This window comes from Vigna unguiculata, chromosome 9 (genome assembly GCF_004118075.2).
Source record: "Vigna unguiculata cultivar IT97K-499-35 chromosome 9, ASM411807v1, whole genome shotgun sequence".
In the NCBI taxonomy this organism is placed as follows: Eukaryota; Viridiplantae; Streptophyta; class Magnoliopsida; order Fabales; family Fabaceae; genus Vigna; species Vigna unguiculata.
Genome location: NC_040287.1, coordinates 42,376,058 through 42,437,005, shown reverse-complemented (window position 1 = coordinate 42,437,005; position 60,948 = coordinate 42,376,058). Strand labels below are relative to the sequence as shown.

Here is a 60,948-nt window from a genome sequence, read left to right as displayed (position 1 = left end):
TTAATACTTTTGAAATTTTAAAACTTCTCGTGTCTCTTTAATTATGTCCACACACATTCTCTTCTATCCATTTTTTTTCCTTTTGAAACTCTTCAGGCTTCATGCATTAGATGAGACACTATGTTGAGCCGATCATGAAATTTTTTATTAACTTTATTATTTAGAATATGTCATACACTACTAGAAAATTGTCAATTAGCTATCTGCAATTTTTTTTTATAGAAATTTCATGCAAAATTTATTATGGATTTATTGTTATATGATTTTTTTCTTGTGAATTTAAATTTTTAAAAAATTTCACATAAAACTTTTATATTTGTTACAAATTTTTCCTGCAAATTTAAATCAGTAAGAAAATACTAAATTTTTTTACAGATTTTTGCTTGACAATTTTTTGCAGGAATTTCATACAAAATTTACTGAAAAATTATTTGTTTTTTATTTAAATTTGCACGTTAAATAAAAAGCAAGAAAAGACGCAGGTTATTTAAAGTTCTTCATGCACATTTTGTTGGAAAAAGAAATTGGCAAATAAGTTTTACAATATTTGAATAAAATTTGGCAAGAAATTTACAATCTCTTTATACGTGGTTTTTTATTCATATTTTTCCCTAGAAAAAGTGTTATAAGCATTTTATTATTATTATTATTATTATTATTATTTAACTCATTTACTTTATGTATTTAAACATGAAAAATATTTTTAAAATATTCTTAATCTTAAAATTTACTTAACCAAATTTATATAACCTTCATTTATATTTTTAATGTTTTTATTAATAATTATCATAGACTATAAATATCATTCATTACGAGAAAAATAATTATTACTTAAAATATTTTCTGCAAAAATTTATTCATAAAAAATACATTTATTTTAATGGTTAAATTAATTATTTTCATATAATTATTAGTAAAAGTTTATTTTTAAAATATGAAAAGAAATTAAAAAAATTTTGGTGCTCATTCAAATTCAATCTTACTCTCACTCCTTTCTCTGAAACTACTCCTTTCATTCTTCTCTTTACAAAGTACTTTCATTCTTCTTTGTACTGTCACTTTTTACATTATACAATCAAAAATTAACGGTTCTCTCATTTTATTCTTCATCTCACTTCTAATTTGCAGTTGTTCAACATCCCTATTAATATCTGCATCTGAACCTAGACTCTCTCATCTCTCTCAGTAGTGCGTAAAGAATGAGTAGAAGAATCTGAAGCGGGAGCTGCTGTGGGCGCAAGAGGAGGTGAAGCATATCCATTCGGTGTCGTCAGTGATTGGCAAGTTCATGGAGATGGTGGATCAGAACAATAGCATCATCGGATCCGCCATCGAATCATCAACACCATCAACCTCGAGCTAGTCAAACCTTCTACCTCTGTTGCACTCCACTGCCACTCTAATGCGCTCGTCGACGTCGTCCCGCCGTCGGAGGCTGATTTCAGTTTTTCGCTCCTCAGCCAGTTCGAGAAGCTTGACGTCACTTATAATGTCAGTTTCTTTGCGTTTTATCGTTCTCACTTGTCGAGTTTAGGTGAATGATAATACCTAGGGTTTTTGGCTAGTGCTGAATTAGATTCTTTCGCTTTTGATTTTCCCTTGCAGTTTGGTTAGGGTTTGTTGAGGCTACATCATTACTTTTTGGATCAGAAGTATACAATAGGGCTTCATCTTTCCCAACCATGTATTTTGTGTTAAGGGAGCACGACTAATAATTTTCATGTTTATGCAGATTTAGTTTGTTTAAGGTGCTAGTAACGGTGTGTCCTAAAGGACTTTTTGCTTTAGAGCCTTACATGTGATGAGAGGTGCTTTTCTTGTCAATTTTAATTGAATTGTTGGTGGTATGGACAACAAAAATGTAGGTTTGTGGGAGATATAATTTGAGGATGATAAAGCTTGTAGCAAAAGTGGCAAAAAGTGAGTTCAAATTTCATAACTATTAATTCCATCACGGTCTACCTTACTATGTAGTGAGTCTTATTTTACCTTGGAGCTATGGCTAATATAGGAATTAGTGTTCCCAAACAAACCAAATGATAAAAGAATTCTTTGCTTAAATTTTCACATGGACATTTTCTAGCCAATATTGTTTATCATTCTTAAAAAGTGGCTTGTCATTCCAAGTCTCCAAGGAAAAGATAAAACAATTAGTACAAATTGTTAAATAATTAAGACTTGTATAGTCTATGTTGCTAACTTTTTGCTTCTTTATAGCTAAGCTATTAATCTTCGACACAATACATTATACAACACTTCAGGATTGTGCAACAGGGTGTAAGAAGCTGGAGGGGACAGTGAAAAATGTGTTCACAACAGGGAAAATGACAATGGATGTGGTAGTTGAGCTTGGATCCACCAATGGTTTCTGATTTATATAAATCAGGTTCCTGACATTATATTATTTAGTACAATTTTGAGTAGCTCTGTCAAAATTTTAACTATTGTTTCGCAATCAGTGCAATGTCGCACAATTTTCTATTTTATTTAATGAACTCAGTTTCAAAATACCTAATTTTTAATAAATTTTAGTTGATAACAAAATTTGCGTTGGAAGAAGTTTGTATTTTATAGTTGTTGTATTCTTTTTATGCAGGCACAAGATTACTTATTCGTTCGAGATTTTGTCCCATTTGTGGCCAATGTGTTGATAAAAGCTTGGAAGGAATCAAATGCGAGTGGTGACATGGAAGTAATATTGCGGGTCATTGTTTCCCTGAAGGACTAGATATCATGATTTAAGAGAGAAGCTAGCAAGTGGGGTATTTCACTCTCTGAAGTTGTTCCTCAGCAAGCAAACCAAAAATACCATGAGTAGGTTTCTTAATCTTCTGTCATCATATTCTGATCAATGTATTGTAGGCAACAAAATTTTCTCATATTTCTGTGGGAGATTTAAGAAATGATTGAGTTTTAAAATGATCAATTATGCCAAGGTTTAATGAACTATAGGCTAGATTTTACAGGTTAGATCCTTCCTTAGGTGTACTCTAATGTAATAAAACAAAAACCCTTCCTAGACATGGATACATGGAATGTTAAACAAATCATTTGGTACTCTGGTCTGCCAGGTTGTTTGTATTGTAACATATGAACATTGTGATAGGTTGCTGGAAAGTCTAATGAGTCCAGACGTGGAATATATTGTAGCTATCACAACATTTTGGGCCATTGAAGCAGTGTATCAGTAGAGCTTTTTTTGCTGCATTGCTCATTGTATCAACATAAAATAAATTTCAATTTAGATTTGGCTTGGGCATTTCATTAAAGTTTTAAGATTTGGGGAGTTGAAAGGAGCAGGTTTAATTATTGAACAAGTTAAAGGTTTTCATATTCAGTTTTTTCTCTTCTTGGTGCAAGTCCTTTCCTTCCAACAACATATTCAGTTGCTTGGCATTGGCTTAAAAAGTGAATTAGAGGTACATTGCTTTTTTGCTTATTCAACATTTGAATTTTATTTTTTGAGATGGTTATCTAAATAATGCAAGTGTATTGACTGCTATCTTCACTACTAAAAAAACTCATATTTTCTGCCAATTTTGTTTTGAAATTTTTTTTGTAGGAAATACTTATAAATTTTGTTATGAAAAAAAGATTTACAGGAAATTGCTGCCAATTTTCTTGCAAAATATTTTGTATAAAACACTTTTTGCAACAAGTTTTGTAAGAAATACTTGCGAATTTTATAATTTTGTAGGAAATAATTACTCACCAAGGAATTACCTGCCAATTAAAATTCTTAGAAAAAATAGCAGGAAAAAGTCTTTTCTTGTAAAATTTTTTAACAAATTTGAAAGAAAATTCCCATGTAATATGAGAATTTGTAGTAGTGCTTTCCCATTAAACTTCAATAACATTATTTATTACCTTCGATTGCAGATTTATCTCTCTACACAGAGAATACACTTTTGATGAATACTTGAAGAGAAGAAATCTTGCACATCATTGTGATTATTGTTGTTATATATTTGCAGTGTAACTTTTTCTAATTTTATTATGATCTTCATACTCCAAGTCCAATCTATGAATTATGTTATGATTCCTCGATATAATTTATTCTAGTTATGGAAGTTGATTGTTTTCAAGATTATTTCTACTTTTTTTTTATCAAATAGTGTGCTCATAAGATGTAAAATATAAATTTCTTTTATAAAAAATAAAATGTAGAATATATTTAATTAAAACTACAAGAAATATTTTATTAATTAAATTGTAAAATATAAAATATATCAGAATATACAGATTTTAAAATAAAATAAAATTATATTCAAATAAAGAATAAAATAACATCATTAGGCTCCAAAGAGTAATTATATATTGTTTAAAATTCATAAAAAGTTTTTGCGAATTTTCTTGCAATAGAAAAAATATACTTACAAATTTATTTTTGTAGGAAAAATTACTTGCGAATTTTTTTGGCAAGAAATTATCTACAAATTTAAAATATGCAAGAAAATTATTTGTGAAATGTAATTTGCAAGAAAAAATACATGCAAATTTTTAGTTTGATTTTTTCGTAGGAAAATTGTTGCAAATTTTTTTCATAAAAAATTTTGTTACGAATATTTTTTATAAAAAAATTTGCAAAAAATATCCTGTGAATTTTTAAATTTCACAATAATTAATTACCCACCTACCGATCAAAATTCGTAATAAAAATGACAGAAAACTCTTTTCCTACAATTTTTTGTAGAAAATTTGCAAAAAAGTTCCCCAGTAATAATAAAAATTCTAGTAATGATACCACAACTTCCTTTAATTTACAAATAACTTATTCAGTGATGATTTTACCCCCTCCAAATTAGGTAAATCATTCAACCATAACTATCAACTTGTAGTACAAATAACTTTGTATATATAATAGTTGTTTCATATATAATAAATTAAAATAACATTTTATTTTATTTTTCTTCAAATAAATATTATACGTAACGATTTTTCTCCATTTATTAAAATTTAATATCTTCAAGTTTATTTTATCTGAAAACCATTTTTTTTCTGAAAAAAGGAGAGATTATTTTCATCTGAAAAAAAAAAAAAACTGGGTATAGCCGTTTGACTTCAGAAAAGATTTTGGCGATATTTTTGGAGGATTCTTGATTTCCACATAATCTTCTTAGAAATCATAAACGCCGCGTATAATCAAGCAAGACTTGCATAATCTTCTAGGGTTGAGATGAGTTTGGAGTTCCAAGGATGAGATCATGTGTGTAAGTGTAATTACAACTAACACGCCTTCAATTAATACAAAGATTAATCGCCGGAAAACTATGAATCATTCAAGATTCCATTTCATCCATGTATCAGACACTACAGAACAAACCACGCCGACGCACGCGCTTCTTTGAAGTCATCCAGCTCCAACTTGTATCACTGACAGCTACTTACCCAAACATTTCTTTCTTCCAAAACAAACACAACAACGATAACATAACATAACATGCCTCATTTGTTAGCGTCAATCAAGGAAAATCCACAACACTCTACTAAAAATGTTCAACTTCAACAGTAACTTTGGTTTTTCTTTCACTGCGTCAAATTTCAGAGTTATTTGAGAAAAATTGAAGAAGCTGGAACGGTTTCTTAACCAACGAAGATATTGACAGAAAGAAGATGCTAAAATTTATTTAATTTTTGAGACAGGGGAAAAACAAGTCCAGCGACTATGTTTTCCTTGGCGTGCACGTGTATTTACAGAGACGAAGAATATAAAAAAGCAACGGAGAAAGATTAAAAAATTGACAGAATAAACTATGATTATACATCGTTATATAAATACTCAAACGAAATCACACGAAGCACCGCAAAACACACGAATCTTCTCTCTATTCCGTGAGAAGAAGATTGAAATAGAAATAAAAATGGTAGGCGTTTTCCGGCGTTCCCTCTCCTTCCCAAACAAAAATCCGAACCGTCCATCACAGAAACCGCACATATCTCACCACATCAGGTCCATCAGTCTTCCCTGCAGATCCCACCCTCTGATCTCCGAGATCAAGGACGAGATCAACGGTCTCAGATCGTGGGCCGCCACTTCCAAAGCCCAACAACAAACTTCCACGACCCTCTCCCAGGGCTTGACCCTTCTCAAGGACACCCACGAGACCCTACAACACATCCTCAACCTCCCTCAGACTCTAGAATCCCTCCGAAGCCACCCTCTCTGGCTCCAGAACCTTCTAGAAGATTTCCTCCGCTTCGTCGACGCCTTCGGAATCTTCCAAACATCCGTCATGGCTCTCAAGGAAGAACACTCCTCCGCCCAGATGGCCATAAGAAAACGCGACGACTCCAAGGTTGTCGCCTACGTAAAAGCTAAGAATAAAATCTCCAAAGAAATCGAAAACATCGTGTCCGTTCTCCGATGTGTCAGTCTTGCTCAACACCAACAACATTGCACGCAGCAGGCTCCAACGTCCCTCGTGGACGCTGAACTGAGACACGTCATCGCCGACGTCATGTCCGTGACGGTTTCCGTTTCCGCGGCGCTGTTCAACGGGATGGCAGCGTCGTTCGCGTCTCGAAGGTTGTCGTGGGCACAAATGGTGAAGCTGTCGAGAAAAGGTGGGAGGGTGAAGAAGGATCGTGAAGGCGTTGAAGAGCTCCGAGAACGGGATGTGGTGGAAATGGAAAATCTTCGGAATCTGAAGAAGAAAGACGATGAAGAAGTGAGATTGATTTTGAAGAAAATGCGGGATTTGGAGGAACGAATCTGCGCCATTGAAAACGATACCGAGAAAGTGTTGAGGGCTTTGATAAACTCTCGCGTCGCTCTGCTCAACCTTCTTACCCTTACACAGTAGATCCCATTTTTTTTTTTAATTATTTAGATTATTTTTTTGAAGAAGATATAGCAAACTTCATTCTTTTTAATGTACTTCCCTTACGAAATTAGATAAATTTTACGCTCTTATTCTTTGTAAACACACGTGTATGATTGGAACATATTGAATTTAATTCAAACAGATTAATTTTTTGTTGTATCCTAGGCTGTCTCCTTGGATAACCTTGGTTATGTTCATCATGATTGAGTAGTGTTTGAGTTAGTTCTCTGACCTATCTCAATTTTATCTAAAAAAAGAAGCCATTTTTTCCGAATTTGTGAGGAAAGTGAAGCAGATCTACATTTTATTTTAAACAATGATAAACTTTTGAAGCAGTTCCTAAAGTTTAATGTGATTGATCCACATGCATTGTGATTTATACCATAATATTTACAAAATGGGAAAGTTTGTTTATGAAATTAATTAATATTGCTCAAAAGGTATTGGGGGAGCGCATACTTTAATTAAAAGAAATAAAAAATTAATTTTTTGTTTTTGTTTTTATAATAGAATATTTGTAGCATTTCTCCACTAGAGCACTAGACATGGAAGCAAGTTTAATTGAGCATGTCTTAAGAACTAATAAGTCACATGTTTAACACCGTGGCCACCAATCCCTAAATAGAAGTTAAATTATATTTTTGAACCTTGCATATACATTATTTAGGAAAAGGAATATAGGAATAAGATTCCTTTTTAATAACATAAGAAAATAAAAGAGGAAATGGGTGATGGGTGATGAGGCATTAGTTATGCACATGGCATGTTGACGGTTCTTGATTGGAAGAGGACAACCCCAATTAATGACCTAAATGCCTAAACCTATAAATCATAAAAGGAAAATGTTACTTTATACCACTTGCATTGGTTGATAACTATCTGGGTCATTAAAAAAGTTAATTTTATATTTATAAAAGAATTTAAATAATAAAGTATGTGTTAAAAAAATGATAAATATAAAAATAATAATACACATGATAAAAAGGTAGCACGTTAAGGCTACTATCAGTGTTTGAAAATAATTGGACCACATGATTTTGCTATTCATAACACAACTGAACTCATGCAACTACTGGCTCCTTCTTCTTCTTAATCATAATAATAATTATTTCTTTTATAGTTTCAATCATTCCTTAATTATTAGGAGTGTTGCTGAAGAAAAAGAAGGTTTGTTTGCAATCATTGGTCCTCAACGTGTTTAATGAATACGAATTTTCCACCGGCAGAGACAGCCCATTTTCGCTCACGACAGTGTGGAATGGGCCTTCCTCTAGCAGGCCCAATTATCTAATCTAAACCCAGTGTGGTCCCTCTTAATCTTATTGTGTTAGTTCCAACTGTACACAAATGGTGTTGTAACTTAAATATATTATGTCAATTATGTTTTGCTTTGAAGAGGAATGGTCAAAAGTCAAATCCCACCCTTCAAAACTATTTACATTATTCTTTTAATTCCATTTTTATGGTTAAATTAGTAACTGAATCCCCACGTTTTAATGAAGGTTTGAAGTGGGTCTCTATAATTTATTTTTGAGTTAATTATGTTTTTATCTTTTTAACTTTCAGTAAAAATTGGAATTAGTTTTTCTTCCAAACTTTGACTCAATTTATTCCTTCAACTTTAAAATTGTGTGGATTTAGTCATTTTAACTAAATTTTGTTAAGTTTATTTGACATTTCAAACGTGTTTCATGATAGTTTCTTAGCTAATATTGAAGCAAAAATATGTTAAACGGTAAAACATCTCAAATGCTATGATGAAATGCGTCTAAAACGATAAATAAACTTAACAAATTTTGCTTGAAATGACTAAATTCACACAATTCTGAAATCGAATGACTAAATTAGGCCAAAGTTTTGAGGAGTAACTAATTCAAATTTTCACTTAACCCTTTATATTTTAATTAAAGCCTTATACGTTTATAATTTTGTGATTAAATTTGTTAAATTAAAAAATATGTTTTTATTTATCGTAATAATACCATATAAGAAGATACACCGTTAATGATTCAACAGTATACAATGTATTTATAAGTTTTGATGATTATTGAGACAGTGTTGGTAGGAAACTATGCAAAATAATTCTGGGCATTTATGAATAACTAGCCGAATAAAGATGATATGGTGGATTGCTTTTGAATTGAAAATTTTGCCTACGATTAATAATGTCTTTGGCTGGAAATATATTGCATTAGGTGAAAGCGGAAAAGTTAGTTAACATTTAGGAATTAATGGGTAGTTGAAAGTCAAAAATTGGCAAGTAAAAAATTGTTGAATTAACTTATTGACTGTATAAGTGTTTGATATAATTATTTGATGAAAAATTTACAAATATAAATAGTACAAAATCAATTTACAAATATTATGATTTTATTTTGTTGATAAGGTATATTTATAGCATTTATTTTCAATTATACTTTTACAAATCAACCATTTGAGTTATAGATTTTTCAGTATTATATTATCTATCATTCTTAATGTGTGGAAATTTAATGTAAAAAGTAATAAAATAAATATTGTAAAGTATAATAGTTAAAAAATAATGTATTGTAAAATTATCAATAACTGATAATTAAGCAAAAAAGTAAAAATATTAGAGATTAATGAATTTTTTATTTGGGTTACGAAAAAAAGTAAAAGGAATGGTGTTTTTAATTTCCCTTTTATGATATTCTCTTGTCTATAGTTTGAAGCGTTCCAAAGAAATACATAGAGAAGAAAAAGGAAAATAAAGGAAGCATATCCTATGGAATAAAAGACGAATAATTAAAAATGAAAATAAACTGCATCATTAGAGCTTAAAAGAGATAGAAAAAGCCGTTAAATATAAGAAAAAGAATATATGTGGGATCCTTCGACATAATAGTCTTGTAAGCATGAGGAGAATGGTTTTACTAAAGAAAAGTATGAAGAGAATTGAAAGTAAGGTTATGATTATGACAACATGGCATAAAGTTATGGTTGTCTGTAAAAACGATTCATCCCCAACAGGACCATATCAGATGAAAACATAAATCTCTAACGACTTTATCTACTGACAACGACCCACCAAAAAAGCAACATGTCTCTCTAAACAAATTACAATTTCCCACTTATCATAATATGTTACGTATTTAGTAGCACACTTTTCCCATGTTTCTGTCGGATTTCGTGTTTCTCATTCTCTTTGTAATTTAATCTATGGCCTAACCTAGTTTTAACCTAGTTTAATATGGATTTGGTCGAATAAAAAAAGTTAGTTTTTTTCCTATATAGACCAAATTAAATTCGATTCCTTTTATCATCATGAATTAAACAGATTTGAATTAAATCTATAGGTCACTTTAACTTTAAGTGAAGATTGAAAGATGAAAAATGAAATTAGTTTCTTTCAAAACCTAATTCAGTTTAGTATCACAATTTAAAAAATCAGTGAATTAAGTCTCTTTAACATAATTTTGTTAAGTTTATTTGACGTTTGAAACATGTTCTATGATAGTATTTACATTTCTTATACTATTCAACACATTTTCACTTCAATATTAGCGGAGATAAATGTTTGAAATGTCAAACAAACTTGACAAAATTTGGTTAAAAAGACTAAATTTACACATTTTTAAATGTGAGAGACTGAATTTGTCTAAAATTTCGTAGAATAACCAATTATAATTTTCATTACAAGTTAAAAAGACTAAAAACATATTTAAACCAAATATAAAATATATATTAACCCTTGATCTATTAATAATTAATTTTTATTTTTTACTATAATTATTTACTATTTCTAATTATATAATTTAATAATTATATATTTTAAAAAATTATATTATTATTCAATAATATTTGAATAATTTTAATTTTTAAATTTTTTTGTCAATATTAGATAAATAAATAAACTTTAATTATATTACTCTAACAAAATAAATTAAGTCAATAAACTTTGATCGTATTATAATAATTATATTATAATACAATCAAAGTTTAACTCACCACTTCAATCACTATTAGATCATCACATCACATCATTTGAAAGAATCAAAATAAATGATCTAATGGTGATCGAAAAAATGAGTTAAAAAAGATGGATTAAACTATCTTTATCCTAATAACATAGTGTGGGTATGCGTGCGTATTCTCTATGTATTTATTTATTTATTGGAAAAGGTATTCCCTATCTATTTATTTATTTATCGGAAAAGGTTAAGACTTTACGTAGAATTAGGATGCAGAGCACAGAAGAAAAGATGAGGAAGCACACATGGTTACCACAATGAAAGGCGAGTTGGAATTCCACCCAACACTTTCTTTTGGTGTAAAGACAAATTTAATTTCCCATCAATGGCAAAGGCGTGCATTGGGAACTTTTTTATAAGTATAATATTTTTGTTTCCATTTCCATTATCTTCTCACCTTAATCATATTCATCATTTTGCCTCTTTACCAACCCTTGGACTTCCCAATGGCCTCATAATACTTCACTTTGAACTTAACCAACTGAAATCATAACGTTTGGATTCTTTCACTCATCCTCCTCATGATCGATAAAAAAGCTAGCAACTCATTGCCTTCACCTTTGGAGAACAATGATTGGTATTAATGGCGAAGTTGAAAATTGCTGAAAATTAACGGAGTGCTATTCTACTACCACGGTTTCCTAGTGTCCATGATTGGACATCAAATGGCATTATAATTTTATAATCACAATAAGATTAGATTTTTGGATTAAATATGTTTTTAATCTTTTAATTTTTAGTGAATTTTAGAATTAATCTATTCTGAAATTTTAAACTAATTTAGTCATTTATCTTTCGAAATATGTAAATTTAGAATTTAGTCATTTCAATCAAATTTTGTTAAGTGATAGGTTTCTTTGATGTTTCATACGCATTTTAGAATTGTATTTAAATTATTTATAGTATTTGACACATTTTTGTTTTAATGTTAAGTTAAATACTATTATGAAATGTGCTTGAAATATCAAATAAACTTAACAAAATTTTATTAAAGTGACTAAATCTATGTATTTTGAGAGATGAATGACTAAATTGGTGCAAATTTTCAAAATAGACTAATTTTAAAATTCACTGAAAGGAAAAAAAATATATTTAACCCTACATTTTTATATATTTTTTAATGAATTAGGAAACTTAAAAGGTTAGCTTATAAGTCATACTAGTTCAATGGTTTTTTCTTTTCCTCGCGCCACCAATATTCTGTTTCAAACTATGTCAAATATGAAAAAAAGTTTCTATCGGATTTTTTAACCGACTTAGAAAACTAACTTCTTTCATATGTGAGTTCAGTACTGCCTATTATTACATAATTTCCTTATTAATTTTAAGATAAAAAGCTTTAAATATATTCCAAATGTCAGTATCGGATAGTATCTAAGTTTTTTTTTTAAATATACTTTCTTATTAGGGTTATACATTCGTTGACTATAATGACTTTTTCTAACAAAAATTTACCTAAGATATTAATATTGATATATAATATTAATGAGATATACGAGATTGACGTTCCGATCTAAAATCTTAAGATAGTGAATTGATGGATAAGTTTTATTATAAGGTGTTCAACCTTTTTATATTTATTTAATGTGAAACACATGAATTTTTAACCATCTTTTATTTAAAGGTGATACATTCCTTTTTGAGTTAAAGTATTACCAATCACGAGTATTTCAATGATTATATTTTGATACCATTGTTTTATCACAACAACGAAACACACTTCTCCAAAATCCTTCATAGAAAACATTTTAATAGAGAGAATAGTCACATCTAAGATTTTTCACTCATATTGTACTTGTTTGGGTCGATGACCAAGATAATCAATCTAACAAAATAATATTTTGAAAATGAATTCATCGAGAAGATTGATTAACAATAAGACACAAGTTCAATTTACATAAATAATTGAGACACTTAATCTAAAATCTTAAAGTAATGAATTTGTGGATTTTGTTCTTTATAAATTCTTCAATATTTTAATTTCTAACTAACCTAAAACATAGATTCAAATTTAAATTATCAACTGATTATGAGCATAGGGGTAAATGGTATCTATCTTTGTCATTCTCCAAATTTGAATATTATTTAAGATTGTATATGTAAAGGTATATATTAGGATACTTTGAAAATAAGACATATAATGATATGCTTATTTGTGTAAATTGATTTAAGGGAGATAGATGATAGATTTGATTGAATTAGAGTGTGAAGTTTGTGTTATTATTTTCAAGAGATTTAAAATGAAAATAAGTAAATTTAAAAGTAAAATTTTTGAAATTAAGTGAATAATTTGATTGATGCATAATTAAAAATTAAGTTTAATCGAAAGAAAAATAAAATTACTAAATTACTTTTTTGATGTTGAAAATAATTTAAAATTTTATTTAGATGAGTTAATTTTATTTCATAAAAATATTTAAAATAAAGTGAACACTTCATAAGATTTTTTCCGTATTTGAAAGATTTGTTTCGGAGAAGTTTGTATAGGATTTTAAAAAAATAATCTAAATCCGTATTTTTATTAGTTTTTGTTTTTCTAGTACAGGACAAACGGTAAAATAACATGGCGCTTTTCTTTTGGAATCAATTGGATTCCAATTTAATGTGAACAAATTGTTAAGAATAAAAACACATTATATTGTCTAAAAAACCATTTATAATATTATTATTAAAAAGTATATTTTGTAGTAATTAATCTTCGTCGACTAAAAAGAAACAAAAAAAAAAATAAAGAAAATAGTAATAACTACTAATAAGTATCCAAAAAAAGGTAAACATAATAAAATACTGATAATTTTGAACGTCATTGATTAAGTTCGATTCTAAGTGAATATACTCAAATCAAACATTATCAAATTTGAAAAATTTAATTAAGATGAAATCTTACTAGGGTAAAAATCTAAATTAATTTATAATAAAATCAACCATTATCAAATTTGATGAATTCAATTAAGATGAAATCTTAATCCGAATCAATCAACACTCCTTTAATTTATAACCAATTCTTAACATAAAAACTCAATTATAGAAATGCATTCCAGTTAACATCTTAAAAATTTATTACCGTAAAAACTCTATACTATGAATGCATCCCCATTAAACTCTTAAAAGGAAAAGGCTGTAGTGGCAACTTTTTAAAAGTACGATAACTATTAAAAAAATATTCCTATTCAGACATCACCTTCTTACAATTACAGTAATATTTTTGGGAATATATGGTCCAAGAAAAGTACTAGTAATTCAACTTATTTAATAATTCGTACTATTCACCAACATGGTAATTTTATTTTTTAAATGTGTTTGAATTTGATTAACAAAAGACACAGAGATGAGTTGTGAAAAAGAATAAAAGAAAAAGAAGAAAAACAACATGTACGACAAGTTTCAACTTACCGTGTTTTACTTAAAAAGACTTGTTGTCTTTTTTTCCTTTTTCTAGCAAATATTCCACAAATTTTGAATACATCTAACGGCGATAACTGTAGTTCGCGTCACCTTCTTCTAGTTATTGTTTCTTTTCTTTGCTTAATGGAGCAATTTAATATTTAAATATATTAAAAGTTATTAGTTTATTCATGGAATATATAAAAAAAAAAAATCTAGAATCATGTTTTACTATTAAGTTTTATGAAGCGCAATTTTAAAGATTATTTTATCATCAAATTACAAATAAAAAATATATAATTTTCCAGTTTTATAAAATTATCATCACTGAAATATAATTTTAAATATCAAAGTGGCATTAAATAGCGAAATATTTTATCATTATGTTATAATATTAGTAGTACTAAATTATTTATATCCTTTCACACATTTTATCTATTTTAACGGTTCTAGGACAAAATTACATTATTGTTGAATTACAGTGGAGTAATAATAAACAGTGAAATGAGAAGAGAAAGTGAAAAAAAGAAAAAAAAAAAAAAACTCAAAAAATCAGAACAAAGAGACGTTACATTCCCTACCCGCCACTTTATTATAACAGTTGCACTAAGCGGTCCACTCTTACCATAATAAACCCAATTGCATAACACAGTAATCAAATTCACCAATTAACACAAAACGTGTACCAATCTTTTTCCAATCACTATAACCAAAATCGTTTCACAGTTCCAAGCGTCACAGAAATTAAGAAGAACCTGCAAAATATCACTCTCTTTTCCAACAACAGCGTTCTTTCGAAAAGGTAAAAGAATTCTACTATATTTTCTCTCGCTTCGGGTGGGTTCGCCGCCGGTGACTGCTCGGAGCAATGGGCTGCAACACCTCAAGGCTTGACCGGCTACCGGCAGTGGCGCTGTGCCGTGACCGTTGCAAGTTCTTGGATGAAGCGCTTCGCCAAAGCTACGCCCTCGCCGACGCACACGTGGCGCACATGGAGGCACTCAGAACACTTGGACCCGCTCTCCTCTGTTTCTTCGACGGTTTCGACGATTTCGACGAAACGAATGTCCCGAATAAGGAAACAAAGGTTTCTGTCGAGAAATCTCAACCACCGCCTCGTTCCCCTTCTTCCCTTAGTTCAGACTCAGATGATACGCATGGTCACGTCCTTTTGCATTCTGAATCGGAAACCGAAGAAACGGAGAAAGAAGAGTTCCAATCGTTCACGCACGCTCGTTATGATTACGCTCCATTTTCCCCTCCTCGTTCCGGCGGCTATTTCGGCTCGAAGCCGCCGTCGCCGCCGCCGCCTAGCGGCTCGGCCTGGGACTTTCTTAACTTTTTTGAGCCGTACGAGAAGTACCACGTACCGTACATTCCCAGAGGCGGTGACGCGGACGCGGCGGAGAAGGAAAAAGTGAAGGTTGTGAAGCGTGACGTGAATAAATTGAAGGCAGAAAATGGAGAAGCGAGGAAGAATAAAAAGAACGGTGATTTGAAGGAAAAGAAGGTGGTTTTGGAGAAAGAGGAAGCGGTTTCGGTTTCAGTTTCAGAGCAGTGTGCGAAAGTGAAATCAGGGAAAGGTTTTTCCGAGGCGGTGAAAGAGATTCAGATTCTGTTTGAGAGAGCGTCGGAGTCAGGGAATCCGATTTTGGAATTGTTGGACGTTGGGAAACTTCGTTATCATCGAAAATTTGATCTCAATCCGGGTAAGCGTGAAGGTGCATGCGTTTTTTTGTTTTTTTGTACGTTTGTTGTTGTTTTTTTTTGTTCTTAATTTTGTTGTTTCTGTTGTTGATTAAACTTAAACTAACGAATAAGTGAGAGGTTTTTGGGATCAGTTTCTTGCAAGATGATGCATGTGTTTACTCCTTCAAGTCCTCTTGGAGCTAAATGCATGGAATCCCAATTGCTTGTACGGAGAATGGGTTCTGAGAGTGACGGAGTTTGTAGTTACGGAAATCTCTCTTCTACTCTGAAGAAACTATGTATGTGGGAGAGGAAGCTGTATCATGAAGTCAAGGTATAAACTTTTTTTTTTTCCTTTTCACGGTTCTTGTAAAAATGGCGATAAATTTATAAGAAGCGTTCAATTCATTTATTTTCTTATCCAATAATCATTGTGTTTAATTTCTCAGGCCGAGGAGAAATTGCGCATGCTTCATCAGAAGAAGTGTAAGCAGTTGAGACGTATGAAACAAAAAGATGCCGATGCACAGAAAATCGATTCTGTTCAAACTTTCATTGGGATTTTAGCTACAAAAATGAAAATTTCTATCCAAGTAGTTGACAAAATATCAATTACAATTAGCAAGTTGAGGGAAGAGGAGTTGTGGCCGCAGATCAACCGGTTTATTCTCACGTAAGTCGTAACAAAAGTTTCTTGTAACAAATCTGTGTTGAATTGTTTTAACCTCTTTAGGTGGCACTTGGCAGATACGTCATATAACTTAGTTTTTGAGAAGTTAAGAGCTAAGGATTTGTATTTTTCACTCTTGATGGCCGTTATCTTGTTTTTTAGCCTGTAGGTAACAGTTTTTTATAATCTTATACTATGCCAACAACCATTGCAGGCATTATTAGCCTGAGCGACAAAACAATGACATCCTAGTAACTTTTGCATTAGAAACATACCTTGTTCATTCTGTATCAAATTAAGAAAATATAAGCGTGTCAGCACATGTACTTTTCTGGAACCTCTTCAGTGACTTCTTTATTTTTAAGGTTATATATATATTTTATAATGTGTTCTGAAAGTTGTATTGAACATTAACGCATCTATATTGTAGTCCTTGTAGTCATCTAAAAGATTGTTATTCCTTTTCATTCTTCATCCTAGCTGATGACTGTTCATGTATGGAAAAGGTTTCTAGGAATGTGGAGAGATATGCAAGAATGTTACAAGTGTCAATATCAGCAAATTGTTGAAGCCAACACTTTAGATGCCTCTTCCTTAAGCAGAAAGCATAGTAATGATCATATTGATGCAACAATGAAGCTCAAATCTGAGATACAGAAATGGAACTTGAGTTTCTTAGATTGGATTAAAGCACAGAAGTCTCATGTGAAAGCGTTGAATGATTGGCTCGTAAGATGTCTATTATATGAACCTGAAGAAGTACCCGATGACTCAACTCCCTTTTCACCCAGTAAGATTGGGGCACCACCTGTGTTTGTCGTCTGCAACAAATGGTCGAGGGCAGTGGATAATCTCTCAGAGAAGAATGTAATCGAATCCGTAAATGGGTTTATGCTCAGATTGAATGAGCTTTTGGAAAAGCATATTTTGGAGCTTCAACAAAAACTAACATTGGACAAAGAATTAGAGAAAAAGGTGAAGATGTTGGACAGGGAGGAGCAAAAGATGCACAAAGTGGTGCGTGCTAGAGAGAAACAAATGGTTAGAGAAGATTTTGATGCACTGTTACGAGGGGATGCTGTGCATCATGCTGATATTGTTGATACTACTAACTTACAATCAGGTTTGAAGCAGATCTTTTGTGCCATGGAGAGGTTCACTGACACCACTGCTCGCTTGTATGAAGAGCTTTGCCAACAAATTAAGCAAGAGGACCATGTTTTGGGAGAATCCAACAAAAATAACTAGCTTAGGACTTTTGATTCGATGAATTTTGTAGGATTGATGATGTTATCTCAATTTTCGAACATAATATTTTTGTGCAGTGTCTCATAACTTTTTCTTTGTAGGAAAACGTTTGTTTACTTCATCTGGTAATTGTTAATAATGAAATTCCTATGGCAAAACCAGTTTTAGAAGGTAAAAACCTAAATTGCTCTAGTTCAGGGTCTCTTCTAATTTACGGTCTCCGTGCTTCTGAGACAGAACCTTTATATTTTTCTCAGAAATTATTCATCACTTTTAGATGTAAATAGGGGTATGAAATGTAGTTTCTAGAATGAATTTATCACGACGAAAAAATTGTTTGATACCAAAAATTAATCATTTAACAACTTATTTTAGAGTAAAATATAAAAAAAAAAAAGTGAACTTTATTTGTAAAAAAATAAGTTATTAGATAAGTGTAAAAACTTCATGAATTGTCAAAGTAACATTTTCTTTAGACAGACCATGCATGGAGAGAAAATTTCGGAAGTTTTATCGGAGAGAACTTTATTTATAAAAAAATAAGTTATAAGATAGGTGTAAAAACATTGAATTGTCAAAATATCATTTTCCTTAACACCATGCATGGAGAGAAAATTTAGAAAGTTTTCTTGGAAAGCTATGAAAGTTCAAACTTTAGTTTCTGAATTGCGATGTGAGAATGTTGAAACTTTAAACACTTGGAAACCGTTCTTTGTTTTTTCCACTGCCTGATCGAGTAGTCGCTTTGGTGGTTTTGATTTTTTCCGGAACGTGAACGATGGCCCCCCTTATTTGTCGTCCAGTTTCTGCGGCTGCTGATTTTTTCTTGGGTCCCAACCCTCTATCAACTTGTTTCAACTTCACTATGGAACCCATAACTCTTACTCTAAGTGGAACTGTGTACTTCCTTCTTCAAACTCTCTCTGTACTCTTCATTTTGCTTCATATGGCTACCTTAACTAGTACTCACATCTCTTTAACATGCAATTGATACGAAAAAAGTCTTTGAAGCTGACCATACTTCATTGATAAAGAAAAAAAAGAAGTAAAGGAAAAACAAAAATGTTTATTGTTTGATTTAAATAATTTCGATTTTTTTAATTTTTGTCCTATTTTTCTCAAACAAACCACCTCTCTTTTATCCTATATATTTCTTTTCTCTTCCACAATCTATTTTTTCTCCCATTTACCTTCTTTATCGATCACACCTTACTCGTTATGTTCAACTTTTGTCTCTATTGTAATTGATCCTCCATGTTATGTTGAAATTCAACAACAACCAAATTGAATCTTTTAAAAACTAAATCAAAAGTAACAAAATAAAACTCAATTGATTTTGTAACTCGGGTGGAGGAAGTCAAATTCAATACCTATCTATTCTCTCACACTGGTATTTCACATGTTAAGTGGATGAGTAACATTGAAGCTTGCATTCACACACATTCAAGGTGGAAGGGTTGTATTACAAGGGGTAAATATTGAGTTTTATGCGCATTGCGTTTTGGAGAAAATGTCAAAAAATATATTATGTTCTTACTTTAGGGAAGTTCACGTGGCTTGTTAGATTTGACAGGTGCGGGTTACGCTGCATTTAGGGCCTCTAGTTTTGCATTGATGCTTGGTAACCAAAGACAAATACGTATCTCCATTTCAAGAATCTTCTTTAAGCTGTTTCGTTTTTCTATAGCTTCCATTGATACATATCACTTATTTTCACTTTTTACTTTTCAAGCATTTGTTTACCCCAATAGAATTGATTCCCCTGATCCTTGTGTGATTCCCCATGTTATACACGCTGGAATGCAGGAGTTGCTTTCTACCAAAACCGATGTCTCAGGTACGGTAAAACAACTCCCCACTTTATTCATCTCCAACGTCAAAACCAGGAAAAATCTATGTTTAACATTAAACACGTCGAAATGGAGATGCTCTAAAACCTTCATGTTGGACCTGTATTTGGAATTACGACACTATTAGAGTCTCTATGTAATAATATATATTATTTTTGCTAATAAAACAAAACAAAATAAAATATACAATAAAATCACTAAAAAATATCTTTTCCCCGTCGAAATCAATATCCACTAATACATCACAGACACACCTGTGGTTAAGGTCATTCTTTTGTATGTTAGTTCCTTCTCTACCTCTCTGCACAAGATTTTGTAAATGCTTCTTGCAAGAAGCTGGCGGGGTTGTCCTCGTCTCGCATCCAAGTAATGGGGATATATCTCCTCTCTCTGCACAAGTAACGATTTCAGTGCCGTTTTCTCTGAAGGGGCTATAAGACAACCCCTCTTTAATAACTCATTTTTGTCCTTTCGGTATCATTGATTTAAAATATCTCTTTATTTTTGTTCTTGCTAAATTTAAAATGAGACAAGTTAGAAACATTCGACGTGTCTCTCTTGTAGAGATTTATTTATAGAAATAGAAGTAGTTATTCTCCATTATATTATTACCTAGGAGTAGTAGGCAGCGACACTGTTATCAGGATTTCTTGTTCTAAGTGAGTTTCAAACCCAATATCTAAACCTAAATATTATCAACTTTTTATACTCGTCTAAAGGTCGAGAGCTGAAAATGTTCCTGCTAAATCTAAAATGAGACTTAGACTAGAAATATTCAATGTGTTTCTCCTGTAGTGATACTATAGAGGTTTATTTATAGAGATAAGGGTAGTTATTCTCCACTCTATTACTTAGGAACAGAAGGGAGGTGACACTTTTTATTAGGATTTCTCGTTCTAATTGGGTTTCAAGCCCAATATCTAAACTCAAATATTATCAACTTTTTGTATTCGTCAAAAGACCAAGAGCTGCTATGATGGACAAACAAATTTTCTTCACGATTCTAACTCGTACACCTTATTTTTGTACTTCTTCAACGTTAACCCAAATGTTCATGAAGAAATATATACGACAGTAAGAAAACCATCCCAATAATAGTTTACAGAGAAAGAGTGAAAAAAAGAACAATGGAATAAAATCAAAGCTAGGAGAAACGAAAGTGAATTTAAAAATAATATATTTGTCGCGATTTTTTATATTCCTAACTCAAATAACACACCAATATTAGTCTTAAAGAATAAGACACTCGTAAAAAAACTCTGAACCATGGCTCCACAGTATTTTGGAAACACCAATATTTTAGTTACCACACTTTTATAGCTACAAAAGAAAAACTACCGCATATTTATAAAAAGAATAATTCAACCTATTTTATTTAATTGGTATCTTAGACGTTTATTATCTCGAGATCATCAATATATGTCATCACTTTTATCTTGGTACACGTCCTCTTCTTCACATAAGACAATCTAATTCAGTTTACTCGAGAAATAGTGAAGAATAGGTATTGATGTATTGATAATCTAGAGATATTTATGGTGAAAGATACCCATTAATCAGTATCAATGCTTCTCACATCACATCATATTCGATAACTCTACTCATCTATCTAATATTAACAGCACAAATTTATGGTTAATGTACCACAGCCAACATGCAATTGATGGATTCGTGTATAAACGAAAGATAAATTACCTCTTCATCAAATAGAAGTCTACATTTGTGAGCAAACTATTTCCCATTGGTTTGGTGGGTATCCTAGAACATAAGCCTGCACCAAAATTCAGAATTTATTCATTCTTCATTTAATTTCTAAGAGATAAAATAGCACAAAATATTAAAAATAAAATCCATATTGATCCAAAATCAAAAGAAATTCAGATACAGCTTTAATGTTTTGAAGTTTTCATACTCCATTTTTACCTATTTTCTATGCATTAGTTCTGTCTAAAATAATGAGCCAAAAGTGGCAAGTTAAAATCACCTAGATAGAACCCATCAAGCGCCCTTTGTACCAATTGAGATATCTCAATATAAGCATCTTGCGGAGAAACCCCATTATTAAATACTTTGTCAAATGCAAACGGATACAAATTTCCCATATGGCTCAAAACTCAGTAACTCAAGAGGCATAACTTACCAGATCTTGCAGAGTGATTTTAACCACTAATCCATGTGCAGAAAACTGCCTGTATTGAGTCAATACACAGAATTTACTTAAGAACAAGGAATTGTGTTATTGAGTTTCGAACGACAGGAGGCTTTTTGCAAATGAACTGTAGTATTACAGAATTCCTTGCATTTCGGCCCAAATCTTTCCACACAATCATAGATGACAACAATGTTCAAGAATTTTGTTATACAACCACTTTCTATCCTGCATGTTACCAACTTTTGAGCCTAAGAAGACAATAATTTCCTTAATTTTTCTCTTATCAAAGGTTTTGTCTCATCAAATCCTCGATAATACTTCCCCTATCTTTGTACAATATAGTATATTTACTGTAAAGTTTACAAGAAAAAAGAGCTTGACATTTCATTTTATTTAATTTCTTTCAAGTAGAATTCAGTATACTATCAAGTAAATGCACTTCCATATGAACAAGAAAATCAATTAACTAGCACTACAGTTTACAAAAGAAAAGACTGGATAAAATCTATTTCAAGTAAGAAACAAAATTCAAAATCCAGAGGACAATGAAAAATCCGTGTTTGGGATTTTGAGAAGTTTTATGTCGGTTGTCAAAGGCCTAACTAAAGTCTCCTCCTCATTTACTTGAGCTTGAGACTGGCTGAGACCATGAAAAATGAAAAATCAACTCAAAGTTAACTAGAGTATACCTAACTCCGGGTTCAAAAATAACCAGCTGAAACTTGGAAGAGAATGACCATGCAATGTAAATACAATCTCCAGGAAAAAAAGAGACATTCTGCCTCTGATGATAGCATTACTTTGATCCACACTGGAGACACGTGCACCCAGCACTCAACGTATATGGTGGAAGTGGTCGAAGGCCCGTCTAACCACTGGTTTGCAATATCACTTCAATAACAGCAACAGGAACATCTTCATGTGTGCTTTTGTTATAAGATTTCTTCAATGATGAAGTACTGCAGAGCAGGTTCTGACCAATAACCTCCGTAACACGGGCAGCTTCACGGGCCATTCCAGCCTTCAAAAGACAGGATCTTAAAGTATTTACAGTGATTTCATCCGGGGCACAACCAACAGCCAACATCTTATCAAAGATACTAATTGCTTCAAGCATTCTCCCTTTCATACAATGCCCAATAATAAGAATGGTATATGTTAACTTATCCGGCTTGCATCTATTCATTTCCATTTCTGCTACAACTTTATTAGCCTCTTCAACATTGCCGGATTTACAATATCCATCAACAACAGGATTATAGATAAATGGCTGTGCAACAATGTCCTTCCCATTCAACAGTGCCAAAATATCCCGAGCTTCGTGTAGTCTGTTATTATTGCAAAGGCCACTAACAAGAACAGAGTATGTATATAAACTCGCACAAATATTTTTGTCGTTCATTTTATGCCACATGTCCATTGCTTGGTGCACCTTCCCAACTCGAAAATACCCATTGATTAAAGAAGTGAAAGTAGCAACATCAGGTGGACAACCATTAACAGGCATCTTCTCATACATGGCTTGTGCAGAGGCCATGTCACCCAACTTCCCAAATCCATCAATAATAGCGTTGAAGGTATACGTATTAGGCAAAGTTCCAGATCTAATCATTTCATCAAAAAGCAAAGTCCCCTCCCCAATCATACCCAACTTGCAATAACCCCATATTATCGTCGTGTAACTAACAACATCAGGGTCAAACTCCCCATTCAAACAAACTTCCTTTAGCAAACTTCTAGCTCTATCCACCTCACTAATCCGACACAAACCATGAATAAGAGTATTATACGTAATTAAATCTGGCAAACAACCAAAACTCCTTATATCCTCAAGAAGCTTAAAAGCCTCGCTAATTTCCCCGGCCCTGCACAACCCTCGCATTAAAATATTGACTGTGTAGGTCACGGGTTTATACCGCAACCTGACAAGCTCCCTAAACAGAAAAACAGCATCAAGTGCCTTACTCTGCCTAATCAAAACATTGAACAAGTCGTTATACACAGCAGCATTGACTCCAACATTACAATTACATTGAACATCCGCAAGCAGTTCCTTCGAAATATCTATCCTACCAACAGCGGCATACGAAGAAACCAAAAACCCTAACAACCAATTATCAGGAATCTGCCCGTCACACCTCATCCAATCATACACCAATTTCGCGGCACTGTGAAGATTCGATCGACAAAGTGACCTCAAGAGCAGATTATACGTCAAATAAGGGTGACTCATGTGCAACTTGTGTCTACTGAATTCAACGAACTTGAAACCCAAATTGGGAATGTTCAACTTATTCACGACCTCATAAACGAGCGAAGGGGTTAGGTGCTTACTGAAATAGCCCAGGAAAGGGTCCACCGAGGAAGAGCGAACGAAAATGGTGCACGCGATCTTGACGAACCAGGCTTCGGCCATTCTGATTGAACCCATGGGTTCCAAGTCGATAACATCGGTTCTAATTCGCCGAACGTGGACGCGATTCGGGCTTTTTCTTCGTTGGGCCAGCCTGGGCCTTGGATCTCTCTATCCACGACGCCACACTTCTTAGTTCGCAATTAGAAAATGCGAGTGACGGAGATTTTAAAAAGTGGCCCAAAAAATGCTGCGGAGATGAAGACACAGTTCGATTATAAACGTGATTTATTGTTTGTAAGTGCTTCTGGAAGAACGAGGTGGGAAATGAAGATTGTGTTGTGTCTTTGATTCTGCTATGGCTACCTGCTTGAACCTGTGTAGTGGATTTTAGTGGTTCTCTGGCGCATGCGTGACCTAGGTAGGAGCCACTTTTTTGCGGGTGGCTCCATTGAGTTCTGATATTTGTGAAGAATGGGAATCGCGGTGGCGGAGAAGATAACGATTTTTTGTTGACGAAGAAGATAAAGACTGCGTTTGGTGAAGGCAAAAGGGTTCCCACGGTTTTTTCCGCTTACTCTGTCAGCTTAGGGTTTTAGCATCTTTCGCCTCACCTGAGATGCCACCATTGCGCGTGTGAATTTTAGTTCTTTTTATCATGAGAAATTAAATCGGAGGGGGAAAAAATGTGAAGCTTAAAATAAAAGTAATATATGAAGAAAATATTGAATGAAAAAGAATAAAAATATTGAATTGCATAAAAAAAATAAATGAGGAAAACAATTATTTTACTTTATTGTGTTTTTAATATTTTTTTGGCTATAAAAATGTATTTAATTGTTTAAAAATAAAATAAAAAATGAAATAAATATTCCCCCATATTTCACACTAAATTGGGGGACATTTGATTCAAATTGAAATTTTGTCACAAACTAAAGAAGATAAATATTTTTAGCAATTTCTATCTCTGCTAAATTGAAAACTTGGTTGCAACATTCAGTAAAATTGTTCAACTATTTAAGTTGTTTGTCACTATTCTTTATGTTTATTTTCTCAATTCAAATCATTGTGAAAAAAACCCTAAAACGTTACTTTTTTAATTGGGAGGGGACTGGTTTTTGGTTCATACTGTACTATTGTTCTTTGTTTTGTTCAAGGAGATTTTCATATGATTTTTTTCTTATTATTATCTTATTAGCTTTTGTAAATACAGAACTTATTATGTTTGTAATTTAAATATACTTTTTATTTGTACATAGTTTCCAAACATTATATCGGGGTCTAACAATGAACATAATCAACAACAATTTAGTTGAAAACTTAATATTATAATTGATTAGTTGAACTTGATTTGAGCGAAGGAAGTGATCTTAATTTAAAGTTGATATCGTTAAATAAGTTAAAATTGAAACATGCATAATTCAAACTTTTTGATGCCTGAATCAGCCCAATATATATTAAATTCATCAAACTTTTTTTTTTTAATTCCCCTTTTTACAAACTCAACTATATATAGTTTGGATTGTGGGACTAAATATTTACATTGAAGAAAAGCATAAAAACCCAATCATCCGCAAGCCAATAATGAGAATGACAAGTGCACATTTTTTTCTTCAGAGTGTTGGGTGCACTCTAAGAGAGTTGAATCGTGTGAAAGACCTCCTGTCTGGGACTTGTTCTCACAGTATTCGTCAGATTTTATTGACAACGAAAGAGAAAAATGGCAAAGGGAGTAAAGAGGTACTAACTTGTAACCACACGAGTTCTTTCTGTGTAAGTTTCAAATGTTACATTGAACACGTCTTCGTATACGTGTTTAGTTCTTTGCAAGAGTGGAGGACCCAACAAACGAGGGAATGAAGGAAGCAAAAAAAAATCGTGGTGACTTGTCATTTTATGCGAAGGATTGTAAACTACAGAAGAGAAAGAGCAAGGAGGGAGATAACCGAACATGAGTCCATATCATTCTGTTATCCTAGCAGAAAATCCATTGTATGCTTTGAAGTTTGAAATGGACTTCATCAGAAGGTGTAAAACAGGAACTGAACCGTATTTCTTTTTCTTCTTGAATTTGATAAAATATTTAATTCATTCTTACAGTGTACATGTCTGAGCGTATCTTAAAAGTACAAACATTGATCCTATGACTTACGTGTATGATTATGCAACATATAGTTCGGCCTTTCCATCAATGAATAGACTCATGAACTCTTCACCATCAACAGTTTCTTTTTCTATGAGGAGTTGAGCAAGCTTGTGAAGGATGTCAATGTGAGTTGTGATGATATTTGTTGCCCTAGAATATGCTCTCTCTACCAGTTCCCTTACTTCCGCATCCACTACATCAGCAGTTGCCATGGAGTAATCCTTTTGCGTTGACATCTGCATTAAAATCATTTGAAAAGGTGAGGCATATGTTGTTGTTCAAGAATCAAGAACACGGTAACGGTGTCTGAGGCATCAAACTATTTCTTCTACCTGTTGACCCAAGAATGGATTTCCTCCAGGTCCACCGATAGCAACTTGTCCAATCTTTTTGCTGAACCCAAATCTCTCAACCATCTGCCTTGCCACTCGAGAAACTTGCATGAAGTCGTTTGATGCTCCAGTGGTGACATTTTCCCGGCCAAAAATAACCTCTTCAGCGACCCTGTTTGGCCAGAGATATCAAATTTGTCAGACAATACTCAAAGCTGAAAACTCTGAATCTCAAATCCACAAGAGTCCATTAAAAATATACAAAAGGAGCGAATAAAAAGACCAGTTTATATGCAGATCACTAAGTGGCCATTAAGCCAATTCACGACAAGTGGGGTAGCTGTGATGGAATAGCGACTAGCAAACATCAAAATCCGAAATCAAAGAAAGTAACAGTGCATGTTTCCATGAACTGAAAGGTTCACTGACCTTCCACCCAGAGCAACAGCCATCTGATTTTCCAAGTAGCTTCTGCTGTACAATCCAGACTCGAGCCTCTCTTCACTAGGAGCAAAGAATGTGAGACCACCAGCTTGGCCACGAGGAATAATTGATATCTTGGCTACGGGGTCATATTCAGGCATTAAAGCACCAACCAACGCATGGCCAGCCTCTGAAAATAAACATGGAAAAAACAAGGTTGAACACCAGAAAACGAACCAACACCTCCCAAACTATATAGTATTTAACATACAAAAAATACACACCATGATATGCTACTAATTTCTTCTTCTCATCTGAGACCACGGCGTTTTTCTTTTCGGGTCCGGCTATGATCCTTTCAAGCGCATCAGATATCTCATCTTTACTGATTTCCTTGAGGTCACGCCTGGCTGCAAGAATAGCAGCTTCATTCATCAGATTCTGCAGATCAGCCCCAGTGAAACCCGGGGTTCTCCTTGCAATTTTTTCAAAGTCAACATCCTTTGCAAGCGCCTTTCCTCTTGAATGCACCTAACAGAGAACGAGAGTTGATCAATCCAGAAGTTCAGATACAGAAATGTACATAACAAATTCATCTACACTCATTGCACACAAAGGTTGGACCTAACAAAAACTCCCAAATCCACCAATCTAATTAAAAGTAGAGAAAATTTATATACTGAGGTGCTCTTGGTTTTTCTCCTCCAATCAATTTCAAAAATTTACATTAGTAATGTTTATATGGAAATGTTGGCATCACACTCTCTAATACTATAATTAGCAAAAACAGCAAGGAACTGATCCAATTGAATAACAATATTCGAGAAAGGGTTCATGGCTGAGACTGACTCACCTGAAGGATCTTAACTCTGCCAGCAACATCAGGTCTATCTACAGTAACTTGCCTATCGAACCGGCCAGGCCTTAACAATGCAGAATCAAGAACATCAGGTCTGTTAGTTGCAGCCAAAACAATAACTCCAGAGTTACCAGAAAACCCATCCATCTCCGTCAGAAGCTGGTTAATGGTCTGTTCCCTCTCATCGTTGCCACCTCCAAGCCCCGCCCCTCTCTGCCTCCCCACGGCGTCAATCTCATCAATGAAAACAATGCACGGTGCCTTATTCTTCGCCTTCTCAAACAAATCCCTCACCCTCGACGCACCAACCCCCACAAACAGCTCCACGAATTCCGAAGCCGCGCACGAGAAAAACGGCACACCCGCTTCCCCAGCCACAGCCCTAGCCAGAAGCGTCTTCCCGGTTCCCGGTGGTCCCACCAGAAGACACCCCTTCGGAATCTTCGCACCCAGCGCAGTGTACTTATCAGGGTTCTTCAAAAAATCAACAACCTCTTGCAGCTCAAGCTTCGCTTGGTCCGCGCCCGCCACGTCAGCGAAGGTAACCCCGGTTTCGGGGACTTCTTGGAACTTGGACTTATTCCGCCCGAAGTCCATCGGCCCGCCAAGCCCACCGGGGCCCCCGGGCCCGCCTTGGGCTCTGCGGAAGAGGAAGAACAACCCGGCGAATGCTAGAAAGGGGAAGAGCAAGTTGCCTATGATGTTGAACAAGCCGTTAGGCGATTCAGCTTCGGCGACGGAAATGTCGACGCCGTTCATGGCGAGGATGTCGATGAGGTCGGGGTCATTGGGGACGATAACGGAGGCTCGACGGCCGTCAACGGCGGTTAGTTGGAGAGCGGAACCGTCTTTGCTGAACCTGACCCGCTCGACTTTACCCTTCTTAACGGCGTTCAAGAACTCGCTGTAGCGCCAATTGGTGCCTTCGGGGAGGTCCGAAGAGGCTTGGGGTTTGGGTGCTGTGAGAAGGTTCGAAGAGAAAGGTGAGGAGGTTGCGGTGGAGGGGTTTAATTGGCTCTGTTGCGCTTCGATCACGGGTGGAGGGGTGACGTTATCGGCGGCTACGGCGTGTGGGGTGGCGGAGAGAGTGGCGGAGGAGAATATAAGAGCCGCTAGAGCAGCTTGTGAAGATGCGGAATTGAGTTTTTCCGAATTGGGTTTGTGAGCGCTAAAAATGGTTCTCTTGAAAATAAACGGTAACGGAGTGGATGGTTTTGTTGTTTTGGGGGTTGGTGGTGACACCACGACCTTCCTTCCGAGGAAGTTGGAAGAGAGCAACGCGGTGGTGGCGAAGGCCATCGTAACTGTGAATTATTCGGTGCTCTTATTCTATCTTCTAAGTTGCTCTAGATTTTGGATTCAGAAAGTGTGTGTATGCCACGAAGAGAGGAAAAACACTTCAGCACAGTGCACACTTGAATTAAAGAGATCGTTGCGCATATATGTTGAAAGAATGAAGTGGGAAATGGAGATTTTCGGTGAATGTTAGAACTTGGATTTGGCTTCGGCCACCTGCTTCCTTCTATGCCATAGATTTTGGTGGTGTTTCTATCTCCGATACGTGGCTTAAACTATATCCATTTATTTATCGACAGCTCTGTCATAATAAACCCAAAAAGAAAACAAAACAAAAAAAAATCAAGCGTGGCCTGGTTTTACTGGACTTTACATTGCTCACTCAAGTTTATCTTAACGGACTTTTCTTACTACACCTCCATACTTTCTTTCCGTAGCTTCATAAGCGTGGTCTTGTTTTACTGAACTTTGTATTGGTCATTCAAGTTCATATCAGCAAACGTTTCTTTCTGCACCTCCATCCTTTCTTCTACCTCGGAAGAAACGCCCCATCTTAGCTCATGTTGTGACTGGGCCTAATCTATTACAATAGAGATTAGAGAGTTTCTATTTATACCCACCCCTCTTACTTATGCACTCTTAATCCTTGAAGTATTGTCAGATTTATGTAAGAAAAATCAAACTCTGAATAATATTCTATAAATTCAATGTGACTTACTAAATCTACACCTTTACACACAAAAAAATCTAAAATATTCTTAATTTATTAGTTTATGATTATATAGCTGATATCAAACTTTACTCAAAATATATACTAATATTTATCATTCTATAAGTCGAGGACCTATAAATTTAAATAACAATTGATACTTTACTGTATTTTTATGATGATTAAAGACACTGTCCTCATAATTTAGTCACTTTACTGTTTCTTACTATTTTCAGTTTATTTTCATTAATATCAATCTTTTGCAAAAACTGAAAATGCTTTGTTTAATTAGTCACAATTTGCACGATAATTTATAAAACATGTGATTAAGACGAGTAATTATAAATAGATGCTCCAAGCCCATTATTACAAATAATGCTTCTTCCTTTACCAAACACACAAAAAATATAATTCTAGGTGGAAGTATTAGAATTACAACTTATAGATCATAGCACCCGTAGACATTTTTTATTATAAAAGTAGTCCCATCATAGATTACAGTATTCACTAAACCTAAGAATAAGATAAAGTGAGTAAACTTAAGACTTTATAAATAGAAATTTGACACTCTAACAAAAAAAATTTAATAAATTTCGACAAATTACTTATTTAGATAAAGAAAAATATAATTTTATTACTTTGTTTTAATTAAAAATTAATAAATTTATTTATTTTAATTTTATTTTACGGTAATTTTGTCAAATTTATTAAAAAACAATTGCCAAAACATAATTTTCTTTATAAATAAATCAGATTAATTCATATTTTTGGTAAAATTAGTTAAAATCACTAAAATATAAAAGCATTGAAAAAAAAAAGACAAAAATAGTTGGTAAAACATAAAAGTACAAGAAAAGAAAAAGCGTTAACTCAATAAATCTAATATAACTTTTTTGTTCCATGTGAATAATTTAACTTTAAATTCGTACGTGAATTTGGAAAAAATTGTTGTGGGTGATATAATTATCTTGTGACAGAGATTAAGTAAACGGAGTCACAAGGATGAGATATCTAATGAGTTGGATCACAATTGAATCATGACATTTGAACTATTATGTTCTTAGGTCACATGAGTTACACCCTGAGTAGTGATTATAACTTTTGGCTCAGTGATAAGTTCTCTATCCAAAAAAAATAAACCTAACAAACTTCATAAATTTGGAACTCTAATAATTCCATAACTCTTCCTATAAATAGAGGAATAGGTAAGGGTAAAAGGTTACTTCTCTTAACAAACTAATATTGCTTTAATTTTTCTTGGATATAACATGATCGTCACAATATCTTTGACAAATACATTTTCTTCGACACCAATCAAAAACTTCACACCAAAATTGAAATCAATAATCTTGAGTCAAATATTGAGAACCTGATATCCAGAATCGAAAATCGAACGTTAAAAAGAAATATTTTAAAGATTATTGGATAGAACTCTTTTTTATGTTATAAACTAGAAAAAAATAATGAATATGTTATTCTTAATATTTTGTATGATCGAATAAAGTTTCATTCATATAAGAGTTAATTAAATAGTTTGATTCGCTTTTAGTGAAACTACAATGGAGTTTCGCTTGACAGTAAGAAAGTATTCAAAATGAGGCAAAGACACGGAAACAAAAAGTGATGGCACAACAAAGTTTGTCAACAAAAATTAAAGAAAGCTCGAAAGCAACTTTGGTAAAAGATGCCACTTCTAACATTCATGCAACTACAAGACCCTACTTCCTGCAATTTCTTTCAAACAATCAAAGACCTAAGTTCTTTTGCTTGGTTGCTTCCTAGACCCTTCATTCAATGTCCACAACAAAAAAATAGCCACAAATTTAATGTCCATAGATGAAGTGCCATTAAAGGGGATTATTCAAAACTACGAATGATCAAACTTTACGAGCTCTCAAGACAATTGGTAACAGTTAAGGTTGCATGTGGGGACATACTGTCGCAGAACAGGTGGTTTAAGAAATAAGTAGATTTTACATTTAATGTAATCTTACAAGACTGATAAATAATAAACTTTATTAATATAAGTTTTGAATTATTAATTTAATTCAATTTTATAAAATTGATTTATAATACGAAATTTCTCTAAGTTATATATATATATATATATATATATATATATATATATATATATATATATATATATATATATATATATATATATATATATATATATATAAAACTTAGAAAGTGAGTGTTGTTAGTGACTATATAATGAATTCTAAGTTATTGATATTTCTTGTCTTAAGTCAAAGATAATTCAAACTTATATTTGACTATTCTTGTTTTTTTATTACTCTTGTAATAAGAGCGTTATAAAATTTGAGTTAAATTATTATTTTGGAGAGTGTGGGTGTACTCAGGACATGAATGTATTGTCTATGTGTTTTTTTGTGTTTATTTCATCTCTTTATTAATAAAATGATTCTCAATGATTTTCCTCACAATATATATATATATATATATATATATATATATATATATATATATATATATATATAAACATTTTATACATGCTTTTGAAAATAAAATAAAAAAAATATCCTGGATAATCAAGTTTAGCATAACATGCCGATAATATATTATTATACAAAGAAAAAGTGAATAATCAAATTGGCATTACAAAATCTAAAAGCGTCAAGACTAGTTTAGTATAGATTTCTATGGAGTTCTTTTAGTTTACAAACATTATCCTTGATTATTTACCTTTTAAATCATGTTATTTTAAATTTGTTTAAAGTTTCACATAAAAAGTAAAAGTTAAAATAAGACAATTTTATTTTATATATATATATATATATATATATATATATATGTTTTGTAAATTTTATTTTAAAAATTGATTTTGTAGGATTAGGTTAAACTTAAAATAATATCAGTTTTGTAGTTGAAACTATAAATTTTTAGAATTTATATTAAACTAAAATGATAAATTAAATGTTTGCGACGTGTTTTGAAATGTGGCTTCAACTTTGAAACACTAAAGCGAGATTTTAAAGATGAATTGGGATATTCACTTTGAAATAAAATAAGTATATGTGCGCATCCAGCTTAAGAATTTTGTTTGTTCACATAACATCCTTAGAATACGATGAGTGAGTGGTTGTGACTAGATTCACAGATTTGTGTCTTTGTGTTAGAAAGAGAGCAGTCACTCCAGTCCAAGTAGTGGGTTGGTTGGTAAAGGGAATAGAAACACCATGCACAACAACCAATAATATCATCCCCACATACACAATTCAAAAAACATCATCGTTTTCGTTTACTTCTTTTGGTATAAACACCACAAAGAAAAATTACACAAAATGTACTAAACAAAAAATAAAGTAGGTAATAATTTTTTGTATCTCACCTTTTTCTTTCGGGTCATAAATTAGTGTCGCTCCAAAGTATTATGATGGTTACTGATTCAATATAATATTTAACATGATTAAAAAAAATATATGCTGAAAATTATTTTAGTGAAAGTATACCCATAAATAAGAAAAAAAAAATGTAACGTTGATTTACCGTAGTTCGGTATTTAAAGCTTTACGTCCACAAATACATTATTCAAGTTTCTTACACATATAAGAAGCTTACTGAATTACGGTTGATGACTTTAAAAACAATTTTTATTTTTATAATTTTTTTGTTGTTTTTTTATGGATTAATACATGTATGCATTTGATAACCAATAAAATATAAAAGATTAAATGTATATTTTTTTATTTATTCTAAGTGAAAATTTGAAATTTGAAATATTCATTCTCGAAATTTTGACCTAATCTACTCTTCTAATTTAAAAATCGAATGAATTTAATTTTTTTTAACAACTTTTTTAAAATTTATTTAATATTTTTTTATATTATTTAAATTATTTATACTATTTGACTTATTTACACATCAATGTTAATTAAAAAAAAAACTTTTGAAACGTTAAATAATTAATAAAATTTTATTAAAATAAATAAAATTATATATTTCAAAAATAAAATACTAAATTGGTCAAAAATTTTAAAGAATGACTATTTCAAATTCTTATAAAATTAAGAAAAATAAAATTTGAGTTTTTATAACTTATGTAAGATTTTAAAATAGCAAGTAGAAGTGTATTTATGTTCCAAACACTTTCCATATCCTCTATATATAAGGGTGGATGCCAACATGAAAACCCAACACACTTGCAACTAATAATAATGATGGAGGAAGTGGTGGAAGTAAAGGTAAGTACTAAACTGAGAGAGACTCAGAGCTCCGAAACCATCACAACTCCACCACTCGAAGAAGTTTCATCACGTGATGGTGATGGGGTCCCAAAAACTCCAAAAAGCCCTTTTGCATCTCGTTTGATGAACACTCCTTTGGCCAGTCCCATGAAGAAGGCCATTGAAAACATGCAAGGTTACTTCGGAGAAGTTCGTCGCTTCACCAAGCTCGATCCTCAAGATGATTGGCTTCCCATCACCCAATCCAGAAACGGAAACGCTTATTACGCTGCGTTTCATGTCCTTTCTTCTGGGATCGGATTTCAGGCCCTTCTTCTTCCCTTCGCCTTCACCACTCTTGGCTGGTATCACTTTCTACCACACTCGTCTTCTAAACAACCACTTTGATACAAACACATTGAAAAACTATATTTCGACTTTTTTACTCCATAACAATGAATTATTGATTTATTAAAAAAAAATTAATATATTAATTAATAACTTACAGTAAATCACGTTAAAGGTTAAAGAATAAAAAATAAAAAATAAAAATAAAAAAATAAGAGTCATAATATCATTGTTCAAACACAAATAAGATACTTTTATGTAAGTTGCATATACTGATTTTGATGATGCAGGACTTGGGGAATCACGTGTCTCTGTGTGGCTTTTACATGGCAACTCTACACGCTGTGGTTACTGGTTCAGCTTCACGAGTCAGAATCAGGGGTGCGCCATAGTAGGTACCTCAGACTTGCTATGGCAGCATTCGGTAGGTTATTTTTGTTTGTGTCTGTTTATTACGTACAAAATCATATTGCATGTTTTTTATGAGATGAGAAAAATATAATCACCATGAATACCATTATTAAGCCAACTTTGACAGAATGTCTACAAAAGTGAAACAAAAACTTACTAATGAAGCAAAATCGTCAACTATTAGGTAATTAAATTATTATTATTATTATTAAAATAATTTTATTATGAAAGTTAACAAGATTGGATGAATATGAAATGATTGATTAATTCATTAACCAATAGCTTTTAGACTCGATTAACATGAATATGAACATTTTATGTAGATATGTCCATTAATAATATATATATATATATATATATATATATATATATATATATATATATATATATATATATATATATATATATATAATGTGACGTAAAAAAAAATTGACTACTTTTTATTATAATTATTTTAAAAATTACCCATAAAGTTAATAAAAAAAATTATTAAATTGCAGTTAAATTTAGAAGGAATTTTTTTTATCAATATATCAACTGAATTAGACACTATATTATAAACTAAATTTAAAGACTACTTTCAAATCTATAATAGCAAGTAATTAAAACATATGTAGTTAATGTAAGAAATCAACTTAGACTATAACTCATAAATTAATTATAATTTTTTATTAATAATAGAACTATTTTAGATACTAGTTATTTTAACTTTTAAATTTGGTTGTTATTTTGTAATTTATTTATTTATTGTAGCAAATGCTTTTTTTTAGCAGGTATAAATTAACCTCTCAATTTATTGAGGTAAATCTTTATACGTTGGCCATATAATTTTTTATACTTTGTATGAACTAGTTAAAATCATGATAGATATAAATTTAAAAATAATTCATCAATAAAATATTCACACAAATCATATAAAAATTTATAATTAAATGATAATATTCTTCTTTTACTAGCACTTGATTTGTATGCGGGCCATAATTTTGATGCTTATATATCTAATTCTCTTAAGAAAATAAAGGGAAAAAATGTCACAAAGGAAGTACATGCACCATTTATTTATTGAAGTAACTTTACAACATATCACCTCCTGCTACAAACAACGTTAAAGTTGAATAATGATACAGATGGTGCTTTTCTCTTTTGGTGTATTGTGCACATTCTTATCCACACTTTAGCATCATAGGCATTTAGCAAATCTTAAGATTGATTTTTTTTGCAGCTATTCAGAAAAAAGTTACAATCGTTGTCCAATAAGTATTATTTATTATTTATCCTAAGAAGGTGAATGTGTGATGTGTGTATTATTTTATTTGAAGATTTAAAACAATATAACCCACCCAATAATTGACATGACATGTATTAATGAAGAAATGTTAACGGAAAAGAGAATACATTCTTATGTGTGTATAGGAATAGCAACGGGTCGGATACGGATAGTATGATACCCGTACCCGATCCGTTAAAAAAAATTCATTCGTTACCCGTCCGTTATAAAGAATTCATTCGATACCCGTCCGTTATAAAAAATTCATTCGATATCCATTACCCGTCCGCTAAAAAAAATTCATTCGATACCTGTGAATATTTTTAAAACTCGTGGGTACCCGTGGATACCCGATACCCGCAAATATTTAAAAAAATATGTATTTTATAATTTTTTTAATATAAAATTATAAAAATAAAATATAAATTAAATTATAATTATAATTATAATTATAATTAAATTTGACATAATAAAATATACTGTTACCTCTAATTTTAATTAAATTTAACTTAATAAAATATAAATTAAATTTTAATTTTAATTTTTTGCAGGTAACAGGTACTCGCGGGTACGGATAGTATGATAACCGTACCTGACTGGTTTATAAGCGGGTATTAAAATATCCGCTACCCGCTACCCGCGGGTAATCAATACCCGCGAGTAGTAACTATCTGTCACGGATTTTATCCGCGGATATCCGTGAACACGGGTATTTTTGTCATCCCTATGTGCGTCTATGTCTTCCAAAAAATTTCATTAGTCTTAATAATCCAATCCTATAAGTAAAACTATCTCTTGTAAACAGTATATGTAGTTTATATAGAAAAGAAAAAAAGAAAAAAAGAAAAACTCCCTCTTGTCTAGTATCTGTGTTTGGTCTTTACATCAGTTTTAAAAGTTAATTCATTTTATATAATTTTGTTTTGTATTTTAAAAATTATTATTTTGATTTTTTAAATATTTTTTAATGATTTTTCATACTAAAAATAACTTGAAGTATTAAATGTTTAAAAATTGACTAATATTTATTTTCATAAATTTAATATTACTCTTTAAAATTTTCAATTATGTATTAAAAAACATGTAAGTAGAAATGAATTTGTTCTATCGTTACTAAAAAAAATTGATGTTAAGATTTTAAATTGGAATTTTCAAATAAAACATTTAAAATTATAAAGACAAGACACAATAATTTAAATTCAAAACATTTGAAATTTTAAAATTTCTTATCAACACATGCTCTAAAAATAAATAAACAATTAGCGTGTCATATATGATTGTTTCATCGGCTTACATATTTATTGTAAGCGTTTCAAAATTAATTTTATATAATAAAAGAAGCAGCAAAACTGTTCCGCTACAGGTACGTTGGTAGCTTTAGATCAAACCGTGTTTGTTGCACTTTTAAGTTGCGTAAGTTGTCTCTTGGGTCAACTGTACGGTTGACCAGCCATCATAAAAGCAACTTGAAAAGTATTTTATAGAATATTACTGGTGTAACTGATTAATTAACGTTGATGATACGTTGACCAAAACCAATGTGAGAAATTGACAAGGAAAAGTGGAAATGAAACTGCAGGAGTAAAGATGGGAAAAGTGTTGGCACTGTTCCCGATAATGTACTTATCGGGTGGGACGTGTGTGACACTGATCATGATCGGTGCGAGCACGATGAAGATATTTTTTGAGATGGTGGTCGGAGAGCCATGTCCCCTCTCACCGGTTGAGTGGTATTTGGTGTTTACATGCACAGCGATTTTGCTTGCACAGTTACCGAACCTCAATTCAATTGCAGGGGTTTCTCTCATTGGAGCCGTCACTGCCGTAGGTTACTGTGGTCTTATATTTATATTGTCTGTGGTCAAAGGTAGACTTGCTCATGTAACGTATGAGCCACCTAGGGGACAATCAGACACTACCATGGTTTTTAGGGCGTGGAATGCACTTGGCATCATTGCCTTTGCTTTCCGCGGTCACAATCTTGTGCTGGAAATACAGGTAATATCTTTATGCTACATTTTGTTTTGTTTTTTTCTAGACACTCAATAGAGTTTATTATTGCTTAGTTGTTTCCCCTGATTCACTTTTTTAGGGAACCATGCCTTCGGACGCTAAGCAACCTTCACGCTTGGCTATGTGGAGAGGAGTTATGTTTGCTTACCTAGTGATCGCTTTGTGTTTGTTCCCACTTTCAATTGGAGGTTATTGGGTCTACGGAAATTTGGTGAGTGACGTTGTTAAAACGCAATAGCTTAAGTTTCTAACTATTTTTCGCTTGTGATTGACCATATACGCTCTTTGATGCCAGATACCTACTAACAGAGGGATGTTAGGTGCTTTACACAAATACCACGAGCATGATACGCCAAAATTCATCATCGCTTTGACAAGCTTGTTAGTTGTTATAAACAGCCTCACTTCCTTCCAAATCTATGCAATGCCAGTATTTGACAATCTGGAATTTAAATACACCAGCAAGAAGAACAAGCCTTGTCCACGATGGCTACGGATAGCTTTCAGGGGACTGTTTGGGTGCCTAGCATTTTTTATTGCTGTAACTTTACCATTCTTACCTAGTTTGGCAGGTCTGATTGGAGGGGTTGCCCTACCAATAACCTTAGCTTATCCCTGTTTGATGTGGCTACAGATTAAGAAACCACAGAAACGTAGCACAAACTGGTACCTGAACTGGACACTAGGAGTTATTGGGATGATTCTGAGCCTACTGGTTGTCATAGGAGCCATTTGGGGCATAGTAGAACAGGGCATAGAGATCCATTTCTTCAGGCCACAGTAAAAATGGGACATCATATTATTGTCAAACACGACATTTGTTGTTTCTTAGCAAGCATTTGCAAGGATTTCCTGGACAAGCATGCAGACCGCAGAGTCCAGGACGATACTCCCATCGGTGATGAAATCGAAAGAATGCTTGACTTGTGACTACAGTAGTGACCAGGCAATCTATTCTAATTGGGCGATATCGTCAATAACAGGGGTCAATTTGATGTACAATATGTGGAAATAAATGTCTTTAATATGCAGAATGATTCAGAAAAAAAAAAAAAGTTAATATGTGAATCTGCCCGTAAGTATCACATTTAAAATAATAAATTTGCCAGGTATTACGTCAGTCACATAAAGAAATATTTTCACATCAACCTCCAAAGTATAGTTAACAAGGGTTACATTCTCCACACAAGGCCAAAACCACAGAAGTTGTCCTCAAAAGCTTGTGCACATCTACCACTTAGTCACCTTGTGCACAATATCACAGTGCCAAACGTATCTAGTGTTGTTGATTAAATGTATTTGAAATGTTTTTGATGATGTCCATAATAGCATGATAATGGTTAACATGACATAGCATGACAATGGTTAACATGACATGTGTATAAAATCCTGAATCTGTTAATCTGCTGCCTCGATAGTCGACTAGCCAACTAATGTAGTCGACTAGCCAACTAATGTAGTCGACTATGTGTGTAAAATCCTGAATCTGTTAATCTGTTGCCCCGATAATCGACTAGCCAACTAATGTAGTCGACTAGGCTCGTGCTGACAGCAACTGGTTTTATAAAATGGACTCTGCACCTGCTGTTAAAAATAAGTTGTGCAATCAAAAGAAAGTAAAAAAAGTGTGGAACAGGTTCTTGGAGCCATCTTGGAAGATCTTCTTGAGAATTCATCAAGACACATCAAATTTGGCTTGGCAAGAAGAAGAAAATTCAGATTTGGAAAAGGTGTACTCAATCTAATCTTTGGGTTGTGTTCTTGTGTTCTAAATATAGTTTGAAACTCTCTGATTTACTATTTTCTGGTTAAAGCAAGTGTGTGTGATAACCTTGCTGTTTTTGGTTGTTAAAGCAAGTGTGTGTGATAGCCTTGCTGTTGTGTGGTTGTGCAAGTGTGTGGATGCCTTGCATTTGTGTTCCTTATCTTAGAATTTAGATTTATCAATTGTATTTGTAAATCTTGAAATTCTTGTGATATAGTGAATATATCTAGCTGTGGTTTGCTAGATGAACTGGATGTAGATTCGTAAGAATCGAACCAGTATAAATTTCTGTGTGCTTTATCTCTTTCCCTCTATATTTTGTTATAGTACAAATGCTCCGTACATCAAGCATCACACTATACCATTTCAATTGATTCAAAAGCAAAGGTTATTATCAAAACAATTTCAAAGTGCTAAAACTGGGCAAGATTTGTTAAAACCAATTCACCCCCCCTCTTGGTTGTGAAATATTGCTGCATCAATTCTAACATCTAGCACATATGTCGACATTATACAATAACTCATCTGATGGTATTTGAACTTTCAACGTCAAGGGGTCAAAAACTCAATAGTAACTTGCAGCAGTTGCACTATGTATACAGAAACAAACAGCAAAAAGATATGCCAAATATATATATTTCAGCAAGATCCTAGCATTACTCAGCCACACTGACTCCAACATTGATCTAGATCAACCAATTGGATAAGATTGTGTTGATGTGAAAACATCAACTATATACTTTAGTCAATTTGCTATAGGTGGAATCAGATGATACACAATCCAGTGATGAATGAGATGCGGGACCAATAGAAATGGTCAATAATGGCCAAGACCTTACCGGTAAGGATGTACGAGAATAGGAATATGACAAAGGTCAATACTTGATGCCGTTTTACATTGACAATGGAAGAAGCATCCTTCGTTTCTTTTTCCTTGCGAGTCTTACTTGCTTTGTAATTTTCATGCATAAAAGCAATAGGATTGTGATGCAGACTAAAATAAAAGCAAGTTGGATGTGCTTGAAGTACAGAGAGACTACCGAAAACACCAAGAAGGCTAAAATAATAAGTTCCCATATTACAAAAACCACCACATCCACCCTGCACCACACAAAAAAGGAGACGAAAAACATCATTACAACATATTATGTCATTAAAAAAGCATTGACAAATGCATAACCCACATAAAAAGACTGACAATCAGAGAGCATTGTCCACAGATATCCTTTTTGCAAATCATGATCATCTATTGACTATAGTATGTTTACGAATTAATGAGAAACTACCTATGATACAGATGTCTCTTCACAGATATTTTTTATATGTGCCAAATATACGTAATTTTTATTAAGAGTAACATATCTTAATTTACTAGAAATCCTTGTATTCAGACATGATAAAAGACCAAGATAGAGAGTTAAAGATAGAATATGAATTCTGTATTTTGTATTGACCTTCTACTTGTTTCCATGTTTTTGTGATTAGAAATTTTATTTGCACATTATTTGCTAGACTAATTAGATACTCACTAGATGGGCCTAATTAGTAGATGAGCCTAATAATCCTAGGTCCATAGTACAAGGTTTTGCAAACTTTTGTAAACAGTTGTTGACTCGTTTGAAATTGAAACTTATGATTTGTGAAAAAATTCTCTCTAAGTTCTTGTGGAGAAAAACTCGTTTTTTATCTTTGAATTGTTCATTCAAAGTGGTGAACTTTTATTTTACTCATCAATCATTCATGATTGTGATGTCTTCTTCATCTTCTAATCTTTTTCCACATTTTTTATGTTCATCACTCCTCTCCCCCCAACATTTAAAAACCTTCTCTTCCCAGTAATTGTAAAGGTGAAACATTAATTTGGGATTATGATTTAAGTTACCTTTCCAACTTCAACTAACATATACTGATTGATTATCATAGAAGATTCCAAAAGCTTGCGAAAGCTATGATATAATAAGCAAATAAATGTACAACTAGGAATAAAAATGAGTTAATGAATTTGGAAACATTTTAGAGAAGACATTCAGATTGAATAATCATCTCTGATTAGTTTAATTGAAAAGGGTATACCTGCCATCCTAAGAAATTGTGTCAACACTTGGAATTTAATCACAGATCCTAGACAAGTATTTCAGTATATATAGAGTCAAGATCAAATTCGATAGCATACCATTCCCCTTCCCTACACATCAAAGCCCCCCAAAGTGACCACTAACTAAGCCAATTATTTTCCTTCTGTAACCAGTGACTCTGCAAACTGCATGAAGTCAATTTCTCCCACCGCCTAATTTCAATACGATTTGTGCCACTATAAAATATCTCCTCCTTTCAGGATTAGCGAAAAAATAATATGAATCAAAACCTTGTATATCTGTCTGTATTACTATATCATTGTCAAGAAAATCAGCCCTATTTTAGATAACAATATTAGGCACATACCCAAATCAAGAACTGAATAACAAATGGTATGTATGGACAAAAAAACAAAAAAAAAGGTGGGTCTGGGAACAAATTGAATACTAATCCAAACAACCACGCCGAAACGAATAACCCTGTACCCCACCAATTTTTTTACTGTATTAAATCATCCTAATCATATCATATTCACAAGTAGAACAATATCCATCTCGATAACAAATATATAACATGAAATAAGCCAAATCATGGTGGGGGTGGGGGGCAAAACATTCCAGCTAAGAAAAATGAAAAATGAAAAAAATTAACCTAGCGATATTCATGATCTCGCAATCCCATGTGTACAATAATAAACATGAACAATAAAATGGGGGTTTTGATTAATAACAGGGCAAGGATTCCTAATTTGAAGAAAAAAAAAATAACAGAACTGAAATATGAATTGGGGTAGGGCATACCTGGAAGTGGTGATGTTTGAAGAAGTGGAGGAGAAGAACGAGACAGAGGCCCAGTCATGCTTGGATCGAATCTGATACTCGCGTAACTGTTCGGCCAGATTCGATCGCGTTATCATGTTAGCCTCTCTCTCTCTCTCGGGTTCTCCCTCTGTCTATTCCTCTCGCTTTCTCTCTGTGTCTCTCTCTCTTCTTAAACCGCAAAACTCTGATTCTCTCTCTAAAACGAAAACGTCGACTTGCGACTTTTTCAGAGCCAGAAACGAATTCGATTGTAGTTAGAGCGAACCAATCATGCATTCCATTTGTTGTAGTTTTACGTTCTGGGCTTTCAAATTGCCCGCTTGAAGCCCAATCATTAGGCCTAGTAATTAGTTTCTCTACGGCCTTCCATGGCACATTTTATGCCGAGCTTTTCTATTCTCACCCCTTTTTACTAAGTTCATCTAAAGCAAATAGTTTCTTATCTATAAAGATTACAACATATTTAGTCTTTTTTTTTTCTCAAAATAAAAATGTCATTAAATATTAACTTTGGGGATGAACTTCTTAAAAAAAAAATCATATATCACGAGTATAGTTATAGAAGAATTTATTTACTTTTATTTTTTTTAAAATAAAAATGAATTAGTTATTAATTTTTCCTGAGATTTTAAAAAATAACAGAAGGCAAGGTTCGCTCAACAGGTTATTCAGGTTCACACTCCTTGCGATTTGTATTGAGTGAAGAAAAAATAAGAGAGGTTCCGTCCTGTATCTTGGTTGTGGTGGTGGATTGATAGCCATGGCTTCCTCCTCAGCTTCTTCGACACCGGGCGCCGCCGCTGAGAACTCGAAGAAAGGGTTAGGGTTTTTGTCTCACGCGATGAAACGGAAGGACAGCTTCATTCAATTGTTCGCAATGACCGGAATCCTTCTCCTCAGCATGCGATCTTTAGGGCAGAAATACAAAATCCACAACCTCGAAGAAGATATCCGCGTCCTCAGGGACGAGAACACTTCTCTCTCCGACCGCGTCAGAAACATCAAGCGCGACCTCCTTCGAGAAGCTTCTCTTGACTCCTCCGGCCTCTTCGCCTCTCGCCTTCGCCGCCTCTTTTCCGCAGAATGATGATCCGTAAGTTTTTTCTACTGTTTTTGATCTCTCAACAAACAATTTCAACTGTTCCCGTGCTCTCTTGTAACGAAATTAGACTTGTCAACAATAATATCCTTTGAAGGTGTTTGTTGCTTTTTAGGAATACACCGCTATGCTTGTCGTATGGTAGTGATTCTTGTTGAGGATTTCAAATGTTTGGTCTTAGATATTCATATTAAATATAGTGTCCTGTGAGAGTGAATAATGAATAGAAGGGATAGACGATTTTTCATATAGCGGTTTCGACATCTATGTTTAGAAATTATAATCTTCCGTGTAGAAACTGATCTTAGTGATGCTAGTTGAATTTGATGATCAGATAACATTTCCTCTGAAATGAGGTTCAGTGGTTAGGAGTTTTGTTTATATATGTTAAGTGACTTTGCTGGAGTGATACTTGATTTTCCTTAAAACCTAATGCGAACCATTGCTCCTTCCAGCACATCTCAACTGCAATACGTATCTTCTTTGTACAATAATTCAGGAACAAATCATCAGTGTTGTCCTCAAACTATTACTTTCTCTAATGCAATAAATTGTTTTAAGTAATGTTTGAAATGTTCAAATCCATCATTTTAGTCTCTCTGTTAATGTATGCTAGTAAAGTTTAAGGGCCAATTTGAGTTTAGGAGGCTAGTTAATAGGATTTGGAATACTTTTTTTCTCGACTTAATTAGGGACTAATGAAAAGAGAGTAATAGTTCAGAGGGGGATTACTTTACTCATAATCCAATGGCTCCCCAGGTTTGTCCAATGCAGCACGACGCTCCGTCTACTTTAGCAAGTCCTTGTTCCTATAGGCTTTGATTTCTTCAATGTTTGCAATGTCTCCCTCTCTCTATGTTCTCTGGATTTGGTTAATTCATTACCTTGGTTTTTCATTCTCTCCTACATAGTGGTTGATTTAACTAACATGTCAAAAAGTACAGTTACGCCGTTATTTTACCTGTTTTTCTTTTGCTCAATGGTTTATATAACTACCATGGTAATCCTTGTTTACTTAACCCCTGATTTCATTCTTTCATGTACTTTGTAAAAACCGTTAAGATCAATTGTAAGCCTGTTCTTATTGGATGAGAATGGCTCCTGAAATGAATGTAACTCGGTATCAGTTTCTTTTAAATTGATCTATAAGACCAATGATAAGGTTCTTTATATAGACCGAGCTTATTTGGACAAATTTATCTATAAATTTCTTCTAAGCGAGAAAAATAAAAATGAAACTCTATACAAGTTAAAATTATGTTAGTGTACAGGCAATTTTGTTTGTTGAAAACTTATACGAGAAAGTTTCTATATAAGATAATTTTTTTTTCTTTATTAGAAGGAATCTGTGGCGAAATTCATTCAAATAGGAATGACAATTGGAACCCATGATCACGATTCTTGTTATCACAATTTTATGAATAAGGTGTTTGTTCAAATTATTTCTTATAATGAGTGGGGCAACCCTCTTCCTTTTAGTTAGGCTAATTCATTCTCAATTCTAATGATATTATTAGCTTCCTAATGTTGCTAGTTAGCTAGATATACAGTAATCTGTGAAAGCTTAGAACTATAGATTCTCAAATTTATAATTGCCATCAGGTATTTTCCATTTATTTTTAACTGATGCCCTAGAGACAACGATTTAGTATAATCTTTTCTATATTATGTGTTTTAGTTTTTATTTAATTAATACTTTTTTTTTTCTGCTTGTTAACATGAGTTGTAAGATTTGTTAACATGAGTTGTAAGATCGTTTGAAGCAAAACTCTACTGATATGAAGCCTTCGACTTGAACCTACAATGTATTTAAATAAAGTAATTGAAAAAAAATCATAGGAAATTTAAAATCCTAAAAATGAATTTAATTTCTATACATTAATTACGCAAAGTCTTTTACATTATCATTTGCCTAGATATTGTAATGTGTAACGAGTTCTTTATGTTATTACGTGTCAATAAATATTTTTGAAAGTTAGATCTATCATTTCTTATTGATCTCTGCTGCCATGTGGGGTGGTGACAGATGTGTTGGTTGTTTGGAAGTATGGATTCATAGATTAAAATTTGTTTATTTATAGATTAAAAATAAAATAAAAGTAAGAAAAGTTATATGAAAAAAAAAAACAAGAAGTTAAGTTATGGAAAAAGTTAAGTTAGTCTAAAATATAATTTTACCTGATTATTTTCTGAGAATTACAAGCATGTGGAATTCGACTACTGAGTTAAGATTAGAAAAATATAGGATCTTGAAGAGAATAATCTAGTAGAAAAGTAAATTTAATTATTTGTTTTGAGATATGAATATTGGTCTCAAAATTAAAGTTAAAATATATAGAGAGAAAGTTTCTTAGAGTGTATTCAATTTTTTATAATAAAAAATAATAAAATTATTATCATTATCTGTATCATCTTTATGTACACAATTTTTATTTTTATTTAACCTTTTATAATATAATTATTAATTAATTTAAAAAATATATATATTTGTTAGTTAATTTTTTAGATGCAATCTATATTTTAAAATATTTTGTATAAATTCTTTGTATGTTCTCTTTTCTTTATAATTATTATAATTGTAGTTTCTACTACTAACTTTTATGTTTTTACTTTTATTGTTTTTTGTTTTATGCCGCTGAATATACAGTATCTTTAGTAATTATAAAATTAATTGAAATAATTTTTACAATTTTATTGTATATAGTGTTTTTTTAGATAATTCTTGATTGTAACAGGTATTTTAGATTAAAAATAATTGGATTTAAAAAAATATCAAATTAAAAATTAGTAAAATTTAAAACATCATTTAAAAAATAGTTATTTTAATTTAAAAACATATTTAAAGAACAAAATTAAAAACAATCAGACTATACAAAATAGAAAAATAATAGTATAATGGTATAGATAATGGCGGAAAAGTCAGAAAATTTGTATTCAAACTTTTTAGAATATATATGATAATAAAAATCAAGTTTAGTAAATATTAAATCAAATATATTAAATAATTAAAAGAACTGATGAAAAGTATAGGAAAAGAAAATTAAGATATAGTTTGATATAATTTCTTTTATATATTCAGTTCATTTTCCTCTTGACAGGAGAAGACAAATTTATTGTTTATTTTCATCTATAATTTGGTTCCATTCCATTTTTAAGAATAATTGAAGTAAAGTTTAAATTTATTATTTCTATTTTTCATAAATTTTGTTTCATTTTTGAAAAAGAAAAATTATTTACCCACTTGATAATTAAATATTAATTTTAGATTACAATATTTCTGATTACTTTATATTGTCTCTCCTGTAAAAATTAAATGAAATTATTTAATTTTAATTTTAAATTGTTTATTAATTTAAAAAAATAAGATTTAATTATCAGTTTATTTTGTATAGTTCGTGTTTAAAAAAAACATATCTGTATTAACTTTTGTTATGATAATAAAACATATTTAAATTATCCTTATGAAATTAAATATAAATAAATTTTATAATTATTGTTAGATATTTTATTTAATTTATTGATAATTTTTCATTATAAATATTTTTTTCTAGAAAGGATGAAGTTAAAAAATTAAAATACAGTCAAAATGAAAAAAAGGTTAAATTTGCAGATAAACTGTAAAATTTATAAAATAATTATTGTAATTTGAAAATTCAAAAGGTAAAATTATAAATAAAATATGTGCAAAAAGAATCTTTATGTAATGGTATATATAAGTCTGAGCATACGTGGTATTTATAATTTCTTTTCATCAATGTGGGTCTAGACAATAAAGACTGAACGGTGTATGAATAGAAACTAATAAATTAAAATGCGTGTAGAAATTGAATTAATCCAAACTAATAAATTAAAAGGCGTGTATAAATTGAACTAAATAATTTTTTGAAATATACAGACTAAAAGATAACTTTGTTGACTGTAAGAATTAAAATGTGTAATTAAACCTAATAAAAATGCCATATAATAAAAGCTCTTAAAATAAATAATAGTCTCTCAAAATTTGTTCTAAAATATAAAAAAAAAAAATCTCCAGTGAAAATTATATAAAAAAAATATTAGGAACAGTTAAAATAAGAGCGTTTTGGGCCCCATTTTTTGTTTTAGTAAGCTCAATCCGTAATTGCAATATTTCTTCCTGCACCTGCATATTTGCTTGCTTGCCGCACCCATATGACTATGAAAATAACATAAATATTCTTCATTCAAAAAAATTAACACGCTTAAATGTAGTTACATTATAATTAATTTGACATTTAGCCACAATAATATTATAATTAAATATATCTGAATGTACCTATTTATAACATTTGACAATAAAATGGATACTAGCTATAAAAATTAATATAATTTTATGAGTTTATTTTCCAAATTATAAAATTTTGTAATACTTTTTTACACTTTATTTAGTTTTTTAATTATATAACAATTACTTTTTAATAGCATAAATTTGAATCTTTTAAAATATTAATTATTTTTAACAAATAATTAATAACCAACACACACTTAAATGTAGTTACGTTATAATTAATTTGATATGTAGTCATTATAACATTATAATTAAATACATTTGAATTTACTTGTTTAGTTTATAACATTAATAATATTATACATTATAATTAAATATATTTGAATGTACGTATTAAACTCAAACAACCTATCGAATTTTTATATTTAATATTACAACCAATATCAAATATATTTAATGTTATAAATATGTATAATCAATAACATAAGGTAATATTTGTTGTAAAATTTCATTTTGTGTAGGGAGTATCATTTGTGAGTAGAGGAGATTTTCCTGTTAAAATAATTATTAAATACATATTAATGGAAAAGAAGGAAAAATATATTATATTTACTGGTTATAGAAAATATTAATAAAGTAATATCAAATAAGTTACTAAGTTTGATAAACTTAAAATATTACATTAAATTTTTATATTTAATTAGTATGGCCATAATCAGTTATAATTGAATGTTATATAAATAGGTACATGCAAATATACTTAAGTAAAATATTAGTTTAATTATATTTAAAATTGATTATGTATAATGTAAGACATTTTTTTTAAAAACAAATTCTAACAAATTCTATGAAGTATTCGTTACTGTGAGTAAGAAATATTTTTTTTGTATTAAAAGAATTATAAAGTGCATATTGACGAAGGGGAAAAGAAAATATCTATAAAGTATTAATGACCGTTCAAAAAATTATCAGATGTGTTTATTTATTGTGTAATTTATTTCACTGCTCAATAAAGTGAAGACTAGTATTAATATAAAAGTTGTGTTTGGTTCACAAATTAAATTATAAAATATTTTTCGCTAATTGAATAATACAATACTTTTTCATTGTATTTTATGAGAATAATATAATACCTGAAAGTTACATTAAATTGAATGTGGAAATTCTATGAAAACCATTTTACTAGGATGATAATAGGATGACTCGGTATTAGTAAAATAACTGTACACGATCTCCTTAAAATAATGTGTGCGAGTTTTTTTTTGTTTTTTTATATTTGTAGATATTAATAGATATTTATGAATTTTTTTCATATATATATATAATAGTTTGAAATAAATTTCTTAAAATCAATTACGTATAACATAAATTAAATAATATTTTAAAAAATTACAATTCAAATAAAATTACGTGCTGAAACATGCAAATTTAAATAAGTTATATCAAAATACAAATTTATAATTTTTTTCACCAGTTATTTTATTTTTTATTATTTCATTTAAAATTATTAAAATAAAATGTACTAATAATTATTTTTTAACAAAAAAATATAAAAAGGAAAAATAATTATAAGAGAGAAGATGGTATGGGAATGTCAGATACCATAATATCCTTACCTACCGATAAGTAATTAAATACATACAAAAATTACTCACAAATACAAATTTTGTTGTCATTTTATAATTTACATTTTTTTTTAAAGATCTTTTACCTAAATTTCATTTTATATTTTAATTTATTTGCTAAATACAATTTTTATATTAATTTAAAGACAAAAAGATATATTTATCTCGCAATAAAATGTAAAATCAATAATCTCCCATTTTTTTTCCTCCTATATAAAATAATAATATTACAAGTGTTTTTATGTACATTATTGAGTTTTTAATTAGTATTTTTCTATGTGTTTGTAAATCGAATTTCATAATCTTCAAACAAATTAAATAAATAAAACAACCATTTATCACAACATAAATTGTTTACATATATTACAAAAGGAGAATGATAATTTAATAAAGTTTTTGACAAACTAACTATTTAAGTAAAAAATATTATTTTATTACTTTATTTTAGTTAAAAAATAATAAAAAAATAATATATTTTAATTCCATTTATTGAAATGGCAAAGCATAATTTTCCATTCCGAAATTGTATGTAAAACTTTGCATTTTCTTATTACAAATTTTAATATAATATATTTTTTAATTATAATGCATGTAAATCACAATAAAATACATTACTTATATTTAAAATGAATATGGATTAGAATTTTCATAATTTTGAAAGCAAACAAAAATCATTGTACTAATTGAATTAATTAACTTTATAGCAAATACAAATTAATTTCGTGTGTTACTGTACAACCTATATTTCGTAAAACAAAAGAAAATCCCATTTTTACAAATTTTGAAAACGGAAAAGTTTTGTTTATTCCAAACAAACATATCATGAAGTAACAAACAAATCTCTTTGTGACATAGATAATTAAGAGCACACAAACAAAGTAACAAAAAAAACCAAAGCGGTGATCTAATCCAACAATGGCCGCAATTTAAAAGCGGAAATTGCTTAGCACTGTTACTTTGCACATGTCTTTGTTCAATTCTTGGGTTTAAAACATCCTCCGTAACTAATTATTTGTATGTTTGGTTGGAGGGAAAAAAACCAAAAAATTAGGCATAAATTTGAATGAAATTTTTTCCAAAAGTGAGATTAAAATTTAATTCTCTATTCGTTTGAACACATCATGTGTGAATCGTCCAAGCCCACAAAGAACCCATGTGGAGGACAAAACAAAACTGCATGGTTCAAATATAATTAAGGTAGTGTGTGAGGACCCACTACCGACACTTGCATCCAATTTCCACCCTCTGAAACAAAACCCTTCACTTTTTCATCCCTTCAATTTTTTTCCCTCTCTTACATTTTAACCTTTTCAATTTTTTCAATTTTTCACGGCTATATATATTACACAGACACACACTCACACATGCATCACTCCCTCTCTGTACCGCACCTAAATGTGAGCCACCCCTAATCATTTCTGACCCTTCCCCTTCCCTTTAAACCCTCTTTGTCCCTTCACACACTGTGTTGTTCGTAACTAAGAAACTGCAACAATGCATCTCAAATTGGCGGAAAAAGCTTCTGTTGCTGTTCTTCTCTTTTCTCTTCTTTCTATTTCTCACTTTCATTTTTCTGTGGCCGAAGACCCCTACAGATTCTTCAACTGGAATGTCACTTATGGGGACATCTTTCCTCTCGGTGTTCGTCAAAGGGTATGTCTCAGTCTCAATACATTTTTTTCTTGTTTTTCACCATCATCAAAATGGATTTGGATTTTTAATTCACAAATTAAAAACAGGGAATCTTGATCAACGGACAATTCCCAGGTCCAGATATTCATTCTGTTACCAACGACAACCTCATCATCAATGTTTTCAATAGTTTGGATGAGCCTTTTCTTCTTTCCTGGTAACTCTCCATTTCTTTCTGTTTATTGGAACATCTGTGCGTTCTGGGTTTTGATTTTGTTATTAAGATTGTTATTAAGATTAAAGAGTGTGGTCTGAGATTTTTTTAAAATATTTATGAAACAAAAATGTTCTTTAGATTCATGTTGGTGATGTTGTTGATGTCGTGAGGAGTTAGTTGTCTGATGCTGGGGTCGGTTGCACTTTTATTTAGACGCTTTGGCTGTTTGTTGAGTCATCAGAGTCTTGCTGGAAAGTGGAAACACTGAAATCTCGCATGTGCTGCATCGAATGTGTGGAAGCGGTTCCAGATCTAGCTTCTTTCTCTTTGAATTATAGTATTCAAAAGAAAATATTTCAATTGTTCAGGACAAAGGAAAAATGTTTTAGAAAAACGTTAAAAATTATCATATGATTCTTCGTGAAAAGGACAAAGCCACGTGATTGAGACACTGCGGTGCAATGTCTCAGTGGGAGAGTAAGGCGAGAGAGAGGACTTATTAAGTGTTTAATAATGTTTTTATAGAAAATAGAATATTTTCCTTTTGGAAAATATATTTATGTTTTTTATTTCTATATTTCTTTTGTTTTTTTCGTCCAGTCAAAGTGGAATGGAGAAAACCTTATCATCACAAACAACCCTCAAAGTCATGTCAAACTTAGATTTCTCTAGAAGAAACTAGGAACAGGGGTCAGACACCATAATCATAAATAAAATTTACAAAAATAAAAGGAAATGTTTTGTAAAATAAAAAATATAAAGGAAAGTTTCTAGGATTAGTGTTTGTGTAGGAAAGAAAAATTAGATTTAATAAATAATCTTAGGAAAAAAATAAAAATATTGTTATTTAAACCAGAGAATGTATTAATGTGATGGAGCGTTTACCTTTTGTAATTAATGGTGGACAAGCATTACCACTATGTTCCCTTAAAAAAGCTATTAATGTGATGGTCCTTTTTTCGCTTTGTGAATCCAGTGTGACGTGTTACCTACTGCAAGTTTGTTTCCTAAAATCACGAGCACATGATTCCCTACGTTTACTTTTTAATCCTTCACTCAAGTAAATTTAACTTCCCTTATTATTTATCATAATGAAGTGTTTAAATTGTTAAAAATAAAGGTATAATTTTTGTTTAAGAAATAAATATATAGCTGAAATAATGATGCAGGAATGGGATTCAGCAGAGAAGAAACTCATTCGAAGATGGTGTTTTTGGAACAACGTGCCCTATTCCACCGGGGAAGAATTTCACTTACATTCTTCAAGTGAAGGATCAAATTGGAAGCTTTTATTATTTTCCATCTCTTGCGTTTCACAAAGCTGCCGGTGGTTTTGGCGGCATTAGGATTCTGAGCAGACCAAGGATTCCGGTGCCGTTTCCTGATCCTGCCGGCGATTACACTGTTCTCATCGGAGATTGGTACAAGTCCAACCACACGGTAACAATTCCTTTTCTCCTGCTATAAAATTAAATATTATTAAGTTTTTCGTAATTAATTAATACATGTCATATAAAAATAGCTACTCCTCCTTTACTTTTTGGAATTTTAGAGAATTTTAATTTTTGTTTATTTATTGCGATATTCAACACGTTATCATAGTGTTTAATTAATTTAAGGAAACGTTTATTTATTAGTGGAAACAGAATAATATAGAATACTATAAATAGACTTTATGTTATTTTATTAAAGTCGAAACTAGAAGCTTATTGTGCTTAGTCTAGACACTTACGTTTTGTTTAGGATGGATGGTGTAAAGTGAAAGATTAAATAAATAAATAAATAAAAAATAGTGAAATTTGAAACTGTTTAGATTAAAAAAGTGAAATATATATATATATATATATATATTTATTATTTATATTTAATATATTATTTTAATTATTTCTTTAGTGTAATTAAAATGTAAAGATTCAGAAAAAGTTAACCATTTATCTAATTATATTATGAACTATGGTTATTTAATGCAATTATAAGTAAATAAAATTTACAATGTAATTGATTATATTCAGAAATTTTAATGTTATATAATTAATTATATTTTAAAATATAGTTGATTATATGTTTTGTGTGCAAATCTCTGTATTTATGGCCTTTGTTTACTTTTGTTTCTTTTTCTTTATTTTTTAATGTTTTTATTTCTCAAATTTTACTTATTCTCTTATTTCTTAACTCTGTCAAACTTTTTTGTTGCCTTGAAACAAACGAGGAAGAAACAATTTTCCACAACCTTAGCTTAGAAGCAAGGGATTATCCCAACCTACAAAAAGCAAAAACATCCATTACCATGCCTTTCTCTTATTCTGTCTTTCTTGGAGTGAAGGAGAAGGAAAATTTAATTACTATTATTATAAGGTTAGAGAAACTTTTAATGTTTTTAAATATGATATGTATTAAAATTAAAATTAAAGTTTTGAAGTTAATTTTGTCCAAGAACTTATTTTATTGATTCTAAAAGTAAATAGTGTTTTTTTTTAATATGTCGATAAAAAAATGAACTCATAAATTTTTGAAAAAAATGATATTTTAACAAAGTTTTTTTTCATAAATTTTGACAAATTATCAATTTGAATAAAAAAAATACAAATTTAATACCTTATTTTGATTAAAAAATTATTCATTTTAATTCTATTTATAAAAACTTTGTCAAAATAAAAATCTTTCTCAAAACATAATTTTCCACTTTCGAATAACTGTATGCTAAGTTATAAATATGAGACAGAACTCGTGAAGAGTCATAAATAGCTGACATGCATGAATGCGTTGACTTGGTTGGGTGGCAATTCCTAGCCCTCCCATGCATTGCGTGTTAATAAATATTCATTCATTGATTCATTCATCACATTTTGAAAATCGCAAACTTGACATCACATTTTTTGGATTCTGTGATAAGAGACAACTTCCCCAATCGGTCACTGAAAATTGACAAGTGCTGATAATCGTAAAATCCAATAATTTAAAAGTGGTTGGAGAAATCGAATAGAATTAATCTATTTAAATATTGCATTATTATTTAATTATTATTAATACACATTTAACAAATTTGATGGGGACTACACGTAAGTCACCATAATCGAAGAAAAGATAAAAGGACAATAGGAAAAAGAATAAACTGTTTAACAAATATCAAGCGAATAATTAGTTTCTTATCACTTGTATGTCTAATAGAAATTAAAGATCCTATTAATATGTTTGAAATATTTTATGTTTAATGTTTTTAATTGACAAACTTTGTTCTAATAATGTCCCCTTGTATACTTCGTACATAAATAAAATATAGCCTTAAAGTAGTTGCTTACAAGATTTTAAAACTTTTGAATTATTGATGATAATTTATTTAATTTAAACACTTTTATTTGTATGAATAAATATTCTACTTATCTATCTGTTTATTTGTCAAGAATTTGGAAAATTTGCTAATTATAAAATTAAATTAAACCAAATTTGTTTGTTTGTTTTTTTTCTCTCTTTTTACTAAGAGCAATGATGTGCCATTTTTTAAGTGACTTTTGAATATTGAGAATGAGAAAAAGAAAAAATGAAAAATCACTTACAAGATGACACCTAAAGTTGTAAGAGAAAATTGTTAAAATTTAGTAGTTAAAAAATCATTTTTCTTTTACTAAATTTGTGGAGATCGATTGGAGAAGTGTTAGTCTTTAATAAGTGGATTTTAACTCACAAAAATTTAAGATGAGATTTGTATTAATTTTTGTAGATGAGGTAAGATCTTCAACAATTTCTAGTATCATTTTTATTCGAAAGATAAAAGAAATAAACGATGTTTTTCGGATTATATGCAGACTCTGAAAGCCCATGTTGATAACGGTAAGAAGCTTCCTTTCCCCGATGGAATCCTTATCAATGGTCGTGGACCTAATGGAGTGGCTTTCAACGTTGAACAAGGTACGATAATAAACCCTTGATATTTACTTCAAAAACTTAGGATAATCACGATACATTAATATGTTTATGATGTTTATGATGTTGACAACAGGAAAAACTTACAGACTCAGAATATCAAATGTGGGGCTGCAACATTCCCTTAACTTTCGCATTCAGAACCACAAAATGAAGCTGGTGGAAGTGGAAGGAACACACACTGTTCAAACTACGTACTCCTCTCTTGACGTTCATGTGGGACAATCTTATTCAGTGTTGGTAACTGCAGATCAACCTGCTCAGGACTATTACATTGTAGCTTCCTCACGATTCTCCTACAAGGTTCTCACCACCACCGCAGTTCTTCGTTATAGCAACTCTGCAGGCCCAGTATCAGGCCCACCCCCCGGTGGACCTACCATCCAGATTGATTGGTCCTTGAATCAGGCCCGCTCAATCAGGTATTCTGTTGTACAAATTGATACAAATTCATATAATATTTAAGTTGGTAGTCTTGGACTTTATTATATTTACTAATTCAATTTTGGTTTCTCTATTTTAAAATGATTATTCCATGTAAAATCATTTTTTGACAACTTGAGGTGTTATCGTTGGAGAAAATTACCAAAATTTAATTGTCTAAATATAATTGCTTTTTTTATTAGTGTTAATTTTAACTTTGAAAAGTACTTGTTCAGGACTAACCTTACCGCAAGTGGACCAAGACCGAACCCGCAAGGGTCGTACCATTACGGTCTGATAAACACGAGCAGGACCATCGTACTAGCGAGTTCCGCTGGTCAAGTGAATGGGAAACAAAGATACGCACTGAACAGCGTGTCTTATGTTGCCCCAGACACCCCTCTGAAGCTCGCAGATTACTTCAAAATCTCGGGTGTTTTCCGCCCGGGAAGCATATCCGACAGACCCACTGGTGGTGGCATCTACCTTGACACATCCGTTTTACAAACTGACTACAGAAGTTTTGTGGAGTTTGTCTTCCAAAACAACGAGAACATCGTTCAAAGCTATCATCTCGATGGCTACTCTTTCTTTGTCGTCGGGTAAGTTCTTGCAACTTTGCATACTCAAATTTAATTAACCACACTATGTTTTTACTAAAATATGTAAAAAACTGTTTATGTTATGCAGCATGGATGGGGGACAGTGGACACCTGCTAGCAGGAACCAGTACAACCTCCACGATGCAGTTTCTCGTTGCACGACACAGGTGAGTATCATACATGTGTGTTTTTTTTTTTGTGTGGTCTAACAACGTTGTTGATGTATTCTGTTTCTGACTGGAAGCTTTGATTGTTGATTTTGTTCAGGTATATCCGATGTCATGGACTGCTATTTATGTTGCCCTTGACAACGTGGGAATGTGGAACTTGAGGTCTGAGTTTTGGGCACGACAGTACCTTGGGCAACAGTTATATTTGCGGGTTTTTACAACATCAACCTCAATCAGAGACGAGTTCCCTGTTCCAAAGAATGCAATTCTTTGTGGCAGGGCAAGCGGTAGACACACGCGACCACTCTGAAGGGTTGACGCTAGTAGAAGAAGCATTCTAGCCTTAGAATATGAAGAGTAGTTAACTACTTATAATTTTATTGTTGAGTGCTTTCGTTTATTTATGGTAGTGAAACGATGAATATGAATGATTTTACTCCTAAATGACCCCAGCTCGAGGTCGCATTAATTCTTTTCCAGAGAAACATGTATTATCTCCGATTTTACTTGTGTTGTTGTTCTTGAGGTGAATCTGATTTACAACTTATAATTCATTTCATTGTTGTGCTGTTGTGATGCTTTTAGTTTCAGTTGCTACATACACAATTTTAACACTGATAAACAAATTGAGGTCGCGTATTTGGCCGTGATTTTAAAAGTTTTATTAACAATAAGAAAATTGTGTATTAAATTAATGTTTTATACATTTTTTTTTAAATGTTCACTTTTACAATTTCATTCGATTCTTTTCTATCTTATTGGAATATAGTTGTGAGAGTAAATTTTACGTTAAAAAAAAAGTTGAGTATTATGATATAAACGAAAGATTTTGAGTTATGATTAATATCAATTCCTTTTAATATATTTGATTCATGTTTTATTGATAACTCTATGGAAAAAGTTATTATTAATATTTATAATTTATAAATTTATTATCTTGAATCGAAGAAAATATTGATATAAGTTTGAATTTATGTTTTATTAATATTATTTCCTTTTTATAATATTATCTTAAAATATACATCACTAATATTAGAGTTAAATATATTTTATTTTGATAAAAGAAATAAAATTTTTAAGTTATCTTTTTTCGAGTCGAGTCGTTAGATTTTTTATAATTATTGATCAATTAATTAATCTCTAAAGTAATTGTTATTTACAGTTTTAATATTAGTAATATTTTGTATTTTATCATTGTATTCTCTCAATTTGCTTACAATATCAAAAGTTTTTTCACTTACTTCTTTCTTATGCTCTTCTATGTTATTATTCACCACTACCATAACAATTATTTGCTACAACTTATAATAAGAACTTTGTTAGTAGGAAAGATGATGTATTTTTTATTTGTCATCCTTATGACTCCAGAAATTAAAAAAAAAAAGATCATTTGAATAATTAATCAGCCAAATTCTGTATCCAAATATTTACGAAAAACTATTTACAAAAGCGAAAATTTATGAAAAAAAAATATTTATTTTTAATTTTAAAATTTAATATCCAAATTTGAAACACCACATCAACGAACTTCACTTCACTTTTTATATCTATTAATTATTGTACATTGTGCAATTAGGGATGGCAACGGGGCGGGGACGGGTTTTGCTATCCCATACCCATCCCCGCATAAAAAATCCATCCCCATCCCCATACCCAAATTCAACGGGTATCAAACTTTTTTCCCACCCCATCCCTACCGGGTAACGGGTATAATCTTGTACCCATACTCGTACCCGTGTTCTAACTACTTCAATATTAATTTTTATAAAAGAAAAAAAATTACGGTAAAGAAAACATAATATTATGAACTATTCAATATTAGGAGGATTTTCTTCGATGCCAAATACCTTAAAATAAATTATAATTGTTTACATTTTATATTAGAATACCAAATAAAATTTCATGTGAACCAAAACATTTATTAAATTTGCAAACTACAACATTGATGAACTTAGTTGATAAAATTAAAAAATATTTCAAAAAAATATAAAAGGAAAACAAATATTCAAATTAAAATATATTTTAAATGTTTGTTTACTACAATTTTTTAAATTCTAATGAATCTCTTTTTTATACACTAATATCACTTAATCAAAATGACACAAAGAACAAATAATAAAAGGAAAACAAATATTCAAATTAAAATATATTTTAAATATTTGTTTACTTCAATTTTTTAAATTATAATGAATCTCTTTTTTATACACTAATAAAAAGTTATAATACATCACTTGATCAAAATGACACAAAGAATAAATAATAAACATAATAATAAAATTTTGACATAGATTTTGTATCTTTTGAACTTCAATATATGTTGTATAGTGACAAAAAAATATTCATAGAAATTACATTAAATTTTTATATTGTAGTAAATAAAAGTTATTTATACAATTAAAGTGAAAAAAATTACAGTATGATTAATAGTGAGTTATAAAATAACAAATAATTAGATAGAATATATCGAAATATTATTCTACATGATGAAAATAAACAATAAATAAAAATATTAAAAAACTAACAAATGTGTGTTTTAGAAATAATTTGAGAGACTATCGAAAGAAATCGCACAAAAGAAATCAAATGTATAATTAAGGTATGATGAAATGAAAAAAACCTTAGAGAACTAATTATTAAATTATGTTTGAAGTGGTTAAAAATAAATAGAAATATCATTAGTGACAAAAAAATTTGTCATTAAATTACAAATAAATTAGTAATTAAATTGGTCACTAAATCAAGTACCGATTCGATCATTGAATCAGTCACTAATTTAGACAATAAATCAACTACTACCACCAATGACGAAAAATAGTGACTGATATGGGTTACTGACTAAATCAGTCACCATTTCAATGTTTTGCTTGTAGTGAATTATCATATACTATTCCTAAATATCATTATATATATATATATATATATATATATATATATATATAAATTTTAACCACTTCAAACAGAATTTAAAGTGAAAAAATTACATTATGATTAATAATGAGTTATAAAATAAAAAATAATTAGATATAATATATCGAAATATTATTCTACATGATGAAAATAAAAACAATAAATAAAAATATTAAAAAACTAACAAATGTGTGTTTTAGAAATAATTTGAGAGACTATCGAAAAAAATCACACAACGGAAATCAAATGTATAACTAAGGTATGATAAGACGAAAAATATCTCAGAGAACTAAGAAAACTTTTCAAATATCAACATATATACTTAATGGTTGAAAAATAACGAAAATTATTTTAATGAAACAAAAGAGTTCTTCAAATTAAACAAAAATTAATAATAATAATAATAATAAGTAAAAAAAAAAATTATATTACCTTAAATTGAGAGTATAAACATTCTCATGTGAAAGGAAAATTTATAATAAATAAAAAAATTAAAAAATAATATAAATATTCAAATGTGAGGCATAATTTTTTTTTATTAACATACATCATTTTAACATAATTACATAAAGGTTATGATAAGATAAAAAATATATTGGAGATGAGAATGAGTTTAATGACAAATGAAATAATTAAAAGAAATAAAAAATAGGAAAAAAAAAATATATATATATATATATATATATATATATATATGGGTTACTTGATTAATTGTGAATATTTTAATAATTTAAACGAGAATGAAGATATGGCAGTGATGGGTATTATGGCGGGTATATGTACATCCCCATACCCATCCCATACCCAATTGAAAAAGTCGGGATTCCCCATACCCAATTGGGAATTCCCCGTCAAAATGGGAACGGATTCGGACAATACCCACGGAGACGAGTTTATTTGCCATATCTATATCTATGCGCAATACAAACACGTCACTGTACCATGTCTAAATACATTGTATCAACTAACATACCAATTTATTCATCTCTTACTTTTCTTCCATCGATCTTCCTGTGAAAGAAATTGTTAAGTCATTTAATGCAATTTCGCATCTAACCATATCTCAATATTAATTATATCTATCGATTCTGAGATTAATTTTGTGTCTCAACTCAATCATTGAAGGCGAAATGGCGAATGCATCACAGTTCGACCCAGAGCTTGCGATTTCTCACAAATTCCCTGACGTAATTTTCCTATCCCTAATTTTTTTTTTTCATTTACTACTTATTTTCTTTGCGACGAACCGAATTATGAATTCTGAATTTCTGTTATCTCTGCAGACTACATA

At 31.1% G+C, this 60,948-nt stretch overlaps 9 protein-coding genes and 1 pseudogene across 16 annotated transcripts in view; 7 read left to right on the top strand and 3 right to left on the bottom strand.

Annotated features, from left to right (window-relative positions):
- The first annotated feature begins 1,889 nt into the window (after positions 1-1,889).
- Positions 1,890-3,233, top strand: LOC114163740 (annotated as a pseudogene).
- A 2,349-nt stretch (positions 3,234-5,582) lies between these two features.
- LOC114162323 lies at positions 5,583-6,983 on the top strand. The gene has a single exon (XM_028046172.1). The coding sequence runs from the start codon at positions 5,754-5,756 to the stop codon at positions 6,801-6,803; it is 1,050 nt and encodes a 349-aa protein (XP_027901973.1). The 5' UTR covers positions 5,583-5,753; the 3' UTR covers positions 6,804-6,983.
- A 7,851-nt stretch (positions 6,984-14,834) lies between these two features.
- On the top strand, positions 14,835-17,973 carry LOC114164251 (nitrate regulatory gene2 protein). Its single transcript, XM_028048847.1, has 4 exons — positions 14,835-15,909; positions 16,042-16,223; positions 16,339-16,562; positions 17,066-17,973. The coding sequence occupies exons 1-4, from the start codon at positions 15,069-15,071 to the stop codon at positions 17,805-17,807; spliced, it is 1,989 nt and encodes a 662-aa protein (XP_027904648.1). The 5' UTR covers positions 14,835-15,068; the 3' UTR covers positions 17,808-17,973.
- Positions 17,974-19,429: 1,456 nt separating this feature from the next.
- On the bottom strand, positions 19,430-24,806 carry LOC114163191 (pentatricopeptide repeat-containing protein At2g06000-like). Of its 6 annotated transcripts, XM_028047348.1 has the most exons (5): positions 22,499-24,806; positions 21,798-21,846; positions 21,353-21,428; positions 19,912-20,047; positions 19,430-19,757 (listed from the first exon to the last, which is right to left on the bottom strand). In XM_028047348.1, exon 1 carries the CDS (start codon positions 24,238-24,240, stop codon positions 22,678-22,680), a length of 1,563 nt encoding a protein of 520 aa, XP_027903149.1. In that variant the 5' UTR covers positions 24,241-24,806; the 3' UTR covers positions 19,430-19,757; positions 19,912-20,047; positions 21,353-21,428; positions 21,798-21,846; positions 22,499-22,677. The 6 variants fall into 6 exon arrangements, with proteins under 6 accessions (XP_027903149.1, XP_027903144.1, XP_027903146.1 ...); XM_028047343.1 differs by having other exon boundaries at positions 21,642-24,806; XM_028047345.1 differs by having other exon boundaries at positions 21,798-24,806.
- Positions 24,807-26,157: 1,351 nt separating this feature from the next.
- LOC114162982 (ATP-dependent zinc metalloprotease FTSH, chloroplastic) lies at positions 26,158-29,483 on the bottom strand. The gene is made up of 5 exons (XM_028047015.1): positions 27,917-29,483; positions 27,348-27,594; positions 27,070-27,253; positions 26,641-26,812; positions 26,158-26,544 (listed from the first exon to the last, which is right to left on the bottom strand). The coding sequence occupies exons 1-5, from the start codon at positions 29,219-29,221 to the stop codon at positions 26,323-26,325; spliced, it is 2,130 nt and encodes a 709-aa protein (XP_027902816.1). The 5' UTR covers positions 29,222-29,483; the 3' UTR covers positions 26,158-26,322.
- Positions 29,484-34,096: 4,613 nt separating this feature from the next.
- LOC114163063 (lysine histidine transporter-like 8) lies at positions 34,097-39,208 on the top strand. The gene is made up of 5 exons (XM_028047125.1): positions 34,097-34,479; positions 34,753-34,886; positions 37,720-38,138; positions 38,233-38,364; positions 38,449-39,208. Exons 1-5 carry the CDS (start codon positions 34,106-34,108, stop codon positions 38,935-38,937), a joined length of 1,548 nt encoding a protein of 515 aa, XP_027902926.1. The 5' UTR covers positions 34,097-34,105; the 3' UTR covers positions 38,938-39,208.
- Positions 39,209-40,347: 1,139 nt separating this feature from the next.
- Positions 40,348-43,085, bottom strand: LOC114163066. Its single transcript, XM_028047127.1, has 2 exons — positions 42,795-43,085; positions 40,348-41,019 (listed from the first exon to the last, which is right to left on the bottom strand). The coding sequence occupies exons 1-2, from the start codon at positions 42,908-42,910 to the stop codon at positions 40,812-40,814; spliced, it is 324 nt and encodes a 107-aa protein (XP_027902928.1). The 5' UTR covers positions 42,911-43,085; the 3' UTR covers positions 40,348-40,811.
- A 104-nt stretch (positions 43,086-43,189) lies between these two features.
- Positions 43,190-44,321, top strand: LOC114163064. Its single transcript, XM_028047126.1, has one exon. The coding sequence runs from the start codon at positions 43,576-43,578 to the stop codon at positions 43,900-43,902; it is 327 nt and encodes a 108-aa protein (XP_027902927.1). The 5' UTR covers positions 43,190-43,575; the 3' UTR covers positions 43,903-44,321.
- Positions 44,322-51,141: 6,820 nt separating this feature from the next.
- On the top strand, positions 51,142-57,318 carry LOC114195885 (L-ascorbate oxidase homolog). Its single transcript, XM_028086314.1, has 8 exons — positions 51,142-51,438; positions 51,525-51,634; positions 52,804-53,074; positions 55,438-55,540; positions 55,632-55,977; positions 56,215-56,580; positions 56,669-56,747; positions 56,848-57,318. Exons 1-8 carry the CDS (start codon positions 51,280-51,282, stop codon positions 57,058-57,060), a joined length of 1,647 nt encoding a protein of 548 aa, XP_027942115.1. The 5' UTR covers positions 51,142-51,279; the 3' UTR covers positions 57,061-57,318.
- Positions 57,319-60,607: 3,289 nt separating this feature from the next.
- LOC114164056 (enoyl-CoA hydratase 2, peroxisomal) overlaps positions 60,608-60,948 on the top strand; it is a 5,138-nt gene continuing 4,797 nt past the window's right edge. Inside the window, exons 1-3 of one of the 3 annotated variants that reach the window (XM_028048532.1) lie at positions 60,608-60,682; positions 60,783-60,844; positions 60,941-60,948. The exon at positions 60,941-60,948 is cut by the window's right edge and continues 15 nt beyond it. In XM_028048532.1, coding sequence (XP_027904333.1) covers positions 60,788-60,844; positions 60,941-60,948 — 65 coding nt within the window. In that variant the 5' untranslated portion in view covers positions 60,608-60,682; positions 60,783-60,787. Of the gene's footprint in view, positions 60,845-60,940 lie in introns of all 3 variants that reach the window. The other 2 variants (XR_003599476.1, XM_028048531.1) reach the window with 2 other exon arrangements.

Excerpts from the sequence above, each read along its gene's own strand:
- LOC114195885 (XM_028086314.1), top strand. The coding sequence starts at position 51,280 with ATGCATCTCAAATTGGCGGAAAAAGCTTCTGTTGCTGTTCTTCTCTTT. Across the intron at positions 51,635-52,803 it reads GAGCCTTTTCTTCTTTCCTG|GAATGGGATTCAGCAGAGAA; the intron begins GTAACTCTCCAT and ends ATAATGATGCAG. Across the intron at positions 55,541-55,631 it reads GGCTTTCAACGTTGAACAAG|GAAAAACTTACAGACTCAGA; the intron begins GTACGATAATAA and ends TGTTGACAACAG.
- LOC114163191 (XM_028047342.1), bottom strand. The coding sequence starts at position 24,240 with ATGGGTTCAATCAGAATGGCCGAAGCCTGGTTCGTCAAGATCGCGTGC.
- LOC114162982 (XM_028047015.1), bottom strand. The coding sequence starts at position 29,221 with ATGGCCTTCGCCACCACCGCGTTGCTCTCTTCCAACTTCCTCGGAAGG. Across the intron at positions 27,595-27,916 it reads GCAGAGTTAAGATCCTTCAG|GTGCATTCAAGAGGAAAGGC; the intron begins GTGAGTCAGTCT and ends GTTCTCTGTTAG. Across the intron at positions 26,545-26,640 it reads ATCCATTCTTGGGTCAACAG|ATGTCAACGCAAAAGGATTA; the intron begins GTAGAAGAAATA and ends ATTTTAATGCAG.
- LOC114163063 (XM_028047125.1), top strand. The coding sequence starts at position 34,106 with ATGATGGAGGAAGTGGTGGAAGTAAAGGTAAGTACTAAACTGAGAGAG. Across the intron at positions 34,887-37,719 it reads ACTTGCTATGGCAGCATTCG|GAGTAAAGATGGGAAAAGTG; the intron begins GTAGGTTATTTT and ends ATGAAACTGCAG. Across the intron at positions 38,139-38,232 it reads ATCTTGTGCTGGAAATACAG|GGAACCATGCCTTCGGACGC; the intron begins GTAATATCTTTA and ends TCACTTTTTTAG.
- LOC114163064 (XM_028047126.1), top strand. The coding sequence starts at position 43,576 with ATGGCTTCCTCCTCAGCTTCTTCGACACCGGGCGCCGCCGCTGAGAAC.
- LOC114162323 (XM_028046172.1), top strand. The coding sequence starts at position 5,754 with ATGATTATACATCGTTATATAAATACTCAAACGAAATCACACGAAGCA.
- LOC114163066 (XM_028047127.1), bottom strand. The coding sequence starts at position 42,910 with ATGATAACGCGATCGAATCTGGCCGAACAGTTACGCGAGTATCAGATT. Across the intron at positions 41,020-42,794 it reads TCAAACATCACCACTTCCAG|GGTGGATGTGGTGGTTTTTG; the intron begins GTATGCCCTACC and ends TGTGTGGTGCAG.
- LOC114164251 (XM_028048847.1), top strand. The coding sequence starts at position 15,069 with ATGGGCTGCAACACCTCAAGGCTTGACCGGCTACCGGCAGTGGCGCTG. Across the intron at positions 15,910-16,041 it reads AAAATTTGATCTCAATCCGG|TTTCTTGCAAGATGATGCAT; the intron begins GTAAGCGTGAAG and ends TTTTGGGATCAG. Across the intron at positions 16,224-16,338 it reads AGCTGTATCATGAAGTCAAG|GCCGAGGAGAAATTGCGCAT; the intron begins GTATAAACTTTT and ends TTAATTTCTCAG.